The sequence below is a fragment of the Poecile atricapillus genome, chromosome 10 (assembly GCF_030490865.1).
Source record: "Poecile atricapillus isolate bPoeAtr1 chromosome 10, bPoeAtr1.hap1, whole genome shotgun sequence".
NCBI lineage: Eukaryota > Metazoa > Chordata > Aves > Passeriformes > Paridae > Poecile > Poecile atricapillus.
Genome location: NC_081258.1, coordinates 12,624,321 through 12,685,463, shown reverse-complemented (window position 1 = coordinate 12,685,463; position 61,143 = coordinate 12,624,321). Strand labels below are relative to the sequence as shown.

General features: G+C 39.5%; 4 protein-coding genes across 6 annotated transcripts; 2 read left to right on the top strand and 2 right to left on the bottom strand.

Moving 5' to 3' along the window:
* Window positions 1-836: 836 nt before the first annotated feature.
* Window positions 837-16,837, bottom strand: DUS2 (dihydrouridine synthase 2). 2 transcript variants are annotated; one of them, XM_058846052.1, is made up of 16 exons: window positions 16,709-16,837; window positions 16,236-16,375; window positions 15,307-15,352; window positions 14,531-14,622; window positions 13,587-13,630; window positions 12,881-12,941; window positions 11,583-11,630; window positions 10,914-10,979; window positions 9,242-9,312; window positions 8,771-8,857; window positions 8,497-8,665; window positions 7,435-7,556; window positions 4,594-4,737; window positions 3,261-3,348; window positions 2,546-2,619; window positions 837-1,334 (listed from the first exon to the last, which is right to left on the bottom strand). In XM_058846052.1, the coding sequence occupies exons 2-16, from the start codon at window positions 16,356-16,358 to the stop codon at window positions 1,097-1,099; spliced, it is 1,473 nt and encodes a 490-aa protein (XP_058702035.1). In that variant the 5' UTR covers window positions 16,359-16,375; window positions 16,709-16,837; the 3' UTR covers window positions 837-1,096. The 2 variants fall into 2 exon arrangements, with proteins under 2 accessions (XP_058702035.1, XP_058702034.1); XM_058846051.1 differs by lacking the exon at window positions 16,709-16,837 and adding an exon at window positions 16,515-16,696.
* DDX28 (DEAD-box helicase 28) lies at window positions 16,776-19,079 on the top strand. Its single transcript, XM_058846049.1, has one exon. The coding sequence runs from the start codon at window positions 16,814-16,816 to the stop codon at window positions 18,422-18,424; it is 1,611 nt and encodes a 536-aa protein (XP_058702032.1). The 5' UTR covers window positions 16,776-16,813; the 3' UTR covers window positions 18,425-19,079.
* A 1,784-nt stretch (window positions 19,080-20,863) lies between these two features.
* Window positions 20,864-31,830, bottom strand: LOC131582682 (galanin receptor type 1-like). The gene is made up of 3 exons (XM_058846114.1): window positions 31,116-31,830; window positions 30,177-30,242; window positions 20,864-21,219 (listed from the first exon to the last, which is right to left on the bottom strand). The coding sequence occupies exons 1-3, from the start codon at window positions 31,824-31,826 to the stop codon at window positions 20,902-20,904; spliced, it is 1,095 nt and encodes a 364-aa protein (XP_058702097.1). The 5' UTR covers window positions 31,827-31,830; the 3' UTR covers window positions 20,864-20,901.
* Window positions 31,831-42,024: 10,194 nt separating this feature from the next.
* On the top strand, window positions 42,025-53,756 carry LOC131582819 (dipeptidase 2-like). 2 transcript variants are annotated; one of them, XM_058846337.1, is made up of 11 exons: window positions 42,025-42,117; window positions 43,766-44,049; window positions 44,857-44,983; window positions 45,471-45,600; window positions 45,913-46,054; window positions 46,506-46,575; window positions 47,078-47,254; window positions 47,759-47,846; window positions 48,430-48,505; window positions 50,154-50,289; window positions 51,552-53,756. In XM_058846337.1, the coding sequence occupies exons 2-11, from the start codon at window positions 43,916-43,918 to the stop codon at window positions 51,750-51,752; spliced, it is 1,281 nt and encodes a 426-aa protein (XP_058702320.1). In that variant the 5' UTR covers window positions 42,025-42,117; window positions 43,766-43,915; the 3' UTR covers window positions 51,753-53,756. The 2 variants fall into 2 exon arrangements, with proteins under 2 accessions (XP_058702320.1, XP_058702322.1); XM_058846339.1 differs by lacking the exons at window positions 42,025-42,117; window positions 43,766-44,049 and having other exon boundaries at window positions 44,860-44,983; window positions 45,497-45,600.
* The last annotated feature ends 7,387 nt before the right edge of the window (window positions 53,757-61,143 follow it).

Sequence of the window (61,143 nt, the reverse complement as noted above, 5' to 3'; positions counted from 1 at the left end):
TCAAGATCCCTCACACTGTTGGGGGAAACTAAGCCACCGTTTCAATGAACTGTTAGTAACAGAAATCTCTGAATTCTTTTGGCATTCTTTTGAGGATTCAGAACTCTAATTTATATCAGACAAGCTCAGCTGAGGTGCCATGAATCAGACAGGGTCTGTATCCTCTCTTGGCATATAGCATTTACTTACAGTTTAATAGGAAGTTGTGATGATGGAAAACAAAGGAGAGAACATGTGCCTTTGATCAAGACCCCTGTATCACCAACAGTTGATTACTGAGACAAACAAGGTCATATTTCAAGAACATGCAAGGCCATATTTGGAGGGCTATTACTGCAAGTAATCTACTTGTAGACATTTACAAGGACTTTCAAGTTCACAAGACAAAACTCAAAGGGCCTTCATTCAACAAAGTCATTGCTACCAGGTGTGGCTCCAGTTCCTTACTGGGAAGACACAACTGTTAACACCTAAGACCAGGAAAGGATGGTTAATTCTACTGTCATATTTCTAAAAGGCAAAATGTAGTAGAAATTATCACAGAAGAACGTTATTTTAATAATTGTCTTACAATTTTAAAGTCCTTCTCTCTAAAAAAAAACTTCTTCTTGCTATACATGAGGAATGTAAACAAAGTTTGCAAAACATGCATAAAACTCAGTTGACACAACCATGTCTACTTTGCTAATTATTTGTAATTATTTTCCTACATTGATTTTTCTGATTAATTGCACAGTTTCATTCCTCTGCTTGTGGATGATGTATTAATACATCTCTTACCAGCACATTGTAGACTTATCAAAAATAAAAAACAAGTAATGAAACCAATGACAAAATTGCTTTGAAAATACCTGATATTTTAAAAAAGTTTATTACTGGGATTAACTTCTCCATGTTCTTTAAAATCAAGTTCCTAATTATCACCTGAAAGGCACCATAGGGACAGTGAGTGGTGAACAGTAAACATCTCAGTGGCATTTTTCACAACTGGGAAATTTATCTGTCTCTGAGAGAATCCAAATGAAATGTGAACAGCAAGATATACAAATAAGATCTCATTTGTGGCTGCATAGGCATGAAACCTCTAATTTCCATGCTATCGTGGCATCTTCGGCACATTCCTGTCAGAAGTTTCTTCAATAAAATTAGCTTTTTTGTGGGAAGGCTCAGCAAGATCCTCTCCATGGTCTCTGCTAATCAAGCGCTCCTGGTCTCCCCTCTTGCGTTTGTTAATCAGGTGATTTTCTCCCTCACAGAGCTTTCCCTCTGGGACACCCAACGTTCTCAGACAGACAATAGCTGCAGCCTGTTCTGCCAGTTTCTTGGACTTGTCCCTGAAGAGCAAGCACACAGAGCACACGTAAAAGTAGAAACTGAGGTCTCTACACTGCCAAGACACAACTTCCTGTCTCTGATGCAACATCATGAAACAAACAGCATTTGTAGCCATCTCACAGCAGAGGAACAAAACTGGTCACTTCCAGAAATTATTTCAATCTTGCTAGGTGTCAAGTGTTGATGCATCACTTCTGATGCAATATTCCTAGAAAATCTGTCTCTATCAGGTCTTATCTTTCAAAACACTCTTCATTTCAAAGGCACACAGTCAATATGTGTTTGGCCCACACAATCCTCAGACAGGAAACTTTTACAAATCTGATCACTAAACAAAACATTTATGAAGGATCACTCTTCTTGAAAGAGGCTCAGGCGTAGGTATACTCTCTGGCAGATGTGTAAGTTCACTGATGCTGACAAAAGCAGGAACTGCTCCATAATAATAAAAATTCCGTCATTTCTGAGAAAGACTGCATATCACACATTTGTGGAAGTCAGTATTTTAAAACATTTTCTTCTCAAAATTTCATATCAGCATAACTTCCTAAAGTCTCTGAACAGGAAGGCTGCAAAGCAGTTGTGTGCACTTGTCCTGTTTAAAGTGTTCAATGCTGAGCTCTAGCTTTGCAGTTAAATCAAGATCACCTTAGGTGCAAATGCCTCAAGTCAGCTCTGGTATTAATAGATGATTGTATAAAATACCACCATGAAACTTTACAGCAGCCCTGGATGTAGCTGCTAATTAACTGTGATCTCCAAGAACTCAGTGTACTGTCCTCTGCTTCACTAGATATAGACTCTCAGTCCTGACTTCTTATTGGGAATGGATCTGCTGCCGTGGCTAAAGACATAACCTCCTCCAACATTCCCCTCTGCCTCCCTTGGCTTCTTTCTGAACTCATCACATACAGAATGGAACTGGGTCACTTATTTTCTCCCTTTCCAATACAACTTGTGGACTAACAGAAAGTGAATTAAAACCTGTAATCGTTTACTTAATTATGCCAGTACTTACTTCCTCTTGTCACATTCAATTCTCAGAAGTTTTTAATCCTTTCTCCCTCCTAGAGATAGCTTTAGGAGGTAGCTTTTAGTTGACCTTTATCAGAGTCAACTGGAATAAACTGGAATACCCTTTTAATGTAAGATTTTACGCAACATTTCAGAAACAAAAATCCAGCTGAAAAACCCATTAAGGATGGCTTACCACAGAGTTGATCGGTATTTTCGCTCAGCTACTGTCACTACTGAACAGAATAATCTATCCAGTGGTCTTTGAACCTGTAGAAAAAAAGAATTAAAAGCGAAGGGGCTGTTAAAAACCAGTCATGTAATTTACAGAAGAAACAACATCATCATTTTATAAAGACAAAAAGGTATATAGGTATAAAGAATAACAAGTAACATAACTTTAAAATTACTCCAACTCAGACCATAAATTTTACCATACATAATCAACATTAAAAAAATTAAGCAATTGTCCAAGCTGCAAATATTTTTTGCTTTACAAAAACACAAAGTAATCAAATAATGTCGCCATCTAACCAAACAGGTGCTCCTGTCCCATACATTTCCTCTCTGTAACAGTGAGCAACAGAAAACATTACAAGACTTAATTCTTTACTTCACAGATGTAGTAAAAGGAGGTCAGCCATGGGCTTCTACATAATGATCAAAAAAATACAGCAACTTCTTTCACACATGAATCAAAAGCAGACTGAAGGTCTGACTTTTAATTTTTTATTTTCTAGTAAAATAAGCTGCTATTTTCATACCTGTGTGCATTACCATTTCTACAGCTGCTTTCTGAAAGAACTACGCCAGACTGGGAAGCAGAATTTCTCACTACCTTGAGTCCTAAAATACTTAATTTCATATACAAGGCAGAGGAAGAGGTTTGAAAGGGCTTTTCATTGACTCACAGTTTCATAAACAGGCTGAGGATGCTTTTCTTTCCTACACCATTCCAGAAGATACATTTTTGGAGTGATCTGTGGAGGATATTCTCGCCTAGGCAGAAAAATTTGTGGTCAACAACTGTGCACAAAATTCTATTTTAAAACAGATGGTGCTGCTTATTGTATTACTTCTACCAGTTATTTGAGGTTTAATTTTACAGCTCAAATTATGAAAAAGATGCTTCTTCCTCATTGAGTAACTCAAATAATAGGTGTGACAAAACATCTAAAATAAAATCTGAAGTTTTCTATTAATTCTTCCAGAATATTTACATCCTGTAGTAAGACAGCTAGAGAAGAGATACTCACCAGAAAGGAGATTCTAACTAAATATGTGACATAGAAGAGAGATACAGTTTGGTACTGCTTATTATAAGTACCAATTATAAACTAGTAGAAAAAAGGAGAAGCTGTTTTTGCTACGAAGAAGTAATCAAATGAAAAAAGGGTAGGAAATGTAGGAATTTATTCATTTACTGACACAGAATTACAGCCCCTTGCATGTGGCAGAACAAAAAAATCAGTATAAAATCTGTATGCAGATCTCAAGGAGTCATGTAGTATATCCTCTAAATATTAAAGCATTATGACTGGATTTGTTGAGCGTATTACATATCACACTCTTCTTGAGCTGTTTGATAGGCCTCTTAGCAAAACCAGAAAACATGAGTTTCACATTGAAAGTAACAGCAATTCTATAGGCTTCACAGAATACAATTAAAAATTATATAAAATAGAATTCAACTCAATGAATTAATTTTTCAAGGAATAGCTTATGAGTGGAACACAGAAGACTTCAGATGAGCATGTTAGAATACTCTTAGAAGAGTATTAAAATTTTGTTAAAAATTAGAATTTTATTATTATTAAATTTTATTATTATTAAATGTATTATTATTAAATTTAATTAAAAATTTGTTCAGGACTTCTTATAGAAAAATTATTATGTTTTAGTCAAATTTCACTAAAAGTAACTGAACTCTATATCTTTGTAATACACTTTTCTAAATAGACATGTTATTTTTTCTCTCTTTTAGAGCACTCAGCACCTTTAACAAGTTAACTGAGAGAATTAAGCAGTCTCAGGAAGCCTGGAACTAAAGAACATCCTACAACATCCAGATGGCACAGGAAGAGTGGTGATTATGCAATGATGTTCACTTATTGCGTCATAGGACTTCACTCAGTAAGTACTGTTTTGCAAATCATCATTTACAAAAAACTGTTAAGACACTGTCAACCTCACAGTTATTAATCAAAGATGCAAGAGAGTGAAAAACTTGATTAGCATGCTTACTTGTCAAATCTAACAGCCATTTTTATTACATCTGGATCTTCCATTTGGTCATCTTCATCTTGCATCTTGGTTTCCAAAGATGTTTTCTTTGCTTCAAAAATAGCTGTGGTTTCTTCATAGAAGTCACCCATTTCAAAGACTTCACTACACAAATAGAATTCCTTTATATTACACATCAATTTATAAACTTTTGTACCACTTTTATGACAGAGAAACAAAATGTAGAAATCAATTGTGTTTATAGTATATGTTAAGAATACAGAGAATGAAGTGGAAGTGTGGCTATATTCTGCACAGTAGCATTACATTGTTTATCTTTCAATTCTGACATTGTTGAGCTACAAGTAGAAAAAGAATATTCTGATTTCCAGCACTACACATACAATTTGTAGCCTGGAAGTACAGGCAGCATCAGTCAGAAATACAGGTCCTGCAATGCTCAAGTTATTAGCTCATTTGAGTAACCTGCAGTTGGATGAATCAGCAAACAAACATCTCAGAGTGAAATCTGGTCCATCAGCTCCACAAGGGCAATACAAGCAAAAAGTAGGGAAAAGATTCTTCTTCTAATTATAGTGATTAAAAATACTATAAGCAATAAACACTATAGCATCCAAACCCCTCAATATCTCTGATTTTCTGACTTCAGAGCATTATTCACAAGCCCAAATAAAGGGAAGGAGCAACCAGGATTTTAATCAAAGGCAAAAGCCTCAAATCATTTTAAATTTCAAATTCATGGCAGACTGGATCTGCTTTGAAAAAATGAGACTATTGACTTTCTACAGATGATAATGGCAATAAAACCTGCAGCAGAAAAAAACCTTTTTTTTTCTGTTATGAGGATGGTGGTTGATATGGAGCTGTTCAATGACAAAATGAATTCTGGCCAGAAAGCCATCTCCAATGCTCTAAGCAAAAAAGCAAAGAAGCTGAACAATACTAACTTATGCTTCTAAGGGAAGGCAAATTTATTACACACTGCTATGTAAATGTTTTGTGGGAACAGGAGCAGGCTGTTCTCTTACATTCAGCACTGAGGTTAAAGCTCAAATGGCTGTAACCCATCCTCACCACCAGGAGACAGCAGAATTATGCACTATTTTTGTCTGAAGATAAACTGCTGCATTTTAGAAAACTGACTGTTCCTCAGTTATCTGGACAGGAAACAGGTTGTTCAGAACAGGGGTTAAAAGACCAAGTGTGCTGGCAGAAAGCAGTTCCATAAATTTTCAAATGGCTCTCTCTGTCCCCCTCTCTTCACACACATTGTTTTAGCCCATTTTGAAGTTGGTATTGCATCACATGTACAAAAACAGAGAGTCTGATTTTGGAAGTCCCTAAAGAATTGCTAAGCATAGCACATAAATCCCATAGTTTTACACTAGATCTCTATGCAGTGTTTATGTGTATGAACTATGACATCTCTAATTACCTGTGTAAAACTGTTACTTTACAGTATCTACTTTGCATACTATGCATTGCTATTCATGCAGTAGAAAACACCAACACCATTTGGGCTAAGACTTTTTTGAAGTTGCAAAAGATTGGAGTTCCAATCTATACTACATCTTTTTTCCTAAACTCAAAATCTATAATCAAAATAGATAGTCTGTTACTATCTAATATCTGTCTGTCTGTTAATCTAATATCTAATCTGTCTGTTAATACTAAAACGTGTTGAATTCTTTAATTTCCAAAGTGAAAAGTAACTTGCAAAGTTGAAATGAAGTTGTTCGTGGATTACACTGCTCCTTTAAGAATAATGAAGGCTAGTTCACTTTATATATGCAATACAAATTCCCTTCATTGTACTGTAAGGCAATAATCACGGACAGAATTATTTATAGAAAGCTAAAACTGGTAAAAGGCAATAAAATTGAAAAAGGATTGCAGGCATTTCCATTCATTTTGGACATGAAAAGAATGCTGAATAGGGTTTGCAAGAAACTAATAAATTATTTTTCAAAATATTTCAAGCTTTCAATATTTCCATCCATTTTTATACACATTATATATCAAACAGTTTCAGACTGCTCATTTTATAAAAAGACAAGGAAACTCTTCCCCTCCCTTCCATCAGAGGGATAATTGTAACACACAACATGGATATGACACATGCAAGCTCAGAGCTTTATTTTGTTCAGTTTGTGATGTGTCCAAACCTGAACTCCCCTAGTTCTGTGTAAATTCTTTATTCATCTGCCTATTTTATGGCTACTTTCAAAATTTTTTTTTTTTCATTTCTGTCTCTCCCACTGAAAAATTTCACCCGGTCTGTTTCAGATGTGCAGGACGGTAAGATTCTTTAAAGCTACTAGATTTCCTCAAAAAGATTGCCATCATTCATTAGGATATTCCAGGGATGAAAAGCAGCACAAAAAACTACATTTAAGTACCATACAACCCTGATACATGGTTTCTAAGGGTTCATTTTAAAACAAATGTATTATAAATATTCCAGTAACATTAAAAAACCTACATGCAAGAGGGAAAGCTAAATCAAATAAATATCCTTGGAAGAAGACAAGTTCAACAAAATTTCAGACAAGCTGAAATTTTTCTTAATCACTTCATGCAAATACTGGATAAATACCTGTCACTCAGTGAAGCACCACTCAAATTAGTAGGCTGAATATAGAGAATTTTAGGGTTAAAGATTTAACATCTGAGCATGGAGGAAACCTGGAAAAGTTGACTCTGTTATTTCACATCTCCCATCTGGACTTCTTGGGGGTTTCTGCAATTCTCTTGACAGTGTGAAATGCCAGGCAGTGCTAGACAGGGAAGTGGTGTGCAAGTTTGACAGAGTACTACTCCTTTTCTGAAGTCCATGCTTACCAGATCTCCTGTGTGGACTGTGCAGCGTGAAGCTTCTTACCCTGAGTAGTTTCCAACTGCTCTCTTAGCATTTGACACAAGCAGTATTTAGTGTTGGTGTAGTGATTGTCATATCTCACTGCCTGATGGAAAGAGACAAAGAATTTAAAAACACACCAAACAAATTTATCTTCTATACTGTGCACGGTGTCTTGATGACTTTCACGATTATTTTTGAAAAGAAAACCACAGTGCAATCTCCTCAGTAACATATTCAACACTACCAATGGATGTGACTGTAATCTGATTATTTTGGCATGACTTCATGAACTAAAGTTCAACTAACTCATATACTTCTGAAGAAAGAGTTGACCTGTTTACATCATTGACTAGCAATGCACTGATATTTTAGTAAGTAGCTGATAAATAGCAAGCTCAAGTTAAAAAAAAGAATTTGAATTGATGACGTGATCAAAGTTACAGATTTCTGACTAATTTCCTATTATGTCATTAAAATGCTGTCTTTTGAAAAATGGATAAAACTTTATATATTAGATGACTTGGCTAATAGAGCAACAGCACTACAATACAGCATTACTTTATTGGCAAATCATTCCCTTTGCTTCCCTACTGTGAATGTTTCTTGACAGTATTTGTGAAAAGTAATTAATTTCTAAAAACTGATCTAGGAGCAACTGAGTATTTAATATTCCTTCACTTCTGTGTTCAATATTGCATATTCAATATTGTGCACTGTACATAACATTCTGTTCAATTTGTACAACTGTGACTTCGAAAGAGTTGCACTACATAGTTTTAAATTTCTTTACATTTTTAGATAGTCTGGTAAATCTCATAAATGTTCCCATGAACACAGAACTAGGGCTAAAAAGCATTTTTTTTTCTGAACAAAATCAAACAGAGGAAGCAGGGGTTGATTGCAGGTTGATTGCATGTCACATGCATTACGTTAAAATACCCCCAGAACCAACACATTGAAATGGAATTAAGATATGGCAGTACGATTTGGATTAACAATTCTAAATAATGTTAATTACAAGTAAGATCTTAAAAAAAACATACATATTTGATGTAATCTTGCATGACATCCTTCAAGGGGCAAAACCCCTCTTTTCTGAAGATAGAGGGGTTCCACATGGCAGCACGAGCAATCATGACTGATGAGGCAGCTGTCACCTTCTGGAAGGTTTCAATGTCTGTGTATTCTTTGATGAAGTCATGAGATCCTCCACTAAAAATTAACAACATGAATATAATTAATCATGGCTCTTCTTCCAGCACTAGGAAATCTTAAGTACAGGCACCTGACCATAATGAGCTAATTAGTCCAACTTACTTTGCTATTACTGGAATGGAGACAGCTTCAGATATGGCCTTGATCACATCACAGTGGACAGGGTGCTGAGGCCTCTCCTCCTTCTTCCTTTCCAACAAACAAAAAAATAAGACAAGACCGAAGATTTCCTGTGGAATTTATAGATCTCTAAACCACAGCAGATTTGACAATTATTGGGGTATACTTGTTTCAGCTTATTTATGTATTTGATCTTTTAGATACAAAGCATGCAAGATAATTTTAGTTTTATCTGGTTTTTGAAAACGAATATTTAGGAAAATATTTATGCTCTTTAGGAAAAGAGCAGCAAGCAATTCAATTCCCTAATTATTGACTTGATTTCCTAGAACACAAAGTCAGTTAACAGTTGAAATCAGAAGGACATATTACACTTAGAGTATACTCACATCAGTCATACTGTGCTACAGTCATCAACAAACAAAAAGTCTTTCTCACCTAAAATCAATTTACCTTCCATGGACTGCAATGGCAGCAATGCCAGTTTTCTCTATTCTCTTCACCAGATTGACAGTATCCTCAACCTGAGGAATAAGACAGACTGACATGATTTTAATTCAAAGCAAAAGGAATAACTATCATGAGACCAATGTACAAATAAATGCTGCAAGTCTTTTATCAAGAGGGATGTGATTCCTGACTTTCATCAATAGCACCCAATATGTACAACCATTTAATACATTCGTCTGTTAAAGAACTACATGCTATGGAAAAAATAAGAATCCATTTTCAATGCTTCCTTGAACATATAGATTACAAATTTTCTCAAACCAGGTAACATAATACTCTGTAGCAGGAAAATATTTTCCAACAGATTTTCAGACTATCAATTGAAAATGACTGGAACATTTGATTAGCAAGTCCTAATGACTATTCTCTAAATTGTAATTAAAATGCTTTTCAGTAAGGGGATGTCTTCTGAAATCAACCTAACATGCAATCACACAACTATAAATATTCCTCTCAGGTGTGTCTTAAAAATGTTAACCAGCATCTAAAAAATTCTAAGGATATTCATATGTGCCCAGTAAATCAAAAGGCCCAGTGTATTTTCCAAGAGGTAAAATGCTCGTAACAAGCAGAAATAAAATGGACACACTGCTGCATTAGCATGTCTTATGCATCTTTAGGGAAAGCGAGAATGAAAAAAACCTAAGGCAAATTTTCCTTTCAAGGGCTGGAGGAGTACCTGTGGCTCATCCCAAACATATCAGATTCAGTCTTTGGAAACTGCAACTGTCCCGTTGGCAGGGATGCTGAGCCAGAAGCTCACCTGTTGTTCTGATGGAAGACATTATACAAAACCAGCTTGAAACAAAAAGGAAGAGGCTCTAGGATAAAGGTGCCATTCTCTGATTTAATACTTTAGAACCAAAATGATCTTAGACTGGGTTACTGACTCTTTTCACACAAGCTTCATTTGTTTATCCCAACACATAAATGACTTCTGAACAAACCTGGCTCAGGTACAGTTCATCCATCAACTAAAATATCTATTTAGGTCATATGCAATCATAGTATCTAGGCAGGTAATTTAATAACCAAATGCAAAATAATCAGTCTTTAACAGAGAAGGCAAATCATCTCTTGGAGGTTTAAAAATATGTAGAGAATTCATCTGCAAAAAAAAGAAGGCAGTAAGGAAGATACATCAGCTGTAAAAAAGTCTGGGAAAAGATTCTGAAAAAGACAGACCCTGTAACTTCACTGGCTGTTCTAACTGCAAGAACAGGAAAACAGTATGGAAGAAAAATTAGTCAGAAAGAACAGAAAACAATCATTTATTGGTTACTTCATGTGAAAAACAGGAATTAACAGTGTCTACTGGCTCCTCGAGGGGTGCTGTCCTAAACCCTTTTGTACCTCTATGACATAAAAATGACTCAATTGAGAAATTTAGAGGATAAAAGCCTCTGTGCCCTTGCACATCATGGAATCTGACAAGCCCACAGTCACTGTGCACCTTGCAGGTCACATAACCATTTAGGCTGGGACAGCAATTACAAATTGTAATTTCACAGCAACAGGTGTACAGTGAAACATACTAGAACAATATATATTCTAACTGATAATAAATCAGAGAAATTACAGCTGAACACTTCAGCACAATGATTTATGTTCTTACTGAGGGCAAAATGCGGATTTTGCAGGTTACTGGTTTACAAATTCCTTTAACAAGGGTGGTCAAGATCTGAAAAAAAAAAAGAAAAAAAGAAGACAAAAACCTGATCACAACAGTGGCATTACTAAAACTCTTCTCCCTCTTGAAAATAAGTTAAGATAACTTAATACTGTTTACTGTTCCTCTATAAAGAATCTTACATGCTCTGCAGACATATACAATCTGTAACTGAATATACAATTTTATCCAGTAGATACACAAGCCTACTTCCAGTCTAAGACATTTTTACTTCCACTTCTTTGTTGATTTCAACTGGATTTTTAGAGAGCAATTAACTGCTTCAGGAGTTTCAACACTGCTTTTAATATGAGGTGACCAGTGAACTCTGATAATTTCAGATTGCATGCATAGACATGTAAAACTTGCAAATACTGCACCACACTGGAAGTTTTCAAACTGAGAAGAAAGAAGCTAGCAATTGTATAGGCCAGATAATGGAAATGAGAAGTAAATTAGGAATATTTGTTTATAACCTTAATTCCAGTGTCCTAAACTAAATATTCCACTCCAGCAACCATGAATTTACTGTCTATGCAACTCATTCCTGCAGCCAGTAGAGCAAAATGCACAATTCTTTCGAAGGCAGCTCCAACCCCACGAGGTGATACTTACAGACTCAATTTTGTCAGGATCAGTCAGCAGTGCTGCTCCCATACCTCCCTGGGAAAATAGACAGAAGCTGTTACTCATCAGGCAAACACATTTTTCAACTCAACTGTTTTGCCTAATAGCAGACCATAACAAAAGCACAATGTTGTATTAAGGAAAAAGTAGCAAAATTTAAAATACAGGAGCATCAGTGAACACTTTGGTGCAATATTTCTTAGACCTGTATCAGAATAATTAAGCAGTAATTCAGGGCATCAACTTGCTCTCATCACTATATTGAATGGATAGGATTTCAAAAAGCTATTTTTAGAAAATACAATCATCCAGTTTCTCATCATTAATTGACAGCTGAAAAGATTTATTGTTTTAACATTACACACCACATTTGAGAGGTCCTTAAGTCAGTACTTTGTCTACACCCCACATTTAAAAAAGAGACTATGACAAATTAAGTGTCTTTATTGAACAGAAATAATGAATATTTAACATAGTTATGAACAATTTAATATTTTACCTGTTCTCCCCACACTGTTTCATCCGCATACAAAGATGCAGAGGCCACCAACTTTTTTGTACACACTTTTTTGACCCAGAACTATTGTTGGAGAATAACCATTCACCAGCAGTTGAAGTTTTGATCTTCCACCCTAGTACAAGATGGATATTTTGGTGTTTTGATCTTAACTATGGTTCTGTGGAGCAGTTGACATCAAAATGGAGCACCATGGTGCAATTTATTGATCCTTTATCTCTGCACCACATGGCTTAACAGTCCTAACAACCAGTGTGAATGCTCTGTTCTAGTCACAGACTAGAAGTCACAGTTTAATTTAGAACTGCATGTGCTTTACTACAAAAAAAATAAAATTAAAATCAGGTTTTAACTGATCCATTGTCCTCCCACTTAAAGCTGACAAATAATTGAATTCAGCATTACTAAGTTGTGACTGTTTTTTGCCATCTATTTACTCAGATGACAAACTGATTTCAATTTTTATTAAAGCTAGGCAGAACTTTTTTCACTCACCCAACAAATTAATGATGTCAGAAAAACATTTAAATACCCTAAACAAAACACTTCATTTTATCTAGCCTTTAAGACTTTAATTTCTAACAGCCTACATTATTTTACTGTATTAGGGCCATGACACTTTTGAGAGTCTTCTGTTTATTACAAGAAATTAAATTCAATTTTTTTCTGCAAATTTCACTGCTTGAATTTGAAAACTGGACCATGTATTTCACATTCCACACCAGAAAGACAGAAAAGGCCTATTAAAGAGTAATCAAAATCCACTTACCTTAGTAGAATATTCTTTTGGGCATCCCATGTTGATATCAATACCAGCCACATCACTCTCTCTGAAAGAGAAGGAAAAAATTAAAACATTTTTAGCATATTGGAACAAGTATCAAGACACAGATATCCTTCCTTCCAGTTAATTTGTTCCATTGTCATTAAGGCTTAAATGAGAACTTATGGCAAAGTTTGCTTGAACTTCTGAATTTTAAACCTCTCACTTATTTAAGTTAAATATATAAATTTTAATGGTGGTCTGAAGATCACCCTGTCCACAGGTTTCAATAACCACTGCTGCGCAGAAGCACTCAAATCCACCACTAAATTCACTACAATCACTACAGCAAGTCCTATTGAAACTTCCATCTATTTAAATGGAGGTTTAAAACCTCCTTTTTGAGAGTGACTTTTCATTTTGGCACAACACATTTACTGGAGGCTTTAAGCCACAAACAGTAAGGGACATTTTCAGGTATACTGGTCTTGCAGCTGTGCAATACCCATTCATACTGGAGAGATCAAGGACACATTTGCACCAGCAAAAAGCTATCCCAGCACAGAATATATGCAGCTGAACTTTTCCTGGTTATATCAAGAGCTACCCTGATGCTCTCAATCATAAAAAATTGTCTTCTACAATAACTCCTCTGTACAAAGAAAACCCAGACAAACCCATGGTAGGAAGGGGGTGAGAGTAGATGACTTACATAAGCTTAGCTACTGCCAGGGCTCTTTCAGCATCTGCTGAACCCTGTTGGTAAAATAAGAGGATTTATAATTATAAAATATCATCAAATTAATAAAAAACCAAGGTGCTTACTTGCACATGTGTACAACTGTATTTGTTCTGAACATTTACTACAGACAGAGACCCACTCAGAGGCACACTGGATACTTAAAACATTTACCTACAGCACATATAGGAGTCAGCCACTGGATGATAAAAGGTGATACAAAAAGGATCCAAAGAGGTCTGTCTGCCCTCTTCACCTACAGCAATATCAAATGTTCTTAGCCCCTCAGCAACAGATAACTATTTTAATGTTCTTCAGAACCTCCACTAATAACAATTCTACAGACTCTACAAGCAACCTATTTCAGGGCTACATTACCACTGAAAAAGGTCTTTTCAGTATCTAATGCAGTCCACTCATGCTACACCCTCCCTCCAAGCCCATCATCTCTTGTCCTACAGAGTGGTCTCTAAGAGCAAATTACTGTCTTTTTCTCTTCTGCATAGAGAATCTTTAATCCATTTATGCAATGCTAATGCACAAATTAATCCTCTCTTATCTATATTCAACAATGCCATTTCTTTCAGTCCTTCCAGTGAGACTGTTTATAGGACAGTGAAAAACTTCAACGTGTGATCAGACATCAGCACAATTTACATCTAAGAAACCTGTTACAAAAACAAGCTGCTGGAGAGCACAGAGGTTATCTTAATCACCTCTTTTGAAAACAGATAGAATCATGATTTGTACCAACAACTCAGAAATTCTGCAACATGTTTGATGTGAAACTTTACCTCCCCGTGAGACATCAAGAAATTGACAGTCTGCATCAGGGAGATCTGCTTTAGGCTGACATAAACATGTCACCAGCACAACCTCATTTAACTACGTTGTTAGAAGAGTATCTGGTTTCTCACCATTTGGAAGACAACACGTTCTCTCTCCCTTTCACAAGTTCTGAAAACAACTCTTTCATTAGGTGCAACAAAGTCCACTGTTTCAAGTACATCTGTATGAAATGAGAAACAGATAAAACAGACAAAAATTCTATACAAATGTAAAAATTTTAAAAAATGTCATATGACCATGTCATTTGTATATAAATGAAATGCCACCAAAGTCATCTGATATTCTTTGAAAAGTATCAAAGCCCAGTGATGACTCAGCCAGAATGAACAGCACTATTTTTGGGAAGGGGCAGGAGGAGAGAGGAGATTTGTAGTGAACTTCTGTTTTCCAGCAGGGACACTGCAAACAACTGTTTCTATGCCACTCAAATAGGGCCAGGTCTCAAAGATACCTTTTTAAGAACTTCCAGCGACAATCATGTTATTCCAAGTCCAGCCTTCAAGTTAATAAATGAATGATAAACAGAGAGATCTTGTATTGCTTTCTTATTGCAGAAGACTAAAAGATACCATGTCACAAACAGCAAACATTTAAAATGACTCAGGGTTGGAAACTGTCTCTACTACAGTCCAAACAAACTGAAAGTTTCCAACTATACAGCAGCAGGCAGGTCTAAGGTAGAACTTCAGAAGTTTACTGTAAGCCCCTAGACACAATTCAGTGAGATTATATGTACTGATACATCACTATAATCACTAGAAAAATGCTTCAGAGAAATAATTACCCTTTTTCTTAACTAGAAGAGACTCCTTACAGGTGTTATCAAAAGAAATGCCATGCTTACCATTTATAACCCTCTTACACTGCAGCATCTTTATGTCAATCAGCTCCTGAGTAGAAAGGATAAAAAATATCAATGAGTTGAATTGTTTAAGCCAGTCAGTTCTAAACAGTTGCCCATTTCATTAAATAATTATCTAGAGAGACCAACTTCTCTGAGCAACCTGTCCCAATACCTCAGCACCCTCTGGTTAAAGAAATACTAATACTAATATCTAATCTAAAGCTCTCTTCAGTTCAAAACTGTTCCCCCTTGTCATATCACTATCTGTCCTTGTAAAATGTTCTTCTCCCTCTATTTTAAAAGCCCCCTTAATGTACTGGAAGGGCTCAGTGAGGTCTCCTCAGAGCCTTCTTTTCTCCAAAGAGAACAAGGCAAACTCTCTCAGCCTGTTTTGTAAGAGACGTGCTCCAGCACTCTGATCATCACTGTGACCTCCTCTGGATTCACTCTAACAGGTCCACATAGTTCTTCTGCAGGGGACCCCAGACCTCAATTTCAGCCAGCTTTAAAAAAAGTGTTTAAGAAACAAGGAGAGCAATGCTATGAGTGAAATACATGGATGCACAGCAGAACTAACCAGATGAGACATGAAGTCAGTCTTCAAAGTTCCTTCAAAGTTCTGACTCTACTGAAAAAAGAAATAGAAAAAAAATACTACCCCCTCAAACGCAAATAAAAGTACAACTTGAGGAAATTGTTATGGTGTTTTGTCTAAAGTACTTGAAGCTACTGAACAGCCTTAAAATATGGGTTTGCCATAACTTGAAAATGGCTCAGAGAAATGCCTCAAGACACAGAGATTCTTCTTTCCTCATTTTTAGTGGAAAACTATGTGTAAAGAGAACAAGTCCAATGAAAAAAGTCCATTTGTACTTTTCTTAATAATAATGTTACCAGATAAAAACGCCTCATCTGCTCCCTCTCCATACCTCACAGTATACGATATCGGCACCGTAGTCCAGAGCAAGCAGACGCATTGGAAGTGTTCCCACTCGCACCATTGGAGCCAGGATCTTCTTTCCTCTAAAGCACAGTGGGGTGTTCACCGTCATTCCTGCTGCTGTACCACCTGAAAGACAGAGCCCGGGGGGACTGCCATGGAGCGTCATTTCCTGCCCGCAATCACAGACGGGTCCTTTGCCGGGAAGGGGCGGTGGGTGCCCCGCCAGGTGTGACAGGGCTCTCCGGGCTGCGGGGAACAGGCTCACCCAGCCTGAGGGAGCCGAGGGCGCCGGGAGATGCTCCCCGCCACACGGGCTCCTTCCCGAGCGAGGGGCCCCGCGCCGCCCCTGCCAGAGCCCCTCAGGGCCCAGGCCGCTCCCACGGTGGCGGCACGGGGACAGCTCTCAGCCGGCAGCGGAAAAAGGCAAAAGAACGGAGCGGCACGGTCCGGCGCACTCACCCCCCCGGCGTGGCTGTGCCGCGACTCGGCGGGGCGGGGAGAACCGGGGCCAGCGCCTCTTTCAGGCGTCATCGGGCAGCGCCGCCGCCCCACGTGCGGGCCGCGATGGCGCTGGCCCGGGCCGGGCCGGCGCTCGCCCTCCCGCTGCTGCTGCCTCGGCGGCCGGCGGGCAGCGGAACAGCGGCGGCGGGGAGCCCGCAGTCCCCCGCGGCCGTGGTGCGCGTCCCCTGGGCCCTGCGGCAGCGCCTGCAGCGGGGCGCGCAGCGCCGGCGGCGCGGGCAGGGAGAGGCGGCGGCGCCGCGTCCCGGGAAGCTGCTGCTGCGGAGCCGGCGGCCGGAGCTGAGCCAGCCCCGCTGGCAGACGGTGGGGCGCTGGGAGCAGCCGCCCTTGGTGTCGGCGGGCTGGAAGCACCGGAAGGCGTATGGGGATTACTTCCAGCTGGAGCCCTCGCAGGAGGCGGCTCCCGCACTGCAGGCGCCGCCGGCTGAGGCGGGACAGGGCCCGACCTTCGCCGAGCTGGGGCTGCAGCCGGCGCTGCTGGCCGGCCTGGAGCGGCTCTCCATCGGCCGGCCCACGGCCGTGCAGCGCCTCGCCATCCCCGCGCTGCGCCGCGGCCGCAGCGCTCTGTGCGCCGCCGAGACGGGCAGCGGGAAGACGCTGGCGTACCTGCTGCCGCTGCTGGAGCGCCTGCTCGGCCGCCCCGAGGTGACGGCGGAGGCGGCGGGGCCGGCGGCGCCCCGCGGGCTGGTGGTGCTGCCCTCACGGGAGCTGGCGGCGCAGGTGGGCGCGGTGGCGGCGGCGCTGTGCGCGCCCGCGGGGCTGGCGGTGCGCGGCCTCACGGGCGGCGGGGCCGCGGGCGGGCTGCGGAGGCAGCTGTGGGCGCCGCCGCCGGGCCCCGCCGTGCTGCTGGGCACCCCCGGAGCGCTGCGGGAGGCGCTCCGGCGGCGCTTCCTGGCTCTGGAGAGGCTGCGCTGGATGGTGCTGGACGAGGCGGACGCGCTGATGGACGAGTCCTTCACGGAGCTGCTGGAGGAGATCCTGGCACACGCGCCGCTGGCCGCCGGCGCTCCCGGGCCAGTCGGTCCCGACGAGGAGAGGACGCAGGTGGTGGTGGTCGGAGCCACGTTCCCCACGGGACTCAGCGAGACGCTGGCGAAGTTCACTGACGTGGGCCGGTTTGTCACCCTCAGCACCCAGAGCCTGCACCGCCTGCCGCCTCACGTCCAGCAGAAGTTTGTCCGCCTCAAAGGCCGGGACAAGCTGCCCGAACTGCTGCAGCTGCTCAAGGAGCGCCCATCATCTCACGGGGCTGTTCTCATCTTCTGCAACACTGCCAGCACTGTCAACTGGCTGGGCTATATCCTGGACGACCACAAAATCAAGCACCTGAGGCTGCAGGGTCAGATGTCGGCAGCTGCTAGAGCTGGCATCTTTGCCTCTTTCCAGAAGGGTGACGTGTCTGTCCTCGTCTGCACTGACCTTGCCTCGCGGGGGCTGGACACCAGCAGTGTGCAGCTAGTGGTCAACTATGACTTCCCAGACACCTTACAGGACTACTTGCACCGTGCTGGGAGAGTTGGCCGGGTTGGGAGTAAGGCACCTGGAGCTGTGGTTAGTTTTGTCACCCATCGGTGGGATGTGGACCTGGTACGGAAAATAGAGACTGCAGCCCGAAAAAGGACAGGTCTCCCAGGAATGGACTCTACCTTCACCTAAAGGAGGTTAATTCAGGTTGCCAGGCATTCCCTGGTAGGGGCTTACCTTGAGGTCACTAAAGCAGAGTGAACGAGCTGCTATGTGTAAGGCAGACTGAAAGAATAGAATTGTATTTCAGAACTTGGTGGTCAGGTTAACTTTATGCACTGTTCTGGAAGCTGCAGTATTCATCTGCACAGCTATCACAACATGTGGCTTTCCCAAAGGAAACTAGTAAGTGAGTAACAATGCTTTTGGAGAATACTGAAGAATTACTTCATCAGTTGATTTGGTTTACTTATTTTGAGACATAATTTAAATTCAAATCCAAATGAACGTATTTCTGTATGATATACAGCTCTATTGCATTTAATTACTGCCCACCACCATCTGTAACATTTGTTATTAAAACTTAAAAATTGCTGCTGTGGCAGCAGATAAAACCTGACCAATTACAGACACAAAGGACTAAAGGACAAAGGATACTTGATTTTCTTGTGATGTAGCAGTTCATTCAGAGAATTCTAGATGGGATACCCATAATGTACAGTGAGAATGAGAAGGCACAATAATGCTTGAGGCTCTTTCAAGGCCTTAATTTGTTACTTTATGGTTACTTTTCACTAAGAAATGGGATCTTGCTCTGTCATGTTACAGTAAATAAAAATTAAAAAGCCCTAAAGTGTTTTCTGCCCATTTTTTTTCTGCCTACTGTAGTGACATGTTCAGTTTCTGAACTGACTGTAAAAAAGCCAAAAAACCCCACCACACCGAAAGATGTCTTCTGTTAAAATGAAAGAAGTGTGTTGGTTCATGGGTTCTAGTGACTCTCACGTAACAGAATGAGTGTAAGATTTCTTTTGAATGTTGTGCCTTTGTCCTATTTTGCTTCAGTCCAGAGAGTTGAAGTGGGGCTGAGGTTATTTCATATCTAGCTGCTAGTTTGTATCCATGGTAAATAATCACACAAATAAGCATTTTAGTTCTGGTTTCTGTTACAGTGATTTGCCACAAGTCTTTCTTTTAGTGTCTGTTTTTCCCCTGCTATCCAGTTTAGGCTGTCCAATCACTCAGAATGGAGAAATAGTAGATTTCTACATTATGGTGAATGAGAAGATCACAGCATTGGATCTAAATCCAGTTCCAAAGGACGTAATTCACTGGAGTTACTCTTAGTATACTGAGAGTAGAAGTTAAAGAGAAAACTTTAACAGATGAAGGATGACCCAAGGATCAGGCAATGACTTTATCCTATTGTACATGTGCTCGGTTCGTATTGCACAGTTAAGGTGCTCTTAAAAGAAGTTACAAACTGCAGTAAAATTATTTAATACAATAGCTCCCAGGTTTTAGAAATACAGTGAAAGAATGATCCATTTGGAGACTGGAAACCCATTCATTGCATGGACACCAAATAATTGGTAGTTTAACTTCTGTAACCCACATTTTTACAGTCTATGAACAGGTCAGTTTGCACTGCAGTACACAGAAATACTAAGTTAGGCAACACAGTGAAATAATGAAATTCTTTCAGCCATTTGCTTCCTACTTTTGAAGTAATAAGCACTTCATATAGTTACAAGTAGTAACCTTGAAGGGTACAAATACCCTTACCTATTTGTTGCTAGCACACTGTTGATCACAACAGTTTGTAAAAAAAACAAACAAAAACCCAAAAAAAATCCTCACCACAAATTTTAGGCATTATACTAAAGTGGCTTATAAAAAGTCTTGGGTAGATAGACTCAAGAGAACACTGTATTTACCAGCAAAACCTTTTGTAGACAGTACTTTAGAACAGAATCACAATTTTTTAAGCATATATCAAGAAATAACACTTTCCTGTTGCTGGACCCAGTGATTAACAGAAGTAATTATACACAGGAGCACACAGACACTCAGACCCTGGGATGAATAAGATGATACAGAGCCACCAAATGCAGCCAGCCACATCACTGACACATCATGTGAAAGGTGTAATTGCCCAATAGGTAAATGCTACAGCAAAGCCTTCAAGGAAATTTGTAGAGACCCTACCACTGGTAGTGAGCTAAATGTGTATGGTCAAATTTGGTGAAGAAAAAGACATCCAAAGACTTTAGTTTGACTTCTCCCAAACTGTCTGAATGTCACATCACACATTGTTCACATCTCAATGACTGTCTATAGACATAATTAACTGCTGTATTCTTGTTTGTACATGTTCTACCTTCTGCATAAATATTTTAAATTCTATGGTCATAACTACAGCTTCATTTGGGCTCTATCTTATGGGCATTCAGATAATTCTGTAGCTCAATGTCTAGCAAGGTATCCTAGGACAAGCTCTGTCACATATCACAGCGAGAGGGAAATACATCTCCTACCACTCCAGTAACCTGGCGAAGTCCATACTGTTGGAGACTCCACTGCTCCCTGGAATGCACTTGTATGTATGTCCTCCCCAGACAGAACTCTCTTCCCTCCTCTTCCTCCTGAAACATATTTGTGAGCCCAGCTTACACGTTCGTGGTGGAGTGTGTGGTAGAGAAGTTCTCCATGCGCACTCTGGCCAGTTTCTCAGCGGAAACCGGCCGCAGGAAGAGCTTGCAGGTGAAGACTTGCCGGCAGGCCTTGCGGAAATTCTCCGAGAGGAAAGCGTAAAGGATGGGGTTGATGCAAGAGTTCCCGTAGGCCAAGCAGTGAGAGATGATGCGGAAGGTGAAGGAGATGTTGTTCAGGGGAAAGTGCCCAAACTCTGCCCACATGGTGATGATGTGGTGTGGCAGCCAGGAGAGCAGGAACACAGCAACCACAAGAAGCACTGTCTGCGCTGTCTGGAAAGGAGAAGATTGTGCATTAAATGGTCACAGTGATCAAGTGAGTCTGTGGGATGAGTGAGTTTCACATCATTACTTTCCTAGAAAAGGGATAATATTCTAGTGAACAGAAATTCATTTAGTCAGTGGTTATCATGGCTACATTTAGTTAAACCCATTAACCTCTCTAAGGAAAACATTATTGTGTTAGATAAAGACTACAATATAAGTAAAAAAAAGGGATTTCTGTCAAATAGGTCTTTCAAATAAGGTTCTATTAACTTTGAAAGGCAATAACGTGTAGGTTCATTGTGTACCTGGCATGCCCCAGGTGCTTCCTTGTTTCACCTACCAGAATGCTGTCTGACAGCTGAGCTAACAAAGAGGTTCCCCTAAGTGTGAACAAACTACCCTGCCAAGCGTCCTCGAATCGACCATGCTGGAAGTCAAATGATGTCCTTGAAAATAGTCTGGAATGATTAGAAGTTGATGAGACTGAAAGACACAGACCTAGTGATCTTGTGGGGTCTAACTCACCCACTGTGGTATGATGGGTACCAAAGAAATTATTAATAAACAGGTCCCATCATTAGCTTTCATCAGCAATAATGGTGCTACTTCTTTACCCTCTAGCAATGTTAAGTAGCTTAGGCTTGTTACCCAGGCAACCTTTCATAGCATCCATCTGCTTAAATTAGGGGGCTACAAGCACTGAAATATTCTTTTGAATAAGGCTTATATACCTAGCTTTCCCCCCCTTTTATTGTGAAATAACAAACCGTGCATTTAACATAGGGCTGAGTATTACACAGTGTGTTTGCAGTTGCTATGTAATAGCACAGAGCTGTTTCTGGGGTCCAGCTTTTTGGGATTTTGCAGATGGAAAACACAGATAATACTAGAGAACTAATGTACATAATTCATGACTCAAGAAATGGGTTTTGGAAATGGAACTTGTGTCTGTTTTTTCAAGTTAGGGACCATGTAGTTAAGACAGAGGAAACTGAAACAAAACTCTGGCTTTTATTGTGGTAACTTTCCTGTAGCTTAAACTACTGTTACTGTAGAGTGTGACCAGCTGTGAAGGACTGATCCAAATAATTTGTGTACTGTTTGAGCTTCTTCCATGAGCTGTGGTAGTTTGCACAGTTACTGCATTACTGTTGATCAAGCTGTCCCCAATTAAGGCAAACCTTCTGATTCGACTTTGAAATTTTGGTGGGTCCATAATAGACATGTACAATGGCCACTACTGGCCACTTAAGTCTCTCTTACTTCTCCTAGAAGTCTTTCAAGCAGCTCCAGGAAACAACTTACAGTGGACTTGTTGTACAGGCAAAGTAAATATGTTTAAGCTGTAGAATGAATCAATAGCATGGTGACAAAGACTAGGAGATATTTTTGTTCATCAGATAATTAGATAAACTTCTGTTATTCCCCCCCCCCCCCATTATTGTCATGTGCAAATTGTGTTGAATTTACTTGCTTATTCTTTTGTTATCTTTGTAGGCCATCTGCCTCTCATTTATGCTTTCCCACATTCCTTTGTCTGTTTTGCCCTTTGATTATTTTTTCCCCTGGCCCTGGACAAGCTATTTCTTGCTTTTAGCCTTCCCCCATCCAAAAAAGCATTGGAAAATGTATTTAAAAAACATTTTGAGGGAGATACCTCATTCAGGGGGATGCAGAAATCTTTAACGTTTAATTGTGTTTAGAACTGTTGTCCTTGATAAGATTCTAATGAAGTCGCTTCAACTTGTCAGGTATCTTGTCAAGTGCAAAATTAAGATTGCCCTGTAATGAGTCAAATGCTTCAAGTATTCCATGGATTTACATATTTTAGGAAGAAATGCCTGAATGTTAGATTAATAAACATTTCCAAGATTAAAATATAGAATGGACAGAACAGTGTAGAGGGGTAGAGGGTTTGTCACTTTCCTAATTTACTCCCAGCTGGAGACAGCCCAGCTGCACATCATTTTTCAGAGCTGATCAGAGCATCCATTTCTACTGTGTACCTCAGCACACAGAAATGGGAAAGAACATTCAATTAGGTTTTCATTAAACAGTACGGGCTTGCAGACAAACTGGGCTTCATTAGGGAGACAACTGCTGTTTCCTGAAATTGGTGAGATTATTTTCCTCTTTTTTTCTTCCATAACTCTAAATGAAGAAGCATAAAGAAGCCTATGCCTGTTCTTCCACACTGTCTTATCAGCAAACAATTAATTCTTCCTTTGTTACTGCTTTGCAGGAGGATGTCTGATATCTGATTATGTGATTTACTGATAAATCTTTTCTCCTGTTATGTTCATCTCTAACTTGTATATTTTTCCAATAAAATTGAGGCAATTGGTGCACATTTTAACTGCCCCAGGCTTGAATATGTTAAACTACAGAGTTACAGACTTCACTATATATTGTAATTTATTGTAGTGAAGATTTGGAAAACACGTAGTGACCCACGGTGCCTTAAGCTTTTGTTTTTAGATATTTCAGGTACCCTGTGTCAGTGCCCAGGAAAGACCTGTGGCTTAGTGCAATATACCACTGTACTGATGGAGAAACTTACCGACCTCTAAGGAAGACAATTTTTGTGGCTTTAGATTCAGGGATACCCAATTGAGAACATCCCTTTGCTCAGAGTCCATGTGTGAGCCAATGTGCAAAGTGAAAACTGCCAGTTTCTTCACTCCTGGTGCCATGTTCTTGTTTGCTTTGTTGGCAAATCTGACTCCCCCTGATAGATTTGCAAACATTCTTTTCCTTTTTGAACATAAAGTTCTAACAGAAAGATCAGCACAATCTGATCTCCAGAAACATGTCCTTGGCTTAGTGCTAAATGCAAAATGTTCAGAAAATGGCATACCTATTCTTAAGTACCTTAAATGCTGGATAGCAGCTGTCTCTACTTCAGAGCACACACATATTTTAATTACTATTGAAGCACTTCTCATTGCCCTTTGGTCTTTTTTTTTTTTTTTTTTTTTTTTTTTATTACACTTGAGTCTAATTCTACCCTTCAATGATCTGAAAACCGCACTGAAAGTGTTCTTTTTCATTGTTCTGTCTTCTTTCTGGGAGCCAGATATGGCAGCTGGATGTCATGAAGAAGAGGAGGGATGGAAGTAAATATATTTTCAGATGTTATAAATTCATTTTAACTACTTGCTTCATTTTTACTACTATGTGCTAAGAGGGACACTTCATTTCCCAGCAGCTTGCTTGCATTGTTCCAACTGCTCATCTGCACATCTCTCATTCTGGGATTATGCCACTAATTTCCTCTCTTGGTGCCCTTGAAACTTACTCACTTTCTATTCATAAATGCATATGAGCATTATGATATTTCCATTATCCCCTAATTGGTAATGATGCTCTTAATTCCTGCTGCCCTGGGCTCCTGTTAAGGAAACAACATGCAGGATTTCACTTCTGAATTCTATTCTCTTGCTCAATGGATTTTTGGATCTTCTAAGTTCCTTTGCTGTATTTACTGTTGTTCAAATGCCAAGGCCTTGAACATCACGTCTACATGGAAATCTTTGATTTGCATGATCGATAGCCAAATAATTAGTTTAGCATACAGGAAAGCAGTTACAGTGCAACTTTTATCTGCCTCTCTTGGCCAAGATGTCCAGAAATACCCATCTACCTTGAATGAATTCTGTGTCTTTTACCTCAGGCTCTTGTATGACCTTCAAAGTGCAGCACTCCAGGGAATGTCCCAAATAAACTTCATGTGTCTTTGTGTTTACTTAGCTCTGGAAGCAATGAACAGCTGATTTGCTTACCTGTCTGGTAAGCAGGGCTCACCTTTCTATTGTGCTAACAAAAAACCAAAGAAAATCAGAGTAGATAATAGAAAATCATACCAGTTTGTTATTTTTAAGTGGCTCATTTGGTCTGTTAGTTGAAGCATCTGGGCTCAAGGTCCCACAACTCCTACTATCCTTTCAAGGGAACTTGCAAAATAGCTGTGAAATTCACATCCCCAGACACATTCTTAAACTTGAAAAAACATTTCAGATTGTTCAGTTTGCAAGGCTTGTTATTTCTTCTTTAAAGATGCACAAGACAGAACTGAGTAAACACTGAGGAATCCTGGTGTGCTCCAGAGGCCAGTAAAACACCACAGGGCCATGCTAGACCTTAGTTTGCATTCATTTGCATCATTAAATCAACTTATTTAAGGCAGATGTATGACCAGAGTTCCTGGGGCTGGGCTCTTATGAAACATTTTGTAACACTGTCAAACAGGGAATCGTTAACTTTCTTTGGAGCCAAATTACAGACTTGCTGTACTCTGCATAGTTCAGAAAAGAGGTAACAGGACTGAAATATACCTAATTGTGATAGAGGGGTGCACAAGATTTCTTAGCATGTGGTCTTGCTGGCTGGCCTCAAAAACAATTATCCAAAACTTCAAAGGAGAATCCTGCAGCATCACACCATCTGATTTTCAAGGATGGCAAACTTGTACAGCTAGTATGGCATTAAATGGGGAAACAGCCAGTCACGTATCTCTTCTGCAGGCACAGTCTTAGTTCATCATAAAGAATTTCAGCATAGGCATGCAAAAAGTTCTAAACATCTTCCTTGCTCTAATGCACAGATTATACATGTAAATGGAAAAGCACTTTGCCCTGATCATGTCCAACATTCGCCACCTAGATGGCAAAGTTATGTAAAAATTTCAAAGTGGGATTCTGAATCAAGAGTCAAATTCTTTTGACAATGGAATGTGAAGTCAAGATGCAGCAAATTTTGTGCAAGGGACATTTTTGCAAAGTTTTATGCGTGCATAAATTGAAAAGGTTGCTGTAGTTTGAACATAACCACCCTGTAACTTAAAGATCATAACCCAAGCACAAAACTTTTTTTTCTTTTTTGGTGATATATGCCTGTATGTCATTTGTAGGATTCTGCTAAAGACAAACTTGTTCTTTTCAGCAGGTGTTTGAACACTGACTTGGAGAGGATGACAACTGTCAGAGCTCTCTGGATTATTCGTAAACTGGACCCATTCAAACAAAATCTGGTTGTAACTAACTTTACTGTAGTGGGTTTACACATTGCCCATGAGTAGTTAATCCAAAAAAACAGGGCCTCTTAAGCTGCCATTTTAGCCCCTACTTCAAATAACAGACTTCAAATAACAGACTTTGAGTACAATGTTGTGGCAAATGGGACAGTGACAGACAGCAGGAAGATCACCTGTAATGGAAGAGAAGGGAAAAGTGACTTTGCAAACATTGTACAGGGAATAAAATCCATGCTGAAACCCTGGCTGTATCTTGTGGCACTGTGGTCTGGGAGACAATAGCTGGGTCTCCAGATCCTGCTGAAGTGAAGCCTGGTGTTAGAGACTTCTATTTAGAGAAGATGCTTCATATACCAGTGGGAACTTTTTGACAAGACCCCCTTGAGAGGAAATGAGTGGCAGTGCCACTCTCTAGGTGTATGTGTCAGAGCTCCTCTTAACTGTGTGGATAACCAAAACTCTACCACTGTTTTACTTTTAACTGGGTTTCATTTCCATGCTGTGATAACAGTTATCACACCCTCATCTGCTCGTGCAGCTCTGCAGGGCCCTGGGCAGCTGGTGCTGCTCTGCTGGGAGCAGGCAGCACACAGCAGGGAGGGAAGGGAGCACAGCTGGAGGGAGCAGGCACTGGGAACCATGCTGTGTTACACAAAGGCAGAAAGGGGTAGAGAATCAAAAAGGAGACTTCTTGGAAAAACAAATTCGTAATACTGTAGTTCATTATGCTTTGTGTCCTGTTCCCATGGGTTTGATTTATTTAAAGAAAAAGGGCTTAATTTTTTTTTTTTTTTCATTTTAAAGGCATAGATACAAATTACTGATACAGTACAATTTTTAAAGGGAGAGATTAAGCTACAGTACCAAGAACCTGGGCTCCATATTCACATATTCAGAGTCAGTTAAATCCAGAATTACTTTGCTTTCTTTGCTACAGCAATGCATGTAGGAAAGTCATGCATGTACTTGCACAGCATTGGGACAGTTCATTTGGCCGTGCCATCATCATCTCTTTAAAAATCACCTTAGGTCTGGATCCAGCATTGTCACACTTGTTCTGTAAATGTTTGTATTACGGAGGTTCACATGCTGTTTCCAGATTTACTAATAGCAGATAAAATACCAGCTCCTCTATGACCTTTCAGGTAGCTTTAATTTGGATTTGTCCCAGTAATGCTTCTTACTGCATTTCTGTGTTCTATGGCTCAAACTATGTCAGTAAGAATGATGTCTCTTCTGCCTGTGATCAGTGTCACAGGATCTGGGGATGGAGGGACTGGTATTACACCAAGACTCCAGCAAGGTCAATGAAAGCTAAAGATCCAGAAATCTTGATATTTTTAAATAATCTTACCTATTTTTTCCAAAGCAGCCTATAATGGAGAATAATAGCAATGTGTTTCCAGTCAGCATGTGGAATGCTGCTCATGGCAAGACCATTCCCTGAGCTCTGTGGCATTTGATTTCTTTCTTAACTATGTTTTATATGTTTTGAAGTGTTTAATCTTGAGGAGAGTTCTTATAGCTTCTGAAATACTGAGTGACAGAGCAAACTGTTTGCAGTGGTAATGCTGGCAACTGTTTCACTGGAAAATCTTGTTCAACAAGGACTCTGAGTCCGCAATTTGATTCTTTCGAGACCTTTACTCATGTACGGAGCCCAGATGAGCCTTGGGAGATTTGAACAAAAAGCTGCAAAATTTACTTTTTAACTGTTTAAAAACAAAACAACACCAAACCTACAAACTAAACAGAAAAAAATAACCAAACCCAAAGGGAAAAAAAAAAAAAAAAAAAGCAAATCCAAACCCTGTTCTCTTGGGGGTAGAAGGAGGATAGTAGCTCAAATGCCCTGTTTTCTTGAAATTATAGGAATGGAACAGGAATTGCATGGTCATAGTTTCAGACTATCCTCTTTTCTGTGAATATGACACCTTGTTTGCCATATCAGTTCGGTGAAGACACGTACTGTGAATTAACAAATGTGCCTCAGACAATTTTATCACCTCATGTGGGAAGACTTGGCTGGTGTGCTACACTTTCTCTCATAGCTCAAGGCAATCAGGGTTTAGCCACTGAAGTCACACATATTTCAGAACAAACTCAGAGTTCTGTATATACTAAATTAACCTTCCAAACGTGAATCAAGATTCATTTGTCAAACATCTTTCAGTTAAATAAGCAAAAGATGTTCACTTAATCCCTGGTGAAGTTTATGATTTAAAACCAAACACAGCTACTTTCAAAAATGGACCAACTAAGTACATATGAAGGAAGCTAGCTTAACAGAACTGACAGGCATCTAAGGGTTTCCCATTAGGCTCTAGTGTGAAGTGTTCTTAAGAAGATGTGCTTTAAAAGACTGACTCTCACTCTTGTGTTTCAAGTATGCTTTGAAAGCCTATGCAGGAATTGAGTGTGTCTGCAACCAACCCAAGAAAGTCTCCCTAAGAAATGCTGAGTAGTGTTTGCAACAAAAAATACTTGAAGTAAGTACACTAAAGAAGATGTTTGGCATGCAGGGACACTAGATGGACAATTTCTACACAGGCAGTGCTGGAAGAAGACATATTGTGAAGGATGATGTGTGTGTGTGTAGAGGAATATATTTGCTTTTTCTTTCATCTGAAAGGATCGTTTATTTTACTAGGCCTAACTGTGTCACATGGAACAAGAATTGCTATTGGGTGTTTCATAATTGTGGCCAGGGAAATACTTAATGGGAGGAAGGGAGGAAGAAGTGCTGTACCACTAACTTATTTGAACAGATAAAATCAAAGGTGTTTTTAAAAGATTGATCCTCTTGGCAATATCTAATAACAAAAGTCAAGGTTGAAGAAACTCTAGAGCTATTTTTTCATCCAACTCCACAGAGCAAATCTGAAAACAACACAAGTGGATACATATCAAAAAGTGTCAGAAATCAAATTCTTAACTCCTTTCTAGAAAAGTAACAGTAGTAATTTTCAACTGTTGGTAGCATTCTCTTAAAAATTAGCAACAAAATAGATAGAGTGCCATTCATATATAGGCAAGGAAATTCTGGAGAGAAATTTAAACCAACCAGTTTAGGGATTTGTTGATGATCTAAAGCAACTTTTCAAAGTCGTGAAATTGTGAAATGATTCTATGTGCAATGACAGTGCTTCTTAGCACTTTATTTGCTGCATTTTACAGTATCAAAATTGTCAACACATCTTGGTTGCCTTTTCTCATGGTAGGTGTTAAACACGCAAAACTCTGACTCTGCTTTCTGTTTGTAGTCTGAACTATTGATCCAGAAATTATACTCTTGGTTTTGACATTTTGATTCACAGTTTATCTGCAGCAGCATCAGCATTCATCAAAAAGTCAGTAGGCAAAACAAGACACGGTGTTTTTCAAAATAGTCTGTTCCATCGAGGTTGGGTGGTGTTCCTGCAGCAGGCAATACACAGCAGCTCATTGCTGCATAATGTGTTGCCTTAGAAAAGGTGATTAAAAGAATGTTTATCAGAACCTACTTGAAGTTAGATGAACAGAGAAAACATGTTCAAAAACACTCTGAGGGGAAAGGGGAAGTAACACCCATATAGTAAATATTGCTTGTGGTGTATTGTAACTTCTACAGTTATCGTGTTATGAGATAATACTGAAAACACCAGTTGAGTTTTATCCTTACAGACAGTGTAAGTGCAAGACCAGTTATGAATTTGATACTCACAAGTATATTGCAAACGAAACTGAGTGTATGCTAGTGAATGTCATGAACCAGTAGAAACAATATATAATCTACAGTTAAATCTGGTTAGGATTCATAGGCAAAAAAGACTGGCAGAAACTGTAGCTCTCTAAATTAACAGGAATCAGCAGAGACCAGGCTGATTACTTTATAAACCTGGCACATCTATTGTATTATAGTCAATGTACAGATTAAACCAAAGGTATTTACCTTCTTCTTTGATCTCTCTGACTTCTTGGAAATGTTCTTTACTTTCGTATGGAGATGGTATAAAACCTTGGGGGGAGGAAAAGGAACAATATATTGAATGGGAAATTGAAATTTATGTATTAATACTGGAACTCCTGATACAAGCACAAAAATTTAAAGTAATCGTTTTAACATTACTTCAAAGATGAATTTGATGTTTTCAGACTTTTAATTCTAAGCTCTCCACATTCAATAAACAAGGTCTGGAAAGAGCATTAAACCTGCTAAGCTTTCAGTAGTTCAGCATATATTAAGAGCTCAGTTGGAACTATGCTGAAATCCACAGGAGTTTTCAGATGGACTTTGAATTTTATATTGAGCCTCAGATTGTCTTCATTTATTCCCTAGGCTGATGATACACATGGGCAGAGAGCAGGCTGCCAGTCCTGTACCCTGGTGGGACTGTCCTGCCACTCCTGAAGGCAGCACAAACAAATGCAGTGGTAGGTATCGGTCACCCTCTAGAGGAAGGGTCATAAGGGGTTTTGGAGCACTGTAGGCAATTCTCAACTAGCAACATCTAGATCTAGCTTTTGAAACCTGATTACAGCACAGCAATAACCTGGAAATGTTTATCCCTCCATAAGCTTTCTCTCTTGCCAGTAGCAAACTTTTGTTACTTAGAGACAACAAAATGAAAAATATGAAAAACAGCAAGAATCTTTAGGGGGTTGGGGTATCAGGCTGGATGTCATCTTGGTAGTTGTAATCCTTTTTGTGAACTGGTGCCATTTCATTCTCTGTTTTCCTTCCCTCCCCCACCTCAAAAAAGTATTCTCTACCAGGAGAGGATATGGAAAGGGTTGGATCAGTTATTTGGCTGTGTAGCTGTGTGCACACACAAGCCACCAAAAGGATCTTTCCCTCAATTTAAACATTATTCCCATCCCTGGCACCCACCTTGGCATAGCAGCAGGTGATGAGCAGCAGGGGCAGGAGGTATCCCACCAGCAGGATGGTAATCTTGTACATCTGCTTGGCTGTGGAACCGTTTGCCCAGTGCTCCCAGCAGAAAGAGCTGTTGGGTGCCTGCTGATGGCCACTCATGAGGGCCTGGTGCTGGGCCACAGGGATGGCAATGAGGAGAGACAGCAGCCAGATGACAGCCACGCCGAGGGCAGCATTGCGCTTGCTGCGGATGCAGGGCGAGCGTTTGGCATGGACCACAGCAATGTATCTGTCCACAGACATGGCCACCAGAGTGAAGATGCTGACCAGCATTGTTGCCATGGCCAAGTAGTGAACCCACTTGCAAAAGAAGGCACCGAAGATCCACTCTGGCAGGGAATAGATGGTGGCCTGAAAGGGAACGCAGAAAAGCAGAAAGGAGAAGTCTGCAATGCTTAAGTTCAGGATGAAGATATTGGTGGCACTGCGTGATGGGCGTCCCCCAGGCCGGAGACGCCCCAAAACAACCAACACTAATGTGTTTCCCACCATTCCCAGCAGAAAAATCAACCCAAAAAGCACTGGTACAATCACCACCTCTGGGCCACCCCTGGTTGCTCCTGCCCAGCACATCGGGGCCTCTGTTTGGTTGGTCTCAAGGCTGCACCTGCTGCTGGTGTTGGCTCCAAGGGAAAGCACAAAGTTGTTTTCCTGCTCCTCCATGGAGCCAGGCAAAGAACAGTCACTGCAGCCCTGACTCTGACAGGTGCGTCTGTGTTTGTTAGGGGTGGCCAGAGGTGAACTTTTCTCTTTTCCAATGCCGTGTCTTCCTTAGAAGAGTAATTTTCTTCAGATGATTCTTCCAAATTGTCTCTGTCTCTGGTGCAGATTATTCCAGGGACTAGCAAACAAAGGAGTTGAGGAATTTGTGTCATCCAAGAGGTGACATCCAGGTTTGGCAGTTGATGCTGGTGTGGCAGAGAAAACGTCCGTGAGAGAAAAGCGAAGGATGAGGCTGCCCTGGAAGCTTGGAGCAGCGGCAGAGCAGCAGCAGCTCTGCTTGCCCCTCCTCTTCTGCTTCCCTCCCACACTCCCTGGATCTGTGGCTGTCATACCTGCTTTCCCAGCTCCACGCTGAGCTGTGGCAGAGAGAACAAATGCTGTCTGTGACCTGAGCCCTTCAGAAAACAACCCCTGGCCAGCTTTGTCCCCATGCTCACGAGGGGGAAGAGCAAAGCAACAGTTCTCATCCGAAGGGATGGATAAGCAGCAGCTGCTGAACAACAGTGTGTGCAGTTCTGTGAGGGGCAGCATTGTTACTGGCTGCATAAGAAGGGAAAAAAGCGGAAATACTTTCTTTTAATCAACAGAGAATGATTTTAGTTGTTTATTTGTTTCATAATCTTCAATGGTCCCATTAGAGCATAAAGCCATCTGAATGGTTGTGTTTCCAACACAAAAAGCTGGGAGAGCTTTCAATTCAGCACCGGGTCTTGCCGCTTCTGGGATATCTGCCCGAATTCCTTAGTGCCTGAATATTCATGGACATTGTTGATCCAGCTTCGAAGAGATTTCAAAGCTACCAGCCCAGTAGTGCCAACAGTATCTGCACTGGAAAAGGAAATGTTTGGTCTTAGTAGCTGTGAGCAGCTGTAATATTCCCTGCCAGGGAATAGAGATGTGGGGTTTTTTTCACAGAAGTTTTATTAAAGATTAATGGCTCAGTTACTGTGGTTTTAATGCTTACTTATAGAAACAGTGCATATGTTTTAGAAGGTACTAAGTAGGTTAGTTCTAATGGTTTGCTTCCTCACATTTCTTAAGGGATTCTTCAGGCAGTGATGAGTGAACAAAGTTTAGGTGAACATTAACAGTACCTGCACACGGTGATTTATGGATGCAGCACAGCTGCCTGCAAAGAGGAATACCCACTTCTATTTTCAGTGGTTACAACTCCAGGCACTGGGTCAGAGTGGGGCACCACTGGCTCTTGTGGATGGGAGGGTTTGGCTGGGGGGAGCCCTTTAATTTTAGAAACAAAGTTCAGGAGCTGAGGGTTGCCCTGTCTTCTGATTTTTTTCCCAGCCCTTGTTGAGAGGTGACAGTGCTGCCTTCTGTAGCCTGCTCTGATTATACCCTTGCTTAACACTGATCTGGAGCTCAATCCCTTATTTCCCTCACAGCTTCGGGGTAGTTATGGGGTGAGGCCAGGGAGGGAAAGATGTCTAAGCTACAATGGAAGAAACGATCTCCCCTTGTCATGAGCAGGTCACTGTGCCGGGACCCGGCGTCACCTGCAGCCCCATGGCCTGGCCGCCTCAAGTGCTGTGGCACAGGACCTCCGACACCTTTAAATCTTCCAGTTCCCGAATGTTTTGTGTGTTTGCTGGGATCTCTGCGGGGACAGCGCTGTGCTGCAGCCCGAGTGCCATCTAGTGACATTTCATCTCCTTCACTGCCCTCAGGCAGCTGCTGGGCCTCCCTCAGCCTTCCCTCCCCTCAGCCATTGAGTCAGGCCTGCACTTTCGTCCTTACGCACCCCCGCCCCGCCCTTAAGTCATGGAACTTAAACCTATTTTCCTTTTGTGATAGTATGTGACCGCTGTAAGGTTACTTCTTGTAATATTATTCATATAACTACATGTAACATTTTGGAGCAGGCTATTGAAAGTGATTTCAGTGGCTATCGATGTTTGGGCTTTTTGTGGTTTTGTTTTTTCCGCTTTTCTTTAGTGGACATTCATACCAGAAATAATTATTTAAAAAGAATCTGTAACACTCACAGCAAATGGGAACATGCATTTTAGTCTTTTAGTGGCTTTGGGCAAAGCAATAAAACTGCAATATGTGTGGTTTCTACTGCAGGGGATTTGAGACAATGCATGCAGGAATTTAAGAATTGCTCGTATATGTCACCTGCAGAACAAACACAGCTTTGCTGTTCTGAGAAATCTCATGGCACGGTAAGCAGAACATGGGCAGGGAATAGCACAGTTTTGGCAGTGAGGAGACAGATCATAGGATTGTTTAGATTTGTAAAAAAAATAAATAAAATTTAACAATTACCTACATTCTTACAGAAGGAACATTCCAGTTCTGTGAAGGTGTTATGACTGGGGCACGGGCAAGAAAGGTGAATATTCTGGAATATTAATTTGCTGAATTAGACATACAGAAAACCATGAGAAGGAACTAATCTTGTTTTTGTTAGGGAACAGAGATGCTGCAAATCTGATTTCAAATGGAGCTTGGCTGGTGTGGACGTATTCCTGGCTGGCCTTACTCACAAGGAAGTACTTTCCAGTGTTAATTTACATGCTTTGCTGAAAACTTACCCTAAAAGTATGTTTACCATGGCAGTCAAAAGTTTCACAAAGATAAAGATTCCTTCTCCTGTTTCTTTCATTTTGCCACTTCTCAACTGCTTTAAATCATGTAGTTTTGACAGTGAGAAATCTCCTGTCCTGAGAATTCCCAATCCAAATACAATCAGAAGGGAACTGACCATGCCAAGACAAAGTAGTTGCAATAAGACCTGTTCATTAGTCCAACTAACAAGAGAAGGTCAAATCACTTAAGTACAGGAGCACAGATAGCAAGTGAACCTGTAATGTCTGATTTGCTGGGAACACCCACATTATGTGTAGTATTTTAAGATTCACAGTGTTTCATCTGGAAGCCATAAACAATTAATGCCCTGTGGATTGAGTGGCATGAAATATTTCAGCTGTAAAAATTCTGCTGTTTTTTAGAAACTCTGTTGCTTCTTAGATGAAGACAACAAATATTTAAACATGAGTGGGAGGATGTAGCAAAAGGACACTGAATAATCTTCGTGAGAGGAAAAAAAATGTAGAAGTTTGACAGCCATCACTGATGATTAAGATCAAGAATGAACTGGAAGCCAGATGCTGTTGCTTTTGTCTGAGTTGATTTGGGCTAAAAGCTTTAGATTTTTACCCCTGACTAAACAGGCATCAGATGTGTCTTGTTGAGAGAGGATAGTACTGGACCTCTATGAACAAACTTGCAATCCCAGAGTAAGGAGAAGAGTGGGAGAATATCAACCCTAAGAATAAAGGTGGGGAAAAAAACACCCCAAAACATTAAAAAGTAGTATTTAAATGGTAACATTTTTAGCTTGTGTAGGTACAAACTAATTTGTCCATTTTCTGATTGCTAATGGATGCTTCAGTTCCTAATTGCACTGAATATCAGGTATGTTGTAAACTGCTCCTACTGTTTTGGCAGTCATGGTTCAGCTTTTGATACCTGTGCATTAGCTCTCTAAGCCTCTTGATTTTGGAGTGGAAAGAGGGCACTGAAGCATAACAACCAGCAAGAACCTTACTGTCACACTTTTCTGTGTGTCTAGAGAATGTGGGTTACATCTCAGATTCAGATCCATTTAAAGAAAAACAAACATCCAGATCAAAAGCCTGTTTGTGGCTTTAGTTTCAGCAGCTCTTGGTGCTTTTTGAAAGGCTGATTCAGGCTGAAAAGCCCTTTAGGCTGACTAATGAGCTACCTAGATGCAACTGGGAAACAAGCAGAAATTTCCCAAGGTCAGAAATCAGCACTTGTCTCACACCAACCCTTTCCAGTTATGATCCCAAATGGAAAGAGAAGGTGCAGTGGCCATTCCTCTGGAAGTATGACCTCAAGGGAGGCAGGAGATCCTGTTGACTGCTCGGCATATTTGTCCCCAAAAATGACAGCCCATATTCAATTCCTTTCCAACTCCATGTAATCCCTTTCCTGAGTTGCATCTAGATAGCTCCTGAAGGAGCTGAAACCTTCATCCCCCTAGGAGTTACTTGTCCACCAGGCCCCAAGCCGAGCTGGATGGGGTGGTAGTGCTCATGGAGGAGCTATGATGAAGTGCTGCAGCAAGTACAAAACTCCCAGAATAAGCAAATCCTTTCACCTTTTTTGAGCTGTGACCTTTGAGTCTTCAGTGAAGGATCAGAATTGAACTTAAGTGTTTCACTCTTGCCATTATTAAGTCCTCACATGGTTGTTCTGTGTCATCCTTACTGGACAGGTAGCTGGTTAGAAATACCTTACAAATGCCTTTGGCCTTACCTAGAATTTATAATAAAAATAGAACAACTTCATTTAAACAGTCAAAAGCATTATATCCGCACTGTTTCCAAACTTTCTTCTGCAGTATAATTTTTGATAAGGCAGGTAAGATTGTTTAACAAAGTTTTTTATTCATTTATGACTAGCCAAATGAGTAAAAAAAATCATAATTTTGGTTCTGAGAGAAATTATGTTGGAATAAAGTTACAAAAAGAGAAGACTGTTTGGCATACAATGTTGGCAGATACATATAAAACCAGCACAGAAATATGTCAAAACCATAATGAGCCTCAAAACAGGAGGCTTGTTGATACTTGTTTAGTATTCTGCAGGGAATAAGGAACGTATTCTGGCTTATGTCAACAGATTCAAGACAATGTGTCTCTTCCTGTGTACTCCTGTGGTTTTGTGCACAGCTCTTCTATGTAGTCAGAGGAAACAAAGTGATGTGAGTGATCTTTCACAGTTTGGCCTTAACACAGAAGAACAAGATGTCTTTATCTGAGTCCCAATGTGATATATTTGTAAATACATATGTGCCTTTATACAAAGGGCAATGAGATCCCAGTGCAGAGTCTGAGACTCTGTGGTGTGAAAACCAGAAGCACAATGTCACCCTGGAGAGGTGCTGCTCCCCTGTTCAGTACCAGACCTAGTGTTTATGTGAAGAAAGGTAAGGAGATACTACAACTTGTGGAGTGTGTGAGCTCGGTCCATCTTGATTTGAAAACCAGATCATTCTATGACAACACAAGAACCTTTAGTTAGCTTCTCATTGTGATAAACTGATTTAAGGCCAGGTCACAAATCTGTTTTTCCTATGTGTGTATCAGCTTGACTTTGCCAAACTGTTTGGGTAAGATCACTTGTCCACTTATCTCTTAACACTTTTCTATGTGTAACAAGATGTGCTGTCAACTGGCTAACTCTGCAGCATAATAAAATCCTGCAACAGTTCTGAGAAAGTCCTGGTGTCTTGCTGTTCAAATAACCCTTTTACTCAGTCACTCCAGACTGTATCACAAAATGCTGCCTATTACAAAAGGAGAGATATAAGTGTACATGCTGCGCTTTAATACCATCTTAGCAAAAAGTTTCCATGGTGATTTGCTCTCATTGCAGGAAGGGAGCTCTCTTTCCAATAGAACATTGGCAAATTTCTATCCACTGCCTCACTGAAATTACTGCCAAATTCCTCAATTAAAGGAACCTCTTCTTAAACATCACAATATGTTGTGAAAAACACCTGAGAAATAATGGATCCTAGCTTGATAAATTTTTTAGTCTAACAAAAACATCCCAAGACAAAAGTATTTGGAAGTTTCTTAACACTTATGTTAAAATAATAATAATAATAATAATAATAATAATAATAATAATAATAATAATAATAATAATAATATCTCTTATTTGCACACAGCTCTGTCTGAATGTTTAAGAGCATCTAATTGTGCTTCATGTCATATTCTGAGGCAGCTAAATTAAAACAATTGCAGCAAATTCTAGATTTTTCTGAAAGTCTCTGACTGAATGAGCAACTTTACTTGGTTTCCAGTTTGATCAATGTGGTCTGAACAAGAGACACAACCAGTCAATTTATTTCCATGTTCCATTTAGCTTCATAATGCTTCTGAGGTAAGAAAATAAACACTGCCTGTATATGTGCCCAGCACAGCTGTTTGCAGACATGCAGCAAAGAGAAGTCATTGCTTAAGCCATTCAGCATTCCTAATGAAGAGACTGGCACACAACCGATTATTTAGAGAGCTGGTATAAGAGGCTACACTCTTCTAATATCCTGGCATGTGCTGACAAGCTTGAAGTTAAAAGTGGTTGAGAGCTTCTCCTCATAAGTATAGGAATGAATAAGAAATCAGGCCTTGCTCAAGGATTACCTGGATACCATCTGCAAATCAGGCAAAGATAAAAATTTTCAGGCATCCCTCCAAAACTCAAAGTAATGTCTTGTAAACATGAGTAAAAAAAAAAAAAAAATAGACCCATTATTAGGTGGCAAAAATGAAGCTAAGTAGACTTGTTCTAAATTGGATTTTCTCATTAATACCAAAATGATTGGCTCTTCTCAGAAACCTGTGCTAAACAGGAAATGTGGCATGATTGAGTGGAACTTGCTGCCCTCCCTGGCTCTGGGTGCCTAATGCCACCAGGGCAGCAGCTGCTTTAAATAGATATGAATGGGTTTGCTCTTCCTGAAAAATTGGAGTGGGAAGTGGCAGAAACAGAGCTCTGAAAAGTCTGCTTTTAAACAGGAAAGTATTTTTTTTTTCTTTTCTTTTTTTAAATGTTTCTGGAAGCCTTTTCAGATAAAATTCTCAAACTGAGTAGGCAACAATTTCTGTTGCCCTTGAGGCTTTTGTGACCTCTTCAGCTGCCTTTCAAAAAAGATTTTTCTTCTTGTTTCCTTGGGTAGGGGAACAACCTCCAAATAAAATAGCCCACCTGTCTGAAGGAAGCTACTTGGCATCCTGGTTCTCAGAAGCCATCTCCAGACGCGCCAATTAGAAATCTGCATCAGACTACGTATTATTTTAATGGGGAAGCTCCTGCCACCTCATGGCAAGAACTTTCACCTTGCTTGAATCAAAATTGTTAAACCGGACACCTGATACCTTTGTAGAACAAATGCATAGCTAAACAAACAGAGGCCTTGCTTGGTTTGCTTCGCTGTTTGGGCATTATCAGTTGTAAATATTAATGCTATTTTAAAATAAACATAATATAAATTACTAGATAGGCTTATTGCAGCTATTTTTTTCCCCTGCTGCTCCTTTCTCCATCTTTCATTCCAAGAAAGTACAGAAATTAATTCTGTTGGAGTATTGAACCAGGAGAATCCACAGCAACTTTGGTATTTTTAGAAAAAACTTGTTAACAAGACACATTGATGGGTGTCAGAATAGTACTAATTTGTGTTCATCCTGAAAGGTATCTGCATTTGATTTGGACTATGTGCTTTCAGCTATAGGCAACGTTCAGCTCTTGATTCCTTCTAAGCAGCTTTGGTGATATCTTGATGTGCTTCATGAAATATTTTCTCTGTGAAAACTTATCTTGCTACTTCCTGTTTCTTTTGTGTTTGGTGCCAATTGATGTGGTTCTGTATGTTCATGTCCTGAGAGTGTATGGCATCCTCTGAACTGCCTTCAGGATGCTGGTCAAATAAGTCATGAAACTGGGGCAGCTTCAGGCAGCCCCAAAGCAGAGCAACATGGCAAAAAGAAGTTTTTTACTGACTTGGTTTTTAACCTCTTTGATCTCCCAAGATTAATATTTCTCATAAGGTCTCGTCTAAGACATATGTTGTAGCCATGCTGATTTAAACAAATTAAAATTACCAAAGGACCTCCCATCACCACCCCCTCTAAGTGGGAGCTCACTTAATTTTAGGACCTGAAACAAATGCTGTTTTGAGTAGAAGAAACAGATGGAACTCAATTTGCAATAGTTAAGTCTGCCTGTATTGCCGTTTTTAAGCAAACTGAAATCCTGGCACACAGGATTTCTTCTTCCTAACATGTTGTAACAGTTTCTAATTAAAACACTGATACCTGCACTCAAGAAATGCCAAACTGACTGCCCTGGAGTTTGCAAACTTCACACAAAGACAGCAAGTTTGAATACTTGATAAGCAGGACCTACAATACTGTTAATGTGGCTTGTCCCTAAGGAATTGCAATGGGGTTTTAAAGCTGATTCATACACAAAACTATATCCATCCAAAATGCTGAAGTGCTAGAAGAGAAGAATTTTACAGAAAACAAAATTGCAGTTAAAAATGACTGCTGCAATAGGGATCTGCATGTACAAAGTCCTACTTTCCCAGCTGCAGTCATCTACAGTTCAGTCTGTGCTGATAGTAAAAACTATCAGTGGTTTGGATGTGTAAGTACTGAAATTAATGAAGATGCTCTGGGCTGGAACAAGCCTTCCTAGTGGGAAAAGTAGTTCCAGCACATAATGCTATCCCTCTGCCTCCAGACAGCAGCTGATTTGAGTGTGAGTGCTGCAGTTATTTTATAGCTTCTCAGCTTGCCCCAAAAGATATGTGAGGTGAATATAACATGATCCAAACATGAGGATAGCTATTATCAGGGAGAGACAGCTGTGTAACAACACTCTGGACAATAAAGATAGCTCTTGGGATATTTATTAAGAGACCAGTCCTGCCAGATGAACTCTGCAGGAAGGATGTACATCACAAATGCTACATTGTAAGAATTATAATACACAGACAGCTGTTAACACTAATCCAGGGCTATTGGAATACAGTTATGGAAGAAACCTCACTATAAGCCAAAGGAAGCTTTTGACATTTAGCAACTTTAAAAATCAGTTATGTTCTGAATCTGCAAAGAGGTGAGCTGTTAAAAGCTCAGGAAGATGTTTAGTGGCTCAGTAAAAACTGTTGTTGAAGAAGGAATTGGTGAGCTTAGTTTTTCTGCAAGCATGTGGAAACAGATAGAACAGATTTTAGATAGAAATCAGATCATAGATCTAACTTGATTTTGTAAGGAGAGAAAATTCAGAAAATGGGAAAAATAAATTGCAATGTATGTGATATTTAATTACTCTGGAAGATAGAGATCAAACTCTGAAAACTTTAAAATTAACAATGAAATATGGGCTAGAACTAGACCACAAATGGAAAAGGAATCTGAACCTGATAATTGTTGCTTTAATTTCAATATAAAATATAATTTCCTGTCATAGGAGTAATAATGTCTCTGGCCTGAAACAAACTTCAGAATAGAAAGAGAAAATATTTGTCGTTACTCTTGTTATTTCATTTGTATTGTTTAGGGTTCTCTAGACCAGATAAGTGGATAGTAAATGCTTATAAGTGAAGTTCACTAAATGTGCAGCAGAATTCCTGGGGATTGTGGGGGTTTCTGTTTAAGTTTTCCAGTTAGTGGGGACTAGGGGATTGATGATGAATATGTGTTCCACTTCAGCCACGACTTGCACAACAGGTCTATGGGAGATTTGATCATGAGACTTGATCATTTCTCCACAATAGAATCATAAACAAAAGCAGGATTCCCTTTTGGTTTCCAGTAAAAAACATGAAGTGAAATAAAAATTACAATATGCAAGCCTCACTTCTTGTAAACTCTAGCATCAGGGTTTTGCATATATATCTTTATTTCCAAACTTTCATGTTTGAAAGCAGGTGAAAATCCACAGTAAGTTCAGAGACATAATTGTTTTTGGAAAGGTCACCAGTAGCTTGTGACTATTTTGACCTCTACAAATATAATACAATGGCACTGTAAGCCCTGCATAAAATACAGGAGGTACAGCAACAACAGGTAGATATTTACTGGCTTAAGTGTAGTCAAAGTGAATAAGCAAACACTGGAAAAGGGGCCTGGAAAGGTTTTACGAGCTTCCTCATTGAAGATACCAAAACTTCCACTGAGTGAAGTTCTGAGCAACCTGATCTAACTTTGGAGTTGCCTTACCTGGGACCAGGTGGCTGGATTAGATGATATCCCACCAAAAACTTCTTCCAACCTAAATTATTCTGTGGTGAGAGGCACCTGTTTCTGAACAATACAAACAGTGATTTTAATACATTATTCTGCTAGTGGTCAGAGGCATTGTGGGCTGCACAGCCAGGCTGCCACGAGAGGGAGGAAATGCTGGGTTTTTAACAAGGCGTAGCAAAAGCTTTGTGGGGCTCCCATGTGGGTGTAGCTGAGCTGAAAGCTTACACACAGACCTTGCTTCTCAGAAAGTGGCAATTTCCAAATGCCTGTTGTGTGTGCAGCCTGTGACACCAGCTAAAGAAACAGAGGAGGTTTCTTGGTTGCTGCTGTGATGCCAGGCAGATCCAGTGCCAAGCTTTAGCTGTTGTATCCAACACAGCGGCATGTGGATTTCGACTCGGCTGTATTAACTGAAGAAGGTAACTGCTCCAAGGAGCCTCTAGATAAACAAAAGAAAAACCATAAATCTTATTGCAGCTTCCACTTCTCAACTCTGCTTAGTCAGCAAGGGAAAAAGCTATGTGGATTTTGTATTTTAAATGTTGTTTAAATAGGGATGCTAATATGCCATGTTCTTAATTTTATGTAGTGCTTGCAATGTTCCTTCAGTTTTCAAGTACTGATCTCTGAATGATGATTTAATGATGAGTCTTCTTTTGTACCTAAAGAGTTTCAAAGGCAAATATACTTTATACTGTCAAAGTATAAAGAATATTTTCCATTAAACTGAGAAGATATTTTGATATAGCAAATCTATAGAAAATTCTTGTAGCTACAAAGAACTGCATTTTTGTACACATGCACAGAAAGGAGATTTGGTACTGTGTAGATAAAAAGAATTTATTTTAGCATTCAAACCACTGGAAGAACACATAGTTGCTGCTGAAAAAATCTTCCTGAAAATTGCTGTTAAATTCAGGAAAAAATTGCAACTATTTGGACCAAAATCTACAGTGTATATCAGTTTTTATAGCCTCAGAACAGTTTTATTATGTGAATAAGGTTTGCTACTTTTTCATTAAGCAGTTTGAACTAACACATTATATGAATTTATATATATATATATATATATATATATATATATATATATATGAGGCCAGAGCAGATAATAAGCTTCAAAATCTTAGTTTTTCCTTTAAAGTCCTTTTGTCAGGATATGGGAGAGTTGTAGAGATTCAGGCTGCAGATCTGTCCTGTATATTGGCTTGAGGATTTTGCAACCAAAACATGCCCACAGAAACTAATTTGCCTTTGTGGTACTAACTTGTCAGAATTCTTCTGCTTGGGAAGTTTTTTGACCTTTTCTTTTTAACATTTTGCATGCTGAGCTGTCACAAACAAATGTAACATTTTCTAGATTAGAGATACAAAGATTTTTTTTCCCTGTGGTAGTGAAGTCTGCATTTGTGGTAAAAGGGTAATTCTGTATTTGTGCTTTGACATTTAAGGGAAATCTCTGTGGTTGCCACAGAGCAGAAAAGAAACAACTTCTGATTGCTCTCTAATTTTTATGGTTTTGTAGAAGTGCTGTGCCACTAGTTTTTGGGTCCAACAATGCATGTATATTTCTGCTGCATATTTATGGAACTAAAACTTCTATTCTAAGACTGTACTGCTATCAGAGGAGGCATTTTGAGGATGGTTGTGTTTCTAGAAATCATTGTTCCTTTCATCCCATTTGATGTTCTGTGTGTTTACAGAAGTCAGTTCACTTCTCAGCTTTCTCAGGAAACTGTTTCAGTGGTGAAACTTCCCGTGGAAAGAGAACAAGCAAGTTAACATAATGAAAAAAAACTATCTTCTGCTGCTGCTTTTGAAGCTGTTTCTGGGTGGTTTGAGTCCAGGTTGTAGCAGGCTCAGCGTGCCAGCTCTGACTGAGCAGCTGGTTCTTTCTCTTCAGCACTGAGCTGGTGGCAGCAGCAGAGTTTAAGGAGAGGTCATATGTACAAGTACACCACAGCCAGAGACCCTGAAATCTTTGGGAGAGTGTAGCTGTTTCAGAGTTTACAATGCTACCTTCCCTTCTGTTTACTATTATTTCTTTGTTTTTTTCCTTTCCTCCTCCAGAATTCAAACCAGCCTTGTCAGAAGGAAGGGCCTTCAACTCTACCTGCACTGTTAAGCCTACAGCCTCTGCAGACTGGAAATTTTGCTGTTTCATTGTCATCAGTGAGCAATTGTGGTATCCCTGTCCTCTAGCACTTTTTCCACTGGAAAATGGAAATGAAGAGAAATATGGCAAAGTTGTTGTGGCTGCTGATGCTCTTTTCCAATATTGTGCCATTCAGCTGTGAGAAATCAATGAGAGAAAGAACTATTGAGCTGATGCAAGATGCACGTTTGATTGATGGGTATATAAAATATGTTCAACTAAACCCCCTTTATGAGTCCTGACAAGTGAGGAGGAAATGCTGAAGTGTGTGTAGATCAGCAGAGACATGGGTTGTTATGAGCACATAGCACTGAGCTACTGTTGCAGTGATATATTGGGAAGGAATTTTGGTTCAGAGGGTACTTAATGTAGGACTGTGTTATTCTAAACACCGTTGTGATTTTCTGGCCAGGTCTCATGGTTTAACCCCAGCTGGCAACTGAGCCCCACACAGCCCTTGCTCACTTGTCCCTCTGGTGGGATAAGGGAGAGAAACAGAAAAGTGAGAAAACTCATGAGTTGAGACAAAGACAGCTTAATAAGGAAAGCAAAAGACACGCACAAACAAAGCAAAACAAGGAATTAATTCACTACTTTCCACGACTAAGGTGTTCAGCCATCCCCAGGAAGCAGGGCTCCATCACACATAACATTTTCTTAGAAAGATAAACATTGTGGTTCTGAATGTCCTCTGCCTTCCTTCTTCTCCCCAACTTTATATGCTGAGCATGACCCATATGGTCTGGAATATCCCTTTGGCCAGCTGGGGTCAGCTGGCTCAGCTGTGTCCACCAGCAGCTTACTGTACACCCCTAACCTGCTCACTGGTGGGATGGGGTGAGAAGAAGAAGAGGCAGAAAAGAAGAGAGACTTTCAGGCATCTATTGCTGCAAGGATTATTGGCAATTAATAGTCTATGTGACTACAAACAGTGGAAGAAATTACACTTGGGTTAGAAAGGGAACAACTTATTTCTATCACAAGCCTTATTTATTTTCCATTCTAGCCACAATGACTTTGTACTGAAGCTGAGAATACTTTACCAAAATAGACTCAGTAAAGTCAACTTGAGAGAACTCAATGTGACCCACACAAACCTTGTGAAACTTCAGGCTGGTTATGTGGGAGCTCAGGTATGTATCGCTGTGGTCGTGAGGCTCAGACCATGTTTCTACATTTGCTTCCTTCCCAGCCACAAAAGTACTCCTAGCCCTGATTTTGGTTCTTTATGTTGAAAAAGAAAAATGATAATAGAACTGAAAAGCCAGAGACACTGTGGCCAGATACAGTCACAGCCACAATTTCATGACAATTTTGTTTCAAACGTTTGGGGGTTATAATTCAGACACTTCTAGTCTAAACAGCATAAATTAAAATAAGCTTATATTTGCTTTCCTGCATGTCCTGTGGAGTAGCTGAGTGTATAGGAGGCTTTAATCATGTCTGGAGTGGGTGCTCTTGCCTTGCATCATAACTCTTTTGTTGGGGAAAAAGCTGTAGTGGCAACTCCCTTGTAAACTGCAGGAAGTTATTTTGGTCTGTGCTCCTGAACTATGAGCAAACAGAAGTTTCCAAGTCAAAACACAAGTTATCTGGTTTACTTGTCAATGTCTCTTTCAGTTTTGGTCAGTGTATGTTCTTTGCAGCGCTCAGAACAAGGATGCTGTGCGCCTGACCTTAGAGCAAATTGATGTTGTCAAGAGGATGTGTAACAGCTATGAAGAACTGGAACTTGTGATGACTTCCCAAGGTGAAGCTCCTTGTAAAAGAATTTTTTAAAATGTGATTGCAGGAGGTGTGTACAGAGAGAGCAAGCAGATAAGTTATGCTTTAAAGAGTAACTTCAACATTTCCTCTGAACCACAGCCACTGACTGTGCACAGCCCTGGTCCACTGCAGACATGAGAAAGTGTGCCATATAGACATGTACTCTGTAAGCACCAATTCTACAAAAATGTCTTTATTATTGCTTGCAATTTACACAAACAGTTGCTGCTCGGCAGTGCTGGCTTCTTATCTGTCATGGAATCACTTTGGAATTATCTCCCTTTGTGTTTCCCAGGTATCTCTGACAGTAGAAGGATTGCATGTTTGATTGGAATAGAGGGTGGCCACTCCATTGACAGCAGCTTGGCAACACTGAGGATGTACTATGACTTAGGTGTTCGTTACATGACTTTAACACACTCCTGCAACACCCCTTGGTAACAATTGTGTGTGTTTTTGTGTGTCCATCTAATGCCGAGGAGTGGCAGCTACATGATGGGTGAAGTGTGGATTCAGACACAAACTTATCCTGTGGAAGGCTTTTAACCAAGTCAAGGTGATAGGTTTTAGGGGTAAATAGTTTTCCATGTGTACAGTGGGAGACTACATCCATTATTTAGTGCTTGTTATGATCATAATTTGGACACTTGACAATATGCTTGTCTTAAATTCCTTCACAAACATCAACATTACTGAACCTGAAAGTAGTTATGAACATAAAAAGCACTGCCAGAACAAGATACTTGTTATGTAGGTATCCTTATCCCCACATTTGGCTATGTGACATTGTAATAATTTCTCTTGTGTGTAGTGTAAGAGTTTTCAGCTGCTGATACCGTATTCTCCAGAATAATATGAAGTTTCTTCTCCCTCACTCCCCTTTTTAAGGTCTGAATCATCATCAAAAGGAATACACAACTTTTATCCTGGTGTTATTGGTCTGACTGCATTTGGCCAAGTAAGGATCTCTTTCAAATGCTAAGCTGCGCAATCTGTTGTGCAACTAACAACTTCTGGTCTCATCTTCTCAAAAGAAAATTGTCATTAAAATTTAATTATGGGAAGTTCTTGATAGTTAGGAGGTGATCAGGATTTAGTCAAACCAAATTCCCTGTGATGTGTCTTAGGGTAAAAGAAGTGTTAGATTTAGTTACAATTGTTTTAATACAGATTAGATGTATTAATTCATATGAGCAAGCAGTAAGATATGAATAACACTTCCAATGACTTATTTTAGGTTGACTAAGTTTTCTAAGTTTTGAGCATGTGATGGCATGCTGGTTAATTTTGAGTGAATAAATCACTAATGAATTAATAGGTACATAGAAACCAATACAGACACAGCATGTTTATGACTAGCTGACAGCTGCAGAATTATTCTATCTGTTTACATACACCAGCTAAACGGCTTCCTTTCAGGAAACTTAATACTGACACTGTTGTCTGTACATCTGTTTTAGGAAGTGGTAAAGGAGATGAATCGCCTGGGTATGCTGATAGATTTATCTCATACCTCATACTCCACAGTAAAAACTGCCCTCAATATCTCAAAAGCACCAGTAATTTTCAGCCACTCATCAGCATTTTCTGTTTGTAATCACTCAAGAAATGTTCCTGATGATATCCTACATCAACTGGTGAGTGATATGGTTCTTGGGTTTGTCTTTGGAGGAAGGAATTTGTTGGTTTTGCTTCTTGGGGGTTTTGTTTTTTGTTTTAATGGCAATGTTTGCATGGGTGCATTCAAATCATGATGTTTACTTTCCATCTCCTTCTATACCAAGTTCCTCCTGAACTTGATATAGAAGCTGATCCTTGAGCAGCAGCTTACAATTGCTTCTGAGACATTTTCTTTGGGTTATGTTTAGCCTTTGACTACAAAAACAAGGTGTTTGGAAATACTTTGAAAATCTGGTTGAGTTGTTTGATGTAGTCACTGCGCTTCTGTTGATTCAGTCTGCAAACAAGTAAAATGAACACAGGGGAAAGGACAGGGAGGTAAAGCCTTGTGTTGCCATCTGAACTTTGACTTAGTATTGCTGTTCTAACTGATGGATGGGTGTAGAAGATTCTATATAAGATGCCCATGAAGTTGCAGGGCACAAGTGTTCACTCATCACCTGTCTCTTCATATCTTTCAGAAAAAGAACAAGGGAATTATCATGGTGACTTTCAATGCAGATGTACTGGCCTGTGGCAGAAAAGTTGTTAATATTTCTACCCTTGCAGGTTTGATGTTAATACACTGTAGTTTTTGCGGGTTCTATGGATTTATATAAATTCTATGAATATTCTGGTGCACGCATCATTTTCAAGGTCATGTGAATTACACTGCTTGTTTATTCCATCCACACCTTAGCCCAGTCTTGTTACTTTTTGTTCTAACACTCATTAAACAATAGCAGGAGGTACAAGATGTGTGTGTAGCTGGAGGACACGATGCTCACAAACAGCCAACAACCATTAATCCCAAAGTAGTTGTTACTTTCTGGAAAACACCTTAAGCCTATGTAATTAAGATTGGGAAACATAGGTATGTAATGGATAATAAAAATTCTATTGGTATAATTGGGCTACTTGTTAGGAATGAATGTGCTGTGATGATCATGTCTCTTTCCTCATTTTCATTTCATCAGTGTAGTTGTCATTTTGAAGGTTGCTGCCTGATGGGGTGTCTTTTGACTTTTTTAGAAAGGATTTGATCAAGATCTCACAATTAGGGAGAGCTGTTACCTAGTGCCAATATGTGTGAACTGTTATATTTCATTTTAGCTAGATGCTTAGATGTTGTTTTCTTGATATTTTCTTTCAGATCATTTTGACCATATAAAGGAAATTGCAGGCTCAGAATCGATAGGAATTGGTGGTGACTATGATGGAGTGGAACGGTTAGTAATGTTGTACATACATTGACATTTGCTTCTTAAATTATGTGGGTTTTGATTCATTTAAGGGGGAAAAAAGAAGGCAGACTAAAATACTGGTATCAGACTACCTTGTAATGAGCACTAAACCAAGTTTTATGAAAGAGGGGCACAATGATCCATTTTTAGAACTGCATGAAGCAGTGCTATAAATGTAGAAATGGACCCTCATGCCCTGTGAACTCTGAAGCTGTGTGTTCTAAGTGGTGGTTTGTGTATATAAAACCAGTGATGGAAATTGTTTTGCTCCAAAACCACAGATGAATGACAGAAAAACTGCCCCAACCTTTATATAGTAAATGGTTCAGTCTAGAGAGATGCCACAAAACTCTTTCCTCCACTATCCCTGGGGAAAGCCCAAAGAGTTTGGGTGCTGTGAAACCACTCCTGCTTTTGGGGCTTGGGAAGTGTTTGAGGCAAGCAGACCCTGATAAGCAGCCCACCACAAAACCTCTCCTCACTCTTGGACCACAGCAGTTACAGCACAGGAAATAAATGCAGATTGGGTGGCATTTGATGCTGTAATGCTCAACTTTTTTTTTTTTTTTTCTTCTTCTTTTTATCTTTCTGTTAAATGATTATCTCCTTTTTCTTTTTTCTTTTTCTCCTGGAGTCAGGCCTGCTTGGGAATGAAAGTCAGAGTCAGGCTCCAATCTGTAGTACAAACATAAACCCATTGTATCAGCTGCCATGATATCATATCTCTGAAACTATAATTCCCAAAATAAAAACAGTTTGCAACAAAAAGACATATTTTATCACATGCATTTTATCAGAGACTATCAGTTAAATTGGTGGTGGAGTTGTTGAGGTCCTAATTCCTGCTAGTAATGCCATAGATTTATTGAGATATGCTTATCATCATACATTTATGGAAAAGAAAAACAACAAAAATATTAGTTATCTCAAAACAATGTCAAAGTCTTATGGAAATACAATTTAAAACAGCTGTTTAATGCAGGTTTTGCAGCATTTTATTTCTAAATTCTTTTTATTCTGACAAAAATTAGCACAAGGCATAGATCAGTTTTGCTTTTTGTAATTTCTTTAGTAGGGGGCTCTGAATATGTTTCTTTCCACTGCCTAAACAATTGGCTTAATTCAATCCAATATTATAATTCTAATTGGTTTATTTTTTTTTGAAAAAATACTTTGTAAGCAACAGAGTTCACAGAATTGCCTGCGACTCCAGAGATCATGTGCTTGTAGGTTTCCTTTTGTTCTCAGTTACAGTGGATTGCCCCACTTCATTTGTGATGCAACTGTTTCCTCTTACTCCAAAGGCCAGATGGAAAGCGTGGATTAACATATACATGAATTTCTGGTTATTTTTTCCCCTTTTGTTCTAATATCCTCCCATGCTGTTGTTTTGCGTCTATAGAAGTGCATCTTCATTCCAGTTGTGTTCTGTTTATTGGGTCCTATGTGAGGAAAAAGCCTTTTGTTGTGTCCTAGAACTGTTTCTTTTTATCAGCTGAATTCTCAGAGGAAGAATTGGGTCCAAAGTGAGCTCACTTCAGAAGTCAATATGTGCGAAAGACTAATTAAAAACCCTTTTCTCCAGTTTGTCAGTGACATGTGTTGAATGTTCTTGTGTGACTCTTGCCAACAGCTTTCCTGAGGGATTGGAAGATGTCTCCAAATACCCTTCTTTAATAGAGGAACTTCTTAGAAGAGGATGGAATGAAACTGAACTGAAAGGAGTCTTAAGGGAAAACTTTCTCCGTGTCTTCAGGGAAGTAGAAAATGTAAGATTAAAATCCAAACTGAATATTGATTCCTACTAAGAGGGAAAGAGGAACTGTTGGTGTCTTGTTGTTTATTTTTTGGGTGGGTTTTCTCTTTGTTGCTTTTTGTTTGTTTGTTTTGTTTTGTTTTATGTGTTTTGTTTTGCAGGGATTTTTTGTTCAATGAGAGAGATATGAGGGAATGTAAGCACCTAATTCAGTAAATCCAAATGCTGGGAAAGAAACCAAGATGGCAAGAGAGCGTTAGCAGCATAAAGGAAAATGAGGGAGAGCAGACAAAGCTCTTTGGAAGTTTTTCTCTCTGCAGTAATCTGATAAGCACACATCAGTGACTTCTAAATGGAATCACTTCATGGTTTGGAGAAACTGCGGATGTACCAGCATCACAGTCTGGCTGTGTTCGCTGGGGCAGGAAGGAATGTTGACTCCTGCAAATAATTTAATTCTTGTCATGGGATTGGGCTGCTTTTCAAAAGGCTTCTGCCATGGCCAGATCACTAACAAGCCATAAATATAACAACTAGATCACAATGAGCTTTAAGTATAGACGGTAGAAATAAATCCAAAAAGATGAGGGAGGAGAGGAGGGAGGGAAACTGGATAAGACTATGACCCGCCTCAATGGTAACTTTTACAAATGGCTCTGCTGAAACTTCCAGACTTCTTGCCTCCTACTGCTTTTATTTACAGGGATAAGTAAGTAGATATTACACACAAAGCCCTATAGATCACAGATATTTCACAGTGACCCCTCTTCCACTTGTCTTTTTTTGGCATGTTGGATGAACAGAAATTAGGGAAAATTGTACTGTTCTTGTTAACCTATCTACATAATGCTGACTTCATTGTGTGGCAGACTGACATTATGGAGAGGCTCAAATTCATCACATCTAACCAATCTGTGGGACTTTGTATGGTTTTTCCCTTCTAAATTAGAGACTATGAAGCTTTGTCTTGAGAGTGTGATCTCACTTCAGGGAAGAAAGCTCATGAGTTTGTTTGCTCCATATGTGGAGAGCGCCAGACAAAGAACAGCCAGGCCTGTGACTCTTGCCTGTAATGTGTTTGTGCTGAATTCTGGGAAGTGTTTCATAGGAATGCAATCAGCAGAATAATGATGTTGATTTCCTCACATTCAGATGTGGTTTTGCAATACACTTTGAGCTGGGTAACTTGAAACAGCATTGAATTTGCTAGCTGCACAAAGCTTTTTGCTGTTGTGCCAGTCTGGCTTTCAGGGACAACCTTTTGAATTTTTGTAGGTGCGGAACACTTTTGGAGTAATGGATGTAGGTGAAAGTGAAATTCTGCAAGAAGTACAAAATTCCTGTCGCCTAGACCTACGTAAGCCTCAGCTTCAGCCATCCAGGTCCTTTGGATTTCCTTCTATGGCACAACCTCTTAGTCTGACACTTCTGTCATGTTTAATGCTGCATTATGGATCATGGATCTATGGAGCCTAGAGAGAGATTTGTGGAGTACTCTGCAATGCAACTACTTCTCTTCCTGTGATTTCTTAATGGAAAACTATAATAAATTTTAAAAATAATTTCTATAAATTCATATGCATACTTGAAAAGTCATGTAAATTATAAATGATGTAGCAAAAGTATTTAGAATTTTAATATCATCTTGGCTAGACCAGGACCTACATTGTTAATGGAGGATATTCACATTTAAAGAATAAATTCTATAATACTTGATGCATGGTTTTGGTACCCATATTGTGGAATAAATACTGGAATCCAGAACCAGCAGCTCCACACAAGAATTAGCGATTATGATTAAGACATCTGTGCCAAGAAGTTTTCAAATATTACTTCTTGTTAAATCATACAACTTCTATCAATAGTTGATGGCTTACTCAGAGAAGGCCATCCCCTGCCATATGGGGATAAGTGTTTTTTTTGGTTTGCTTGGGGTTGTTTTTTTGTAAGATGACAGGATGAGTGACAAACCTATTCCAGTTTAAACTGCATGACTACAACTAGCTTTAGAGACCCATCCTGCAGTACTAAACTCTTATTTTTGAACTCTGATCAAGAGAGTGGGCAACTGGACAGATGCTGAAGGGTGGAGGTAAATCTCTTACATTCAGGTGCAGACAATATTGTAGATACTTTTCTATAATTTGTGGACAGCTGTTTGCAGCATTTTCACGATGATGGGAGCAAGAACAAGTCAGGACAAAGCAGGGATTCTGGCTAGTAAGAGGGTTGTGGAAATATTTTTGACATTTAAACAATTATCCTTATCAGTAACATATTTTATTATTTCATTTCTATTCTAGCTGGCTAAAATCAGACCATGGCCAGTGGATTCATAGACATGAGATTAGGGAAAGATCTTTTTATTATAAATCTGCTGTTTTGGCCTTTGTAATATGTTTTGAAATACACAAGGTGTGTGAGGTTAGATGCTCCTGTTGCAGAGAAGAGCATAAATTGAGATAGGCCTGTTCTTTGTAGGTTCAAAACTGACATTTTAGTCAAATATACTGAGATTCATTATGAAATTGTAAGATAGCAGCACCACATTGCTTTTGTATGGTCAGTTCCCAATGCTTGCTGGTAAGTGCTTTCCCATGATACTTACTGTTAATTGTGATTTTACTTTTATTTACTGATATGACATCTACAGAATTTAGCCTTAATGTAGAATAAAAGCCTTGTAATTGCTCTAAGGAAAGCATTTGTAAACACACAAAGTATTCAACAACTGAAAGAGAAGGCTGAGCATGAACAGGATGAAGAACATTATTTTTTTTCTAGAGGAATTTGAGACTGTTCCTACCATCAGTTTCTGCACTCTGTAGGGTTTCTGGAAGGATCCTGTTCTTTTATAGCTTCAAAATTAAGCTTCATTAATTCTTTTGATAAGATGGTCTCCTTGATAAATATATTCTAATTATACTCCTGTACATTACCAAATTCTTTACAAATCATACGGAACAATATAGTTGCACACCAAAAAAGTCAACTTTTAAAGAATAGTTTCTCAATAAATACTGATCCTGGATATGCATGTAGAAAAGGGAATTACTGATTCAGTAATTCTGGCCTCCCTGATATTGTTTAACTATCATCAGAACACGTTTTACTGGCAAACTGATGAACGCAATAGGGCAAATATTTAATTCCCACCAGTACTTCTTCTGATAGGTTCATAAGCTTATGAAAACTGCCATCCATGGTCTCTTTTCTCAGAACTAGTACTCTGATATTTGTTACATTACACAAAATGTAAGACGCTTCTTTATTCCTTCCAGCTGTTTTCTTTATAGTGTATGGTCACTTTACTGCCTGCTAATTTTTGCTTTTTTTCCTTCCCATACTACACAATGGACTAAAAATATATATTCCTCTTCTTAAAGATACATAAAATACATTTATATTACTTGTCTTATCTATTATGTATTCTACTTATTTGTTGACTGCTTGTGCAATGAGTAATTTGTAACCTTGTGGCAAAACACAGACATGAAATTTCAATAAAATATTGTTTAAAATTGTGTAAGGATACTGGTGCAATCTCACAAAACAATGTAGATGGTCAGAAGCCCATGGGACCCTGAAAGAACCATGCACCCCTGTGGCAGAAAGAAGGCCAGAGTATCATGAGGACTCTGGGTCAATAACAGAGGGAAGGGTTGCCCCTTCCATGGCAGGCAGGAGAAATTGGTTTAATCCTGGATCTAGGCAGTCAGCCTCATCTAAATTCAGATACTGCTGAACCCATCCAAGGAAGTGCCCATGGGAAGGGATCAGCCAGTGCAGTGAGTCCATGAGGACAGTGCTACCTGTAGCAAATCCCTCCCCAAGCTGTCAAGGCATGGAGAGCAAGGCATATGGGGAACCAGGCAGGCTGCCTGCATCAGGGTCAGGAAAACCTCTGCCTCACAGCACTTCTCACAGATGTGTCCTGACCTAGAAGGCCCTTTTTCATTACCAGCTACAATGTTAATTCAGAATGCCTCAAATAAGCTGCTTGCGTGAAACAAAATCAGAAGGCAAAATCAACAGGTGAAATCTTTCATGCTGATTATCCATGTTATCTAGCTTATTTAATAGATGCAGATAATTTATTTTTCTTAAACAATCAAAGCCACACAACTTGAAACATGGTAGAAAGGCACCTTATTAGTAATTAATTTCAAAAGTAAAATAATGTGAGATATACCTGTGACTACTCTCAGAAAAACTAGTTACCCTTCACTCTGGAGCTGGTGTCTCCAGCCCTGATAGCAACTTGTAGTATTCACAACTCTGCATTTGTAACATCTCAAGCATAAAATGATTGCACTCTGTTTTCTGCCTCCCAATGTGAGGATGATTCATGCTGCAATTGAATGCCTTTGCCCTACCCCAATTAATAACATCCATTTGCATTGGTAATTTGAATGCATTCAGGTTCAGCTGACAGATTCTATTATGGCTGCTGGTATCAGTGAAGTACCAGATATAACTGAGATATAAACTTTGTAATAAGCTTTGTTGGCTGCCAAATGAAAGAATGCAAGTCATGACTTACCTCTTTTAAATAATGAGTTGTGCTAACATGAATTATGAAAATATTTATTACTATTTCTGTAAATCTCAAAATCTATGTACTATGAAGCACCTTAGGTTGATTTTCATAAGACCCAAAGTGGAAGGCATCTTAAACAATCAAAAGCATATGCTTTTACACATGTGATATGAACAGCCAAGAACTACAGGCATAATATTGATGCAGACTATTGATTTGGTTCTAAAAGGTTGGCGCCAGGGCCTTTCTCTAATACTATCCTTTTCCTGACTAATGGACTGTAGCATCCACAGAAATAAATTACTTCAGTTATGAGTTGTCTCATCTGGGCAAGTAGTGATGCTAGAAACTAAACCTCCAAAGTCTGCTGCTGCTCTGACACATGTGACAGTTCTGTCACCTAAAATCTGAGTATTTCAGTTCCTGTACCAAACTTCCACCCAGCAGGTGACTTGTCTGGGCCATGGAAGGACTGCTGCATGTTTTACATTGGATACAAACTATTCAGCTATGCTTAACATCTACATTCCTTCTTGCATGTCATTGAGCTGCTCAAGCAACATGCCAGCATATTTCTGTTTCCAGGTCAGCAAACATTGTGCACTAAGTCTAGCCACCTATATGAATATGAGTTTATTGATGTTGTTTGATTTTACACCTAAGGTTCAGTGGGCATCTGTATCACAGAATCAACTTTGCAAAGCCAGGTGTTGCATCCCCCTCCCGTTCTGAAGGGAGGAGCAGTGCCCCAGCAGTTCATGGCTGAGCCAGCTCTGGCTGCTGCACTGCTCTGGCCTTGGCTGCAGGTTGTCTCCTCCCTTCCCAGAGACAGCACTGGTGTTTGTACAAGCTGGTTCAGCAGGATGGTCTTGCAGAAAACTTTTCCTCCTTCAAGGGATGAATTTCCTGCTGGTCATGTCAGTGATTGGGTTAACCAAGCCCATTGTTAGGGGAGGAAAGCAGTGGAAAAGCAGAGTGAGACTGAAGCAACTTGTATTCCTTCCATTTCATATTGAAAGCAGCAGTTCTGTTTGCTCTTCTCTGGATTTATATATATAGAAATGATCAAATTGCTTCAAATTCTGAAAATGTAACATGTTTAAACTACAAAAGAATCAAATAACCAGAGGATTGTTCTCACTAATAGTGGCTCTCTTTTGCTCTTAAGATTTTTGCATTTAATTTGCAGACCCAGAGCAGTATTTTAGTTGATCTGCTGAACTGTTTTCAGGACACTGATCCTGGATAACCTTGCTTGGACTGTTCTGGAAGGCTTGATTCAGTGGTTCAAGAATTACCTTTTTCCTTTTTGTTCTTCATTTATTTTTTTTTAATCTGGTCTTGATTTTTTGTCTTGCTATCTTACCTAGAAGCCTTACATCTACATAGAAAAACTTGACATGGGAATGGTTATTTGCTGCTATTATAATTATCTTTTTTTTAATCTTCTGACACCAGAGAAATGGAAAAAGTTCCTCACTAACCTTCATGTTTATTTATAACTTCATTATGACTTTTCTTTTTTTCCGTAAAGCAAAAACAACAACAAACCCCGCTTTCCAAAAACTGTGATCTCAGAGATGCATTGGACTTGATTCAGTTGCTTCTGTCATGAGGCAACAAATAGTGGAGGGGAAAAAAGAAACTAGCAAAGTTCAGCATTTATTTTACAATAGAAAAATGTTTCTGCTTCTAATTAAGGCTCTGGTCCGAACAGCCAGAACTCAAATGAGAGGGCACTTAATTTTGCTCTTTTGCTGTTGCTTCTCCCCAGATTGTTTTTTAAACTCCATTAATATGATTCTTTCCTCTGTATAATGGATATTTTCCTCTGAAACCCTTTCTCAGCACCTGGTCTATCTGTTTTCATAATTTTTTTTATTTTTTTTTTGTTGATTCTGCAATTAAATTAAGGAAAACATAAAGCCCAGGAAACAAGAATTCAAGTTCCCCTGAGGATTGTTGCTGAGAAACAAGATAAAGATCAAACTAAGTGAGATTAAAATTGAAACTAATACAAGTTTCATCACACAATTCAAAAGAAGGTCCCCTTAGACTGGAATACTAACATTTGAAAAAAGTTTAATACAGGTTTGGATTTGGATTAACCTTTGGAGTTTCCTCCTGTAGATAAATTCAGCATCTCAAGAAACTTGTCTAGGCCTATGCTCAGTTTCTTCTCTGAGCCCTTAATTAAAAATTAAATACACCATGACAAATCTACCCATGCTGAAAATGTAACTGATCTGAAAATCTATCCACAGAGTAGCATTTTTTCCAGCATCTTAATTCTACACTAAAAATTACTGCCATGTTTAACAAGTTTTTTGTAGAACACCTTGATACATTTGTTCTTACCTGAATGTGCAGAACCTGGGTGAGTAGGAAAGAAATAGTATCTCAAAGACTAAGCAACTTTTCAGTTTCTAAAGATGAGAGTAAAGTTTCTTTGTAGAAATCACTATTCTGTGTATCAAATACGAGTAATTTTACAAGTGAAGCAGAAGTTCCTTTAAGTAAATAAACTTCGAAGGTAAGTGGCACCATAGTGTCCTCTTGTGGTCTTTTAATGTTTAAGCTGTGATGTGCTTTCTAGCAGAACAGCAACATTTTCAGTTCTCTTTAGCAGAAGAGCTCCTGTCTTGCTACAGTGTGGCCTTTTCTCACCTTACTTTTCTGCTGGAAATGGCCTGTGGAGGATTGCACCTTGCAGCTCCTACAAGCATTTGTTACATGGATGTTCATGTCATGGCTCTCTCAAAAGGATCTCTCCCAGCCCCTGCCTGTCCTTGTCATGGGAACTGGATCCTGGTCTTTATGAGTGAGAAGGTTGCCAGTTCCAGCCTGCTTTGTCCACAAGGCTGGTGTGATCCTCGCATGTGGAAGGGCAGGAATGTGCTGAAAGCCAAAGTTCACTATGGTGAAATGCTGGCCATGAACTGGCAGAATTCCTGCCAAGCCTGATGTCCTGGGAAAATGTACCTTGGCAGTGGTGAATTTTGTTTTGTTGTTTTATTTCTTATGGTCAGCTCTTGGCTATTTGTCACCCAGGTTCCACTCCAGAGGGAAAAATCTTTCAAAACAATAAATAACAGTTACAGATTCCCTGCTGTGTTAGGGGATGATTTTAGAGATTAATTAAAAAAAAAATAAATCTGAATTGCAATGTTATGACTTATTTTTACAGATGATACTTTTCTTGATTCTCCTAGTTAGAAAAAACTAAACTGTTTAAAATGAGATCTCTCTCCTTGAAATTCAGGAAGAAAGGAAGATAAGGAAAGCTGTACTCAAACAGTGACAGATGCTGTGTCTATCCTCTGAACAAATGGAAAATCACTTGCTTTGAGAAAGAATTGGAATGATGATGCTTTTTGTTGTTTGATTGAGGTTAACATCACATGTAGCAAGTCTGGAAGTTAACAACACTCCAGAGCTCATGTACCAGGGCCTTCCAACATGTGCACCACATCTTTTGTGAGCCCTTGTAAGTGCCAGCTAATTCTGCTGGTAATTCTGTGCTCTCTCTCTCCTAGGATGGCTGCATGAGCAGCACAGCCAAACCTCTGAGCGCTGCCTGCCAGGGAAGGGATGAAACTCCCTGCACACGTGAGCCAGGCCTGTCTGGCAGCTGGGGATGTCTGCAGGCACTCTCTCATGCTGGGCTGGAAAAGCCAAGCTCCTTTTTTAATGCTTCAGAGGTGGGCACCTGCAGTAAAAAGTGTTTGAGGCAAACTTGACCTCACTTGCCTGCCCTGAGGATTTATATCAGGCTCCACAGCAGTTTACTAAATTACCCTCCTGGAAGACTCAGTGTCTGACACAGCCTTTGAGTTGAACAACACCATTGTCTGCCATGGAAGGGTACTGACCTCTCAGCTGGAAGCTTTACCTGCTTAAGGTAGTTCACAAATATCCAGTGGCTTACTAATGAAGAACCGAACTGTGTCTTTGATTATATGTAGTTAGTACCAATTTAAAAGCAGCTCCTGGTTGTGTATCAGAGGGGAGATGATGGATTTGCTGATCTTTAGGTTGCTGATTTCACTGATGCTGTAAATGTACACTAGAGTACTGAAAATACGGTCATTTTCTAATAAGCCTTCTAATAATCTAATAAGATTCTGCAGAGCTGAACTCATTGTTTTTTGCTGTGAAACTAGGCTTTTTTTAGAAGTGCAGTTTTTCTCTGTTGATATTGGAGTGGGGTGCATAGAAAGATGAAAAAAAGAGAGGAAATTAAAATTATTTTCTCTGCTTTTTGTTTTCACAAATGCTGGGTAATATGTTTTCATGACCAGTGTATATCCATATGAAACCATAATCCCAAATTCTATTGAGCTTTGTAAAAAATAGGTAATTTTCACCCAGTTTATTTAATGAGAAGATAGCAAAGATGTTGCTTCAGGTAAATACTGTAGTATTGTAGATCATCCAGTTTCATTCCAGCATCATATTCATATTAGACAACTTTTGAGCTTATGATGGCTACTCATACCATTCAGAGTAACTCATTATCCTTAGAAAAAGATGTTAATCATCCAGGTTGAAATTGTATTCTCTTACAAACCAGATGCTAAAGAGTTGATATGGGTAGACAACTTCTCAGCTCTAAAAACAGTCTTTCTACAAGTCAGTAAAGAACCCTTGTCCTTAGACAAAAGAAATATTTTTGCTTCAATGGACTTGAATGATTTCCTAGGGCTCAATTCTCTCCTGAAACATTTGGGTGTAGTTTCCATTCCAGAGCAGGGAGTTGTTGGTATTTGTGCATGAGCCTCAATTTTTTTTTTTTAACTTTTTCTGCTCATGGCTTACAATTTCAGTACCACTGATTTTATGATACTAAAATGTTTTGTGATGGCATAGATGCAGTTTTGGTGACTAAAGAGTGGCGTCTCCTTGCCACATCTGCTTTCAAAAGTGCCATGAGAGGGAAGTGCTCAGTTTAATACTTCTTCCTGAATAAGCATGACTCCAAAAACATTAACTTTGGAGACTTATTTCTTACAGTCCCTGTCTCCTTTTCTAGGCCAGCTTATTTGGACCAGACACTTTCATTCAAAAGCTTTATAAAGTGGGTAAGAGGAAAGAAGACTGAACATGAACAAACACACATAATGGTGAATTAGCATCTTGCCCCTTTTCCATATAAAATTGTTTGTCCCCTCTAAATTAATTTTCCTGTTTTCTTGGTGGGGTTTAGCTTGTAGGTCAAACCTTTCATGAACATTAATGAAACCTAATTCAGAGGGTAAACCAGAAAATGCTACTTTTTGGCCTGTTCTTCTACTTTCCTCTGGGGGGAATAATTATTGCTTTCCCAGAGAAATTGCAAGTAAAACTTTATAGATCTCAGGGGACCACATTTACAAACATGTTCATTTTAGGGTTATTGGGAAAAAAAAAAAAATTACCCTAAGTCTTCAAGAAACTAGGAGTTTTCAATAGAGGAAATTCTGTTCTTTCTTTTCAATCTTCTCCAAAACTGATAAGGCTGTTTACGAGATACACATGGCCACATGAAGATAATCCTTGTTGTTTCCTCCAACAGAGTAAAGCGTCAAAAGTAAAATGTAGGTTATAACGGAATCATAGGAGTCTTAGAAGTCTTTCCACCTGTCTGATCAATACCAAGAGGTGTAATTACTCTGACTTGCCCCAGAGGTGGTCCACCAGCAACCTTGTGTTAAGTGAACTGAGACCTGTATCCCCTTGGCAGCAGTCCACATGCTCCACAGCATGGATCCTTCATGTTCATTTCAAACCCCAACTAATTAAATAGACTTATTAGTCAGTTCTCATGAACAAAGCATTCTCCCTCACGTTTGTCTCTCTCCTGCTCATTACTATTTTTTCTTCCTCTCAGTGACCTGGGAGCTGCTTTGTCAAGAAGGCAAGACATACTCAGAAAGCTGAGGGTAAGGTGGTTCTGAGCACAGAAGAGGTCCAGCCTTAGCCTCTTCCTCTGCTCTAAGCTGTGTATCCTCCTGTACATTCGTGTGTGATCCCAAGACAAATCTTATATCTGTGCTGGAATATACCGATTTCTTGATTAGGAAAAAATTTAGTCTACAGAAATCTACAGAACTACTTTGAATTGATAGTCCACAGTAAAATAAACTGTTTTCAAGAGTTTTTTTTCTGTTGATTACACAACACATTAAAAGGATGCTTCCACTGTCAAGGCCAGCTTTCAAATGCAGACAATAAATGGCATTATCAACTACTAATTCACGTTTAAACTCCATGTGAAGGCTACCATATGCGAAATGAAGGCCAAGATACCCACTGCTGGCGCCAGCTTCTACAAATGTGAAGGCAAAA

Coding starts and splice junctions, on each gene's coding strand:
- LOC131582682 (XM_058846114.1), bottom strand. CDS start 31,826: ATGGAGGAGCAGGAAAACAACTTTGTGCTTTCCCTTGGAGCCAACACC. Junction 30,243..31,115: donor TCACCTGCTGCTATGCCAAG/GTGGGTGCCAGG, acceptor CCTCCCCCCAAG/GTTTTATACCATCTCCATAC. Junction 21,220..30,176: donor CAGAGAGATCAAAGAAGAAG/GTAAATACCTTT, acceptor TCTCCTTTCCAG/ACAGCGCAGACAGTGCTTCT.
- DDX28 (XM_058846049.1), top strand. CDS start 16,814: ATGGCGCTGGCCCGGGCCGGGCCGGCGCTCGCCCTCCCGCTGCTGCTG.
- LOC131582819 (XM_058846337.1), top strand. CDS start 43,916: ATGGAAATGAAGAGAAATATGGCAAAGTTGTTGTGGCTGCTGATGCTC. Junction 48,506..50,153: donor GACTATGATGGAGTGGAACG/GTTAGTAATGTT, acceptor TCTTGCCAACAG/CTTTCCTGAGGGATTGGAAG. Junction 50,290..51,551: donor TCTTCAGGGAAGTAGAAAAT/GTAAGATTAAAA, acceptor GAATTTTTGTAG/GTGCGGAACACTTTTGGAGT.
- DUS2 (XM_058846052.1), bottom strand. CDS start 16,358: ATGACGGTGAACACCCCACTGTGCTTTAGAGGAAAGAAGATCCTGGCT. Junction 9,313..10,913: donor AAATCCGCATTTTGCCCTCA/GTAAGAACATAA, acceptor CTTATTCCTCAG/GTTGAGGATACTGTCAATCT. Junction 1,335..2,545: donor AAATACCGATCAACTCTGTG/GTAAGCCATCCT, acceptor CTTGCTCTTCAG/GGACAAGTCCAAGAAACTGG.